At 50.1% G+C, this 60,948-nt stretch overlaps 8 protein-coding genes across 10 annotated transcripts; 3 read left to right on the forward strand and 5 right to left on the reverse strand.

The window, feature by feature from the left end:
• Positions 1-27,384: 27,384 nt before the first annotated feature.
• Positions 27,385-29,300, reverse strand: LOC120713928 (F-box/LRR-repeat protein At1g06630-like). The gene is made up of 3 exons (XM_039999887.1): positions 28,170-29,300; positions 27,929-28,081; positions 27,385-27,849 (listed from the first exon to the last, which is right to left on the reverse strand). The coding sequence occupies exons 1-3, from the start codon at positions 29,166-29,168 to the stop codon at positions 27,565-27,567; spliced, it is 1,437 nt and encodes a 478-aa protein (XP_039855821.1). The 5' UTR covers positions 29,169-29,300; the 3' UTR covers positions 27,385-27,564.
• Positions 29,301-30,398: 1,098 nt separating this feature from the next.
• LOC120639101 (histone acetyltransferase MCC1-like) lies at positions 30,399-33,662 on the reverse strand. Of its 2 annotated transcripts, none has more exons than XM_039915144.1 (5): positions 33,138-33,662; positions 32,844-32,988; positions 32,667-32,766; positions 32,352-32,580; positions 30,399-30,870 (listed from the first exon to the last, which is right to left on the reverse strand). In XM_039915144.1, exons 1-5 carry the CDS (start codon positions 33,242-33,244, stop codon positions 30,687-30,689), a joined length of 765 nt encoding a protein of 254 aa, XP_039771078.1. In that variant the 5' UTR covers positions 33,245-33,662; the 3' UTR covers positions 30,399-30,686. The 2 variants fall into 2 exon arrangements, with proteins under 2 accessions (XP_039771078.1, XP_039771083.1); XM_039915149.1 differs by having other exon boundaries at positions 30,418-30,837.
• A 590-nt stretch (positions 33,663-34,252) lies between these two features.
• On the forward strand, positions 34,253-38,477 carry LOC120639118 (E3 ubiquitin-protein ligase RNF14-like). The gene is made up of 7 exons (XM_039915157.1): positions 34,253-34,608; positions 35,039-35,113; positions 35,190-35,718; positions 36,215-36,597; positions 37,270-37,496; positions 37,579-37,732; positions 38,065-38,477. The coding sequence occupies exons 1-7, from the start codon at positions 34,432-34,434 to the stop codon at positions 38,191-38,193; spliced, it is 1,674 nt and encodes a 557-aa protein (XP_039771091.1). The 5' UTR covers positions 34,253-34,431; the 3' UTR covers positions 38,194-38,477.
• Positions 38,478-38,943: 466 nt separating this feature from the next.
• On the forward strand, positions 38,944-44,981 carry LOC120655971 (E3 ubiquitin-protein ligase RNF14-like). Its single transcript, XM_039933964.1, has 11 exons — positions 38,944-39,090; positions 39,346-39,420; positions 39,533-39,769; positions 39,819-39,990; positions 41,389-41,398; positions 43,062-43,132; positions 43,222-43,610; positions 43,709-43,868; positions 44,404-44,488; positions 44,585-44,750; positions 44,856-44,981. Exons 1-11 carry the CDS (start codon positions 38,944-38,946, stop codon positions 44,979-44,981), a joined length of 1,638 nt encoding a protein of 545 aa, XP_039789898.1.
• Positions 44,982-45,061: 80 nt separating this feature from the next.
• On the reverse strand, positions 45,062-48,453 carry LOC120639130. Of its 2 annotated transcripts, XM_039915162.1 has the most exons (12): positions 48,212-48,450; positions 47,356-47,484; positions 47,180-47,237; positions 46,862-46,942; positions 46,690-46,761; positions 46,357-46,601; positions 46,208-46,279; positions 45,989-46,099; positions 45,836-45,917; positions 45,691-45,737; positions 45,429-45,510; positions 45,062-45,275 (listed from the first exon to the last, which is right to left on the reverse strand). In XM_039915162.1, the coding sequence occupies exons 1-12, from the start codon at positions 48,379-48,381 to the stop codon at positions 45,183-45,185; spliced, it is 1,242 nt and encodes a 413-aa protein (XP_039771096.1). In that variant the 5' UTR covers positions 48,382-48,450; the 3' UTR covers positions 45,062-45,182. The 2 variants fall into 2 exon arrangements, with proteins under 2 accessions (XP_039771096.1, XP_039771100.1); XM_039915166.1 differs by lacking the exon at positions 45,836-45,917 and having other exon boundaries at positions 45,096-45,275; positions 48,212-48,453.
• A 638-nt stretch (positions 48,454-49,091) lies between these two features.
• On the forward strand, positions 49,092-50,141 carry LOC120655979 (mitogen-activated protein kinase kinase 10-like; the record flags this gene model as incomplete). Its single annotated transcript, XM_039933975.1, has 1 exon — positions 49,092-50,141. A coding segment is annotated over one exon (1,050 nt), but the record flags the coding sequence as incomplete, so codon positions are not given.
• Positions 50,142-51,072: 931 nt separating this feature from the next.
• Positions 51,073-52,347, reverse strand: LOC120639146 (peroxidase 5-like). The gene has a single exon (XM_039915176.1). It carries the CDS (start codon positions 52,174-52,176, stop codon positions 51,172-51,174), a length of 1,005 nt encoding a protein of 334 aa, XP_039771110.1. The 5' UTR covers positions 52,177-52,347; the 3' UTR covers positions 51,073-51,171.
• Positions 52,348-58,685: 6,338 nt separating this feature from the next.
• Positions 58,686-60,685, reverse strand: LOC120639155 (myb-related protein Zm1-like). Its single transcript, XM_039915179.1, has 3 exons — positions 60,451-60,685; positions 60,208-60,337; positions 58,686-60,074 (listed from the first exon to the last, which is right to left on the reverse strand). Exons 1-3 carry the CDS (start codon positions 60,587-60,589, stop codon positions 59,267-59,269), a joined length of 1,077 nt encoding a protein of 358 aa, XP_039771113.1. The 5' UTR covers positions 60,590-60,685; the 3' UTR covers positions 58,686-59,266.
• Between the last annotated feature and the right edge of the window lie 263 nt (positions 60,686-60,948).

Consider the following 60,948-nt stretch of genomic DNA (forward strand, 5'->3'; position numbering starts at 1 on the left):
CAAGGGCGGGCAAGCACTTGAATGCGGGCGCGGGGTCAACTGCGGGGACGGGCACAAAAGTTGTTCGAAATTTTCAATTGAAACTTGAAAAATTTTGAACACAAAAGTTGTTCGAAATTCAATTTCCTACAACTTTCCTTTCAAGCAAAACTTCGTTTGAGCAATGATTTGAAAGTTTAAAATTTGAATTCAAGTTTAAATGAAAACCCCCTAACCCACTATTTTTCGGGGTTTTCTCCAAATTTCATGTTGTAACTTGAAAAACTTTGAATACGAAAGTTGTTTATCTTGTCAAACTCTACAACTTTCATTTTGGGCAAAAGTTCATTTGAGCCAAGGTGTGAGAGTTGACTTTTTGGTTCATTTAAACGGATTTCGGCTTTTAAGTAAACACAAAACTAGGGTTTAATGTGTCATTTTATGTTAATTGCATCTTTAAACAGTGCTAAACACCGGAGGTGTTACAATATAGAAGACATTACACCAGCGACGACCACACCGCCTGCAGGGGGTGACAGGATGCCGGCGCGATCTCCGCAGGACCAAGGACGATATCCAGGACGATTGCCACACCCGACGCCATGCCCTACAGTGTACTTCCTACAGTGTTCGATTATTGTACCCCCGCGATTCGGGGGAAAACGACGACTTCCATACTCCCCTGCTCATGTACACCGCCCCTCCTTGTGACTATAAAAGGAGGAGGCGGGCTCCCTTTAAAGGGAGGGCTCGCAGGCTGTCTCTCTCTCTCTCTCTCTCTCTCTAGCACTCGTTCTCGCTCTCAGGATGTTGGAGACGCTTCTGAACCTCGGCAACCGCGGTCACCAGCATTCACGATCATCGCCACACCCGACTCCTCTACTAGCAGAGACTTGGGAGCTTCCCTCCCTCTCTCGCCTCGCTTGTACCCCATACTACAAGCACTCCGGGTGCAAGATAATACAGTGCCCTCGCACAACCCCTTTGCTGGACGTACGGCCCCGCGGCCGAAACCAAGATAAACCGTGCGTTACTGTGTTGCCTCTTGCATCATTATTTGGGACGAGGAAATACGCAGCATTCACTAGTTGGGATCTGAGCCCCCGGGTCAGGGCACCGACAGTTGGCGCGCCAGGTAGGGGCCCGCTGCGTGACATTTTCTCTCTTGTTCTCATTTGATCTCCAGGGATGGCGGGCAGATCCAACCCACACCCCATGGGCGTCTCGGATCCGCTTCCAGCTGGACGCGTGATCTGGTTCGGGAGTCTCGAGTTCAGGGCAACCGGTAACGGTTACCTCCTGCAGCTCCTCCCTCTTAGACACAACCCCGTCACTCCAACTCCACCGGCCCAGCGCAACAGGCGCTCGGGCCAGCGTTCGCGACAAGCACGTGCGGGGCGGCGTCGTGCGGCACGCCGCAGCTCCCTCATGTGGGTTGAGGCTGGCATGCCGCAATTCAGCATCACGGCCAACGGGGCCACTACTTCGTCATCACGTGCCTCGGCGTCATCTGTGCCGGCACCACCATCTGCTGCAGCACCAGTGCCTCCCAGGGGGGCTCGACCTCGCCGTCGCCCTTTCCCTTCGGGATGCGCAATGCAGCCGCTCACACTTTGTCAATAAGCACTAATTTCACCGAGTATGAGGACCTGCCGGGTCATCATCTTCTGTCGATCCGCAGCCTCATCACCTCGACTCCTCACGAGTCCTACCCCGAGACGGCGAGCTCGATCGCCGACGACGTCAACTTCTTCATGAACAACTTCACGGCCGAAGAGGCCGAGGACTACTTCAGGGTCCGCGACCCCGATGCTTTCCGCTTGTTCCAGCTGTCGATGACTTACTGCCTCACCTGCTCTGAAGATTCCAGTGAGGGGGATTACGATCCTGCCCGGGAGTGCTTCATGGTCCAGCTCGCGGACGGGCAAGATGACAACGCTCCGGGTGACGACGGGGACGGCGGGGCAGACGCGCAGGCGAACCAACTGGTGGTGCCGCCCGCGGCCCCTTCTTCTTCGTCAAGCTCGGCGGCGCGACAGGCACAGCTGGCGCAGCTCAAGGAGCTTCAATCCAAGCTCGACGAGCAGCGTCAGCAAACCCAGGAGCTGCGCACCGCGCTCGAGCAGCAGCGTACCGCGCGTGGTGCACATGCCCAGGCAGCGGGACGCGTCGCTCGGGAGCGCATCCTGGCCGACGACAACGTCGACAAACCTCCGGAACTGAAGACGGCCGGCGAGAAACTCGTCGCTGCGGCCTACCTACTCCTACCTACGTTCGGGCCGCAACCTGGGCCGCGAGGCACAGGAGCTCATCGAGCAAGCTGCCGTGTAGCAGGCCGAGAGTTTTGCGTCTTGTATGCGCTCGAAAGCCCCGGAGCCGCCGGGTGGGACTGCGCACCAGGATCGCGAGGTTTCTGTGCATACACCACCAGCAGGGAAGGGTAAGGCAGCCGTAGCGCCCGGTGCGAAGGCACCCTCGGTGCACGAAGGCATCGGGAATGTCCCCGTAAGGGAGCGAATCCGTGACATGCGCGGGCATGCTGGCGACGGTGACGCCCGCTACATCATTGACGGCAGGACGTACACCCCTCGACGGGGTGGACGCTTCGACCCCGAGCACGACAGGGGAGAGTCACCAGAGCCTTCGGGCACCTGGATGTTCAGCCGGGAGATCCGAACTGCTTCTTTTCCCCCGTGCTTTCGACAACCCAACACCCTCGTCAAGTACTCGGGCGAGACTGATCCTGCAGTCTGGCTCAACGACTACCGCCTAGCGTGCCAGCTAGGTGGCGCGATGGAGGACGCGGTCATCATCCGCAATCTTCCTCTTCACCTCGCTGACGCCACACGAACGTGGCTCGAGCATTTGCCTGCGGATCAAATCCACAACTGGGCCGACTTGGTCCAGATCTTCGTGGGCAACTTCCAGGGTACATACGTGCGCCCTGGGAACTCTTGGGACCTCAAAGGGTGTCGACAGAAGCCCAACGAGTCCCTGCACGACTACGTGCGGCGCTTCTCCAAGCAATGCACCGAGCTCCCCAGCGTCACCCACGTCGAGGTCATCAACGCCTTCCTTGAGGGTACGACGTGCAGGAATTTGGTGCACGAGCTTGCGAGAAGCCGACCCTCCAACACCAACGAGCTGTTCGACGTTGCCACCAACTACGCCGTCGGCGAGGAGGCTGTTGGTGCCATCTTCGACGACAAACCAAGCAAACGCAAGGAAGATGCGCCCGCGGAGGGCAGCAACCCCAAGTTCAATGCCCCCGCCAAGAAACAGAAGCGAGGGAGGAAGGGAAAGAAGCCGGTCCCACCAAACCAACGCAGATCGGGGCAGGCAGAGGACTCCGAGGAGGCCTTTGCTGCTGCCCCGGACCGCAAAGGACCTCGAGGCCCCCCTCGAGGCGGTGGTGGCCCGTTCGACGACATGCTTGAGAAGCCATGCCCTTACCACAAGGGCCCGGTCAACCACACCCTCGAGCAATGCGAGATGCTCAAGAAATACTACAACCGCGTCGCGCATCGCGACGAGGACAGGAAAAAGGACGCTGGCGACAAAGGTGAAGATGACGAGTTCCCCCCGGTGGAGAATGCCTTCTTCATCTTTGGAGGAGCAACGACGAACATGACCTCTCGGTAGCGCAAGCGTGAGCACCGGGAAGTATTCTCCGTTACCAAGGCCACGCCCTCCTACCTCGATTGGTCGAAGGATACCATCTCCTTTGACCGCGAGGACAACCCCGACTATGTCCCGCATCCGGGACGGTATCCGCTCGTTGTCGACCCCATCATCGGCAACACCCGCTTCTCCAAGGTACTCATGGACGGAGGCAGCAGCCTCAACATCATGTACGCCCACTCCTTTTAGCTCATGGGGATCGGACTGGACAAGCTTCGCCCCAGCAAGTCGCCATTTCATGGTGTTGCGCCAGGGAAGCGCGTTCAGCCCCTCGGCCAGATCGATCTGCCTGTCTGCTTTGGCACGACAGCTAACTTCCGCAAGGAGGTACTCACTTTTGAGGTGGTGGGGTTTCGAGGATCCTATCATGCCATCCTTGGTCGTCCTTGCTACGCCAAGTTCATGGCCGTCCCCAACTACACCTACCTCAAGCTGAAGATGCCGGGTCCAAAGGGCGTCATCACCATCGGCTCTTCATTCGAGCACGCCTACGAGTGCGACGTTGAGTGCGTTGAGCGCGCGGAGGCTCAAGCGGAGGACAAGGCCCTCGCAGCCACCCTCGACAAAATGGCAAGCGAGGCCTTGGACTCCACGCACCGACACGCCAGGAGCTTCGAACCCGCCGAGGGTATCAAGAAGGTGCCCCTTGACCCGAGCCACCCCAACGACAAGGCGTTGCAGATCAGCGCCACCCTCGACAGCAAGTAGGAAGTGGTGCTCGTGGATTTTCTCCGCGCCAACGCAGACATCTTTGCGTGGAGCCCCTCGGACATGCCTGGCATACCGAGGGAGGTCGCCGAGCACTCCCTTGATATCCGACCCAGCTCCAAGCCGGTGAAGCAGCGCCTGCGACGCTTCGGCGAGCTCAAGCGCCGGACGATCGGCGAGGAGTTGCAGAAACTTCTGGCGGCCGGATTCATCAAGGAGGTATTCCACCCCGAGTGGCTAGCTAATCCAGTATTAGTGAAGAAAAAGAGTGGAAACTGGAGGATGTGTGTCGATTACACTAGTTTAAATAAGACATGTCCGAAGGTTCCATTTCCTTTGCCACGAATTGATCAGATCATAGATTCTACAGCGGGGTGTGAACTTTTATCCTTTGTTGATGCCTACTCCGGTTACCACCAAATCAAAATGAAAGAGTCCGACCAGCTCGCGACTTCTTTCATCACGCCTTTCGGCATGTACTGCTACGTTACGATGCCCTTTGGCCTCAGAAATGCTGGAGCTACCTATCAACGGTGCATGCTCCACGTTTTTGGAGACCATTTCGGGCGCAGCGTAGAGGCATATGTCGATGATATTGTTGTAAAATCTAGGAAGGCGGACGACCTAGTTGCCGATCTCAGGATCGCATTCGATTGCCTACGGGCCAAAGGGGTAAAACTCAACCCCGAGAAGTGCGTGTTCGGTGTGTCTCGAGGCATGCTCTTGGGCTTCATTGTCTCCCAGCGAGGCATCGAGCCCAACCCTGACAAAGTCTCGGCCATCACTCGGATGGGACCGATCCGAGACCTATAGGGGGTACAGAGGGTCATGGGATGCCTAGCGTCTCTCAGCCGGTTCGTCTCGCACCTCGGCGAGAAGAGCTTGCCCCTGTATTGACTCTTGAGGAAGACCGAGCGCTTCACGTGGACCCCCGAAGCTCAAGAAGCCCTCGAAAGGCTGAAGGCATCGCTCACTCACGCTCCCATTTTCACACCACCCACGGACGGCGAGCCCCTCTATCTGTACATAGCTGCGACGACCCAAGTGGTCAGCGCGGTGATCGTGGTCGAAAGACAAGAGGAGGGTCATGCTCTGCCTGTCCAACGGCCGGTGTACTACATCAGCGAAGTGTTGTCTAAAATTAAGACGCGCTATCCGCAGATTCAGAAGTTGCTTTACGCAGTGGTTCTGGCTCGGCGCAAGCTGCGCCACTACTTCGAGGCCCATCCCGTCACAGTGGTCTCGTCTTTTCCTTTGGGAGAGATAGCCCGCAACCGGGAAGCCGAGGGTAGAATTGCCAAATTGTCTGTGGAGCTGATGGGAGAGACCCTCACCTACGCCCCTCGCAAAGCGATCAAGTCCCAAATCTTGGCGGACTTCGTGAATGAGTGGACGGACATTCAGCTACCCCCACCGCAAATCAAGGCCAAATGCTGGACTATATACTTCGACGGGTCGGTGATGCAGACCGGCGCCGGTGCCGGCCTCCTCTTCATCTCACCCCTTGGAGAACACATGCGGTACGTGATACGTTTGCATTTACCTGCGTCTAACAATATGGCGGAGTACGAGGCCCTCCTCAGTGGCCTCCGCGTCGCCAACGAGCTCGGCGTCAAACGCCTCGACGTACGCGGTGATTCTCAACTCGTCGTCGACCAAGTCATGAAGGAGTCTAGCTGCCACGACCCGAAGATGGAGGCATACTGCAAAGCAGTGCGCCGCCTCGAGGATAAATTCAATGGCCTAGAACTCAACCATATCCCAAGCAAGTACAATGAGGATGCCAATGAACTAGCCAAGATCGCGTCGGGGCGGACCACCGTCCCCCCGAACATCTTCGCTCGCGACATCACCAAGCACTCCGTCGAGTTCAAGGATCCGGCGGAGCCAGGCCCCTCGTCCGCCGGGCCCTCCGGCGGGGACCCCCCGGCGGACGGGGTCGAGCCCATGAACATTGACTTCGGGACCACCTCCACGGACGAGGCCGAAGAAATGGAAGTCGACGAGGCTCCCACTTCGCAAGATTGGCGCGTCCAGTACCTTGACTAGATGATTCGAGGGGTCCTACCCTCGAACCGCGCTCAGGCGCGATGCCTTGCAAGGCGGGCCAAGTCCTTCGTTCTAATCGACAACGAACTATACAAGCGCAGTCCCTCGGGCGTCATGCAGCGATGCGTCCCCATCCCCGAGGGCAAGGTGCTGATCCGCGACATCCACGCTGGCGTCTGCGGTCATCACGCCGCGCCGCGCACCCACATGGGTAACGCATTTCGGCAAGGCTTTTACTGGCCCACCGCGGTCGCCGACGCCACCGACGTCGTGCGGACCTGCGAGGGTTGCCAGTTCTACGCTCGAAAGATACACCTCCCGGCCCATGCTCTGCAGACCATCCCCATCACATGGCCTTTCGCTGTGTGGGGATTGGACCTCATCGGTCCGCTGCAGAAGGCGCCCGGGGGCTTCACCCACTTGCTGGTGGCAGTCGACAAATTCACCAAGTGGATCGAGGCTCGACCCATCGTCAAAATTAAATCCGAGCAAGCAGTTCTATTCTTCACCGACATCGTCTTCAGCTTCGGGGTCCCGAACTCGATCATCACCGACAACGGCACCCAGTTCACAGGCAAGAAGTTCTTGGCGTTCTGCGACAGCTTCCACATACGTGTGGACTGGTCGGCTGTGGCACACCCACAGACGAACGGGCAAGTGGAGCGTGCCAATGGCATGATCCTCCAAGGACTGAAGCCAAGGATCTTTAATAAGCTGAACAAATTTGGCCGGAGGTGGCTCACGGAGCTACCCTCGGTCATTTGGAGCCTGAGGACGACCCCAAGCCGAGCCACGGGCTTTACCCCATTCTTCCTCATCTATGGCGCCGAGGCCATACTCCCCACGGACTTGGAGTACGGGTCGCCGAGGCTCAAGGCATACCAAGAACAGCAGAACCAGCGAGCTCGCGAAGACTCGCTGGATCGAGTGGACGAGGCTCGAGACGTGGCGCTCCTACACTCTGCGCGCTACCAGCAGTCTTTACAAAGGTATCAGGCGCAGAGAGTCCGGCGCCGAGACCTCAACGAAGGGGACTTGGTGCTCAGGCTTCGACAGGACAACAGGGGCCGTCACAAGCTCTCACCGCCATGGGAAGGACTGTACATAATCGCCGAGGTGCTCAAACCCGGCATGTACAAGCTGGCGAACGAAAACGGTGAAGTCCTCACCAACGCTTGGAACATACAACAGCTACGTCGCTTCTACCCTTAAAATTCCGAGCTATTTGTACATCGTTTGTACTTGCATTTTCAATTTCCCAAAATAATAAAGACGTATGCTTTACTTGTTTATTTTTGGGAACCTTCTGGGCCCTCGAAGGCTCGGATGCGCACGAACACTGAGGTACGCCTGGCTTTACCCTCGGCAAAGCCAAGCCTCCCTCGGGGGCTACTACGGGGGGAACCCCCGCACGTCCCCAAAAATCGCCAATGTTTTTTCGAAATATTTTCGTCTCGTCCTTAAGCTTCTCGTATCCTTGGAAAAAACAGACGTGAGGCGTAAGCAACTACGGTACGGGGCCGGCCGAGTCGTGGGGCCGCCTACGCCTCCGGGATACGGCACCCCCCTCACCACCTCACGCCTACGTTGCTTATGAACGCGAAATTCCTCGCAGACGTCTACCTAAGTCGCATACGAGAACACGAAAATAAAGTAAAGAAAACAGAGGCTCAAGCACACAAGGCCTCGATGGGCCACGCAGTCGATTCAATGAAAATAAATCTCTTATATTCATAGATGCGATTACAAAGTGTGATTACGATAAACAATAATCTATTACATGGGCTTCGAGGCCCAGTTTTCCTACAGGCTACCATCCCCCCTTGCGGGTCTTCAGTGGCGTCGAACTCGGCGATGGGAGGGATGTCTGCTTCGAGCTTCTCGGCGAGGATGGTGGCGAACTCCTCCGTGGCTGTGTCGGCTTCGTCCATAATGGCCGACGCGGCGTCCGCATCAGCATCATCGGGAACGACGTACCCCGACGACACCCTCTGGAGATCCATGAGGAAGTGTGTCAAGGCCACGGCAAGGGCCCGCAGGACACCGAGACGGAAGGTGCTCTTGGCGTTTTCGGCAATCCGACCGCCCAGCACGCGCAGGCGGCTGATCACCGAACTGCCCGAGACGGCACCCTCCCCCTCGAGCTCTCGACACACGCTCACGGCAGTTTGCTCCAGCTCAGCAAACTCCATCTGCGCCGCTGTGAGCGCGGTGTGGACTGCTTCCTTCGCCGCGGACTCATCCGCCACCTTTTGCCTCAGCTCTGAGCGAAGGAAATCAATGTAAGCTACGAAAAGAAACAAGTACACGAAACTCAAAGGTACTCACCCGTGATGTTCCTCTGCGCCTCCTCTCTTTGGGCTCGGGCGGCCTCGTCGAGCGAGGACAAGGAGGCTTCCTTCTCCTTAAGGGCGCCCCCACATTCTGGAGGGCCACATCCTTCTCCTCGAAGGCCTCTCCCTTTTCCCGAAGGGTCCCGGTGAGCGCGACTATGGCTACCTCCTTGTGGAGGAGCTCGGTCTTTTGCTGCTCGAGCGATGTCCCGAGGCGCTGTAGCTCGGCGCTCTGTGCCTCGGCTTCCCGAGTCTTCTCCTCGAGCGCCGTCCGGAGGCGTTGCAGCTCGGTAGCTTGCGCCCTGGCCTCCCGGGCCTTCTGCTCCGCTGCCACCTTCTGGACGTACCGCTCAATGGTAATCCGCGCTAGGTCCTCTGCCAGCGCCTGCTGACGCGCTCCCAGATCCGCCATCTTAATGTTAGCCTCGATGTTCTTGAGCACTAGCTCGACGTTGTGCTGCGCGAGCTGGCTCATCTGGGAGTACATCTGGGTCATCTCGGCGCTCTTTCCGCGCGAGATTTCCCTCAGCCGCTGCAAGTGGAAGGGTGTGGGCAGAAACATGTTAAAACCGAAATCAAATCTGCGCAATTTTCAGGGGAAAGTATTTACCTGGCTGACCTGGTAATCCGTCCTCTGATGGAGCTGGAAGGCGCGGTCAAGGGCTTCTAGGATCTCTCGGCCGACATTGAGCTGCGTGTTCCAGGCCTCCTCCTCCTCTTGCTCTTTGCGGAGGAACTCCGAGGGGAGCCCGGACGAGACAATTGCCCCGTGATAACGCCCCTCGGATGTCCACGCCTCGAGCACATCCGCGATGGCTGATGTGAACTCGGCAATGCGCGCGGCGGCGCTTGCCGCAGCAGCGGGGTCGATGTCCATCGAGTCCCCGTATTCCTCGCTGCTGTCCGGCAGCTCCACCATCGCCACCGTGCTCCCTTGCGCTGTTGGCGCCGGCACCACCGCGACGATACCCTCGTCCCGGGCCTCGGTGCGCTCCGAGACGGGGGCTCCTTCTACCCCCGGCGCCCTCAGCGCCATCTCCTCCTCTGCGACGCCCTCGCCCTCAGCCCTCAGGGGCTCGAGGACGAGGGTCTCCTCCTCTGCTTGGTCGGCGGGGCGCTCCTACACGTCCCCACCAGTTTCTCCTCCTGTATCCGGTCGAGCGGCGCTGGCCGCGTCGCCCTGACCGGCCTCAACTTCGACGTCCGGCCGGGCGGCACCATCCGCACCGCCCCGGCCGGTCTCCTCGGCGTCGTCAGCCTGAGCGGCTGCTTCGGCGCCGCTTCGGCTGACATCGCCCTCCTCATCCTGCGCTCGGGCTTGCTGGGCCACCGCGGCCCCATGAGCCACGGCCTCCCTCAGCTTCGCCGCCTCCGCCACGAGGTCCACGGCAAGCTGGACCGCATCCTTGGCGACGGCCCCAGGGCTGGAATTCGAGGAACAGAGATTGAGGACAACGGGATCGAGAAATTGATTAAACACGCAACAGAAACGAAACCCAAGTTTACTCACCCGGATCGAGCACTCATGCTCCGCTTCCTTGTGGCGCTCCTTCGGGCCCACGGCGCCGCCCCGCCCCTCGAGGACTGCCCCGAGGTCGCCCCCCTCGTGTCAGCCTGGTGACTCGAGGCTGCCAGCACGGGCATCTCCGCGCCCGCCGCAGACTCGTCGCCTTGAACCAGCACTTGGGGCACGGGTGTCTCCTCACCCGCCACCGGGGGGGACGACTCCCGCTCTGCCCCCTCGAGGGATGGACCCGCCGATGGCTCCACCACGGCCCTTGTCTCTTCCGGCGCAGTCGATGCCCCCTCATCGGCATCCCACTCATAGGTGGGCGGGGAGCTCGCACCCGCTGCCGCCCCGTCGCCCCCCAGAGCGTGGTCCTCAACATCCGAGGCCTTCTCCTCGTCCTCCTCTGAAAACTCGGGTGTGGCGGGCCGCGGCTTCCCCTCCGCGCGAGCAAGCTTGCACGCCTTGTCGTGCTTCGCCTTCCTCTTCCTCTTCCTCTCGGCCTTTGCCTCCGCCGCGTCCTTCCGCCTTTTCAACTTCTCCGCGTGGAGGCGGTTGATTAGGCGTTCTTCCGGGATCGGGGGCTTCGAGGGGTGGCACTTCAACCCCTGCAAAATATGCCCAAGTTGGAGTCAGGAGAGGGGGCTACACAAGACATAGCGGATTCGAAATCAAAACTTACCAGAGAAATGTACCCCGTCTCGGGGCGCATCTTGATTCTCAAAAGATCCTCGGGATTCTGGGGGGACTCCGCCACTGCATACTTCGCCCACCGGGCGGCGGTGGTGTGGGAAAGCAGCTTGAACAACGTCCTCGAGCCCTCAGCCTGGCACCCGGGGGTGAGCTTAAAGATCGGCAGGGCCCTTTCCACGAGAGGGATCACCCTCTGCCGGTGGAAGTTTGCGATGATGGCCGCTGCCGTCAACCCTTTCCTCGCCAGATGCGCCAGCGCGTCGGTGAGGACTTCGAGCTTGTCTTGTTGTGCTGGGGGTGACACCCCCCAGTCCCACTTCGGTGGTCGCTCCTGGAGCACCCTATTGGTGAATGCCGGGAGTGCGCCGCTGTAGTTCCGAAGGTAGAACCACCCTCGACTCCACCCGGCGTTGTTCGTAGATTGAATGCGGTAGATTTTGCTGTCGCTGACGGCTAGGCCCCACGACCACGGAGTCCCACGCGCGCACACAGCAATAATTTCGGCACGGTAACCGGCAGGCACGGCGCGACTGTTGCACTATCCCATCCGTCAGCCGCCACCCACGCCGCTTCGTCTGCCCGAGGCTGCTGCCTAAAAAGGCACGCCCACGCCGCACCGCACGAATCGGGCCACGTCGCCCACACCCAGCGGAAGACCCGCGCGCGCGTGACTCACGACTCCACGCCGTTCTCAAATCATGACAGAATATTCCTTCCGGGGGCTCTCTACCCTCAAAGGAATCGCATTCCGAGGCCTTATTGATCAGGGGTTCGAAGCCTGGCCCATCAGGGGTTCGACAGGCGCCCCAGATCGCCAGAGTCAGGGACTGCATGGATGTGTCGTACAAGCTACCCTCGAACACAGAGTTCGAGACATCCTGCGCAGTGTTCAAGGCCAGTCGATGGTGCCTAGTAAGGGAATCCCATCGAGGGAGAGCATCGAGCCCTCGGACCCAATCGAATGGGTCCGAGTCCCGCCTAGCGATCCCTCGCGAGCGCTTTATGTGACGTGTCTATGGACCACGAGCCGACCCTTATCGAACGGGGCACGGACGTCCGCTTGAACTACCCGCTAACAGCTCACTGAAGCAGCCATAGCTCGCGGCCTGGGCATGGGTAGCGTGGTGCGCTTCACCCCTCCTCCCTGCGAAAGGGCGACGAGGGTCCTAATCTAAGACGAGGGTTCCCCTGAACGCCTTCACATGGGCCTAGGCTCGGGGGCTCCTCGCACACCACGGTTTAGACCGCACCCTCGAATAAGTCGACGACCGTTGATTGTGAAGCTCCACGTGTCTAGCCAAACCCTCCGCTGTTAACGTGCATTCTCCTGATGGTTAAGCTGAACGCCGGGTCGCTGTACCAGCACTGAGAATGCCGAGGCCGGCTGAAAGAGTGCTGATGCCGGCTGAAAAAGACGTTGGACGGCCACCCCAGTAAAGCAACCCGGCGAGGCGACGTTTATAGCCCTTGGACGAGTACAAACACTCCTCCAAGGCCTTGGGGGCTACACCCGCGGGTGCGCTGACGCGCCCCCGCGAAGGAGACTCCACACATATTCGAGGGTTGTAACCCTCTGTACAACCCAGTACCCTCGGTCATCCTCCCCGTCAAGGAGAAATGGACTTTATTGCTCGATGCAAACAAAGATTACAAAGGGTCACCGGCGCAAAGCCGTCGAAAAATACAAACATGTTGCCACCTGCGTGGCAATTTTCCCTGTCTTGGGGAGGAGCGAGCGGCGAAGAAATGCACCGATCCCCTGGCTGACACGACGGCCAGGCTGCTAGGGATGCGAGGAGTAGCCCACAGACCTCATGGGTCCAGCGGGATGCCCTCCTCGCAAGCTTTCTCCTAGCATCTCCTCCACCGAAGACTATGCGGGGGGTCGAGCTGGCGGACAGCTCCCTCCGCACCGTCTCCCCGAGAGCAACCTTGTTGCCGGAGGGGACAATGCAAAGAACAGCCACCAAACCTGGCACTAATGCCATGGTCAGGCGTCTCCATCCCCCTTCAGGCTAGGGGACATCGCAGGAGCAGGACCCCACGGGCCCAATGCTCTTCTGCTGATCCCACTGAAGCCAAGGGATGGTGCGCACGCCCTCTCCGGTCTTCCTCCACCGCTCGCAAGCATTCTTCTAGCACCAAAAGAATAAAAAAGCCAGGCCACCCCATCTGGGGGCCGGTCACGAAAGGCAAAGGAAAACATTACAAGACTTGGGCAAAGCTAGGAGAAAGAGCTGGGAAGTTGGGGAGGAATGGGAACCCTACGACCCCTATTTATAGCTGCGTCGGGCACCAAGCTTCAAGCCTGTCAAAGGGCGGAGGCTTGGACCGCCCGTGACGGCGCATCACTCCACGAGCAAAGGATGCCCTCGGTCACCGCACTGAGACACAACCAAAACGAAATAAAGCGATGCTGAGCCCCTGGACGCTGAAAGGCGCAGCATCGGCACAGGACGACCGCCCTCGAACGGCACCCTGCAAGGCAACCAGGGAAGGCAGGGCCAAGGCCCTGAGCGCGGGACAGTGCAACGAAAGCGCCAGCTGCCGAGCAGCAGGCGCCGTAGTCACCCTGGCCCCCCCTCAGCGCGCGGACACGTCTTGTCCCCGGAACAAACAAACAAAGAGGCACGCGCCTCGAAGACTCTCCCCCCCCCACGGGCGCACTACCCCGACCGATGTGTTGTCACATCCGCCGGGCTGGCGCTCAGGCGCGTTTGGCGGGTGCGCAGCATTGACCGATCACGTCAAGGGGGCAATCGCCGAATCACCCTTTGGCTGAATCCCTTGACTCGACCAAAGCCTCGGGGGCTACTGTCGGGTACTATTGGCCCTCCTTAAGTATCCATTTTATCCCCTGTTTAACTTAGATAATGGCATGAATTTAATATCAGAATCACTAACCATCCTAACCTCGGCCCAATTATTGGTCGTTTTCGTGTTTGCACATATATTTTGGAGGTACTTTGTTTTTGCAGGTTTTTGACCAATTTTGGAGCATGAAATGGCGAGGCCCATGATCACGCGATGACACGAAGAAAGACAAAGGCCAAAGCCTGAACAAAGGCTCGAAGGCCATGATGATTAGAGGCCCGTTCATGCATATCCACCCTCCAATGAAGCCCAAAAGACAAAGCCCACAAGATAAGATCAAGATACTTCGGGGCTAAGCAAAGAAAAGAGATATTTAAGGAAGGATTTTCCATCCTATCCTTCTCCTCGAAGAAATCTCGAAGATAACGACGTCTAATGGGGTACAATCGTGAAAGACATAAACTCTAGAAGATTCCAGGAGACTTGGGGAGAAAGATGAACACGAGCCGGCGAAGGAAAGAGCCAGGCCGGCCGGCCGGCCCAGCCCTTTTTTAGGTCGGTTCAACCTCCCCTTTGACCGAGGGTTCCCTGAGGCTATTTAAAGACCCCTCCCCAAGGTTCACGCAGAGATCAATTCGGGAGACGACGCCAAGGAGCAGAGAAGATAGAGGGACACCTCTCGGAGAGCCGAGGGTCGTGCTAGTTGTCTAGGGTTTGCCCTAGCCGACGTGGGAACCTTGCAAGGAAGACCACGTCAGAGTTCTGGAGCTAGGATCATCAAGATCAAGGTAGGCCCCCGGTTGTGATCTTGTGATGTCCTATCATTCATGGTGAAGTTATTTGTGATTCCGAAAGTTTAGCGACCATGTTCTCTCTTTCGATTTAGTTCTTTTCTTTGGGTTTGCTTCATCCTAGATCTATTATCGAGATAGATCGCTTAGCATGATCTTGTAGTCATGGTGGCTAGAGGTTCATGACGGAACTACCAAAGGGGGTTCGACTTGCTTCAGGGTATTTCGTTCAAAAGGGGGGCGTCGTGACAGGCCGTCTCCATAGAGTAGGCGGAGTATCGAGGGATGGGATTGGAGATTTTGGGTTTAAAGAGGCTTTTCATTGAGATTCACATCTACCTTACTTCACTTTATCTAGCTAGAACTACAACATATGCATGATCTAGGTGATCTAGATTGGTTATCTCTAACTTTCTCTTGCTACATTCGGTGTTTGTCGTTTTAGTAGATTAGATTCGTTTTACACCACATCAACACAAAAGAATCTCTATGCTAGTAGATTGTTTCTTGTCTCTTTGGTTCCGTGGATTGATAAACCTTGGGGGAATACTCTGAGGGAAAAGCTACACGAAACAGTGCGCTTGCGGTATATAAATCGGGGGCGCTAAGGAGCGTCAACAGGTACCACGATCAGGGACACCCTAATCGGGGTACTAAGATCAATCTAAAAAACGCAAACACATGTTAAGCGACTGAGCCCACGAAGGCCCACAGCCTCCTTCCAATCTGGAAGAAAGGAAAGGACTCAAAGAAGCCCAACACGCGGCCTACTCAAGTTTTCAAGCTATTCAAGAAGGTGGCGGACAATGACGCATGGGCATCATCGGGACGCCCACAACCACCCCAAGCCGTGGGCACTGCGAAGAGTGTATTACAAGTGGAACGCGAAGAAGTGCTAGAAGGGAAGATCGACTCGCTCATGAGAAGGTTGGAGAAGATGGAAGTGGAAAAGAGAGAAGCCCAAGCCATCGATTTGAAGGCGGCCGAAGCGAGGTCTACATGGGAAGAATGTGGAGAGTACGGCCATGTGCAAAAGAATTGCCCGGAGGAAGCCAAGATGCTCGACTACATGAAGAAGGGAGAATGGATTCCGCCGACCAACTTCCGCTACGGGCAAGGTAGACCCCAATTTAATGCAAGCTCATCCATTCAAAACTCGGTGCCTCTTCGTATACATTTGAAGGAGTTCATGGAGGAGCAAGGCAAGATCAACAAGGACACCGTCACCAAGTTTAAGGCTATGGACAAGATCTTGGAGAACATTGATGGCAAGGTGACGGAGGTCGGGAGCTCTAACCTTCAAGTACTCAACATGATGAAGATGCTAGAAACACAAGTAGCCCAGCTCGCTGGACGCCTATCTAGCAACGAAGGAAAATTGCCCGGGCAACCTCAAAGTCCGGAGACGGCTAAGGCAATTCAAACTCGCTCGAGAAAGGAGACCGAAGAACCCGAACATGCAGCGGGAGCAAGGAAGCCTAAGCCAAGAGTTGAAGTGGAGACCATCATCAAGGAGAAGGCACCTACTCCTATGCCAGAGATAGTCACTGAAGAGCCGGAGTTTGAGCTAGATGATATAGACACCAAGATTCTACCGCCAAGGCCACGGTACCGCAAAGGTAAACATGAAGATGAGCAATTCAACAAATTTGTTGACATGGTACGCAGGTTGAGCATCAATATGCCGCTCTTGGACGCTCTACAAGTTCCGACGTATTCTCGCTACTTCAAAGACATCATGGGAAACAAGCGCGAGATACCGCCAAGCACTGTCAAGCTAACCGAGGAATGCAGCGCGGCAATCGCTAATGAAGCTCCTGAAAAGAAGAGGGACCCCGGATGTCCTACCATCCCGTGTTCCATTGGATCTCTTATGTTCGAAAGAGCACTTTGTGATCTCGGTGCAAGTGTGAGCGTCATGCCAAAGAATGTGTTCGAGAAGCTACGCTTACCGGAGCCGGAGCCCACCGCCATGTGCCTAGAGTTAGCGAACAATTCCGTTCGTTATCCTTTGGGAATCGCCGAAGACGTGCCCGTGAAGATTGGAGAACACTTAGTCCCCGTTGACTTTGTGATTCTCGATATGGGAGAAGGGAGCAAGGCGCCTCTCATACTTGGGAGGCCTTTCCTCAAGACCGCAAGGGCAAACATCGACGTTGGCAAGGGGGAGATAAAGTTCGACATCCATGGCACCACAAGCGAATTCAAGTTTCGTCCACGCCTCGAGGTATGCAACATGATCAATGTCAAATATGTTCCGCCTCACCGCCGTGTCATAGAGGAGAAGCCAAAGAAAGAAGAGGAGCCGAACAAGAAGGAAGCAAAGAAGGAGATAAAAGTCGTCGCGTCCATCGTGACAAAGAAGATCGTTGCACCCGTCAAAAAGAAAGCTAAAAGCCCGCCTGTGAAGACCAAAAAGACGACTAACCTAGAAGACAAACCCGCACCACGGATTGTGCGGAAGTGGGTACCCAAGACTGCAGCGCCATCACCGAGCGTTGGTCCGAAGTGAAGAAGAAGAAAGTCTAGCTATAGACTATAAACGAAGCGCTTTGCGGGAGGCAACCCGTTCGTCGAATCAGGAATAAAGCTGCCGGGAGTTCAACCCGTTCGCCGAGTCAAGAATAAGCTGCCGGGAGGACAACCCGAGAAAGGTTTAGGTAAGTGAGTCAAGAATTTTGCTACGCAAAGACATGATATACCTTTGAAAAATTGGTCGTTCGGTCAAACAATTCGATTTGGATTTTATTCGCTCGGTCATTCCGATGTTATTTCTTATTCTAAACCAATGACATGAACCATCCTATGATTATTTGCCTCTTCTTGAGAAAGCCACATCCAAAATTCCATACCTATTTTTGGCGACCGTCCTCTCCATGACGGCCGGACCAAGTTGAGATAAAACACACGAGTAGAGCCGCGCTATGTTTATATTACTTAAATTCTTGACGCGTAGGCTCGCACAAACATAGAGAGAATTTTCAGCTTTCATCACCATAGGATTAGAATTTTTCTAACCTTAAAAATTCTCTTTTTCAAAATTCTCTCCCTCATTTTGGCAAAAATTAGAACCTAAACCCAAGACCCGCGGTTGAATTCGAGATTGTTCGCTATCAATTCATGAAAGTGAACGGTTCCGGTGCAATCAAAATTATTGTAGTCGGGAAATATTTTTCGACTTACAAATGTAAAGATGTTTCAATTCCCCTCTGATTATTCATTGCATGCTTTGAGTCAATTCTGAAATTTCAAAGTTAGAGGAGGATTAAACATCTAAGCATGATTTGGAAAGGGTTTATGTGCTTGATTAACATCCATTGATCAAAGTGAGTTTACGGGAAAGAGTTGTGCTCTCTACCTACCACCACATGCAAATAATTCAAAGGAGGGAGCAGCCATGCATGGGAAGGACATGTGATTTTCAGCAAAGATGGCACCATGTGATGCATGATGAAGCATGGGACAAGGTGAATGACACAAAGTGGAGAAATAATGTTGCAAGTGGACATCAAAGGCAAAGAAGGAGTGGTTCACAGGATTTGGACGGTGCAAAGTATGCAAGATGTACTGGACAGAAGCGAATAATTGCACCAGGAAGCCACCAGAGAAAATTGAAATGGAGAGGAGTCAGGAATCCCCTAGGCCGGCCGGCCCCAAGGCCCTAGGCCGTCCGGTCTGGGCCCTATTTAACCCCTCTGGTGCTCCCCTTTGGCAGGTATACTCCTCACTCAGTTCCTTGCTTATGTTTTTCAAGTTCTTCGCCCAGAAACATCAGTTAGAGCCCTGAAAAATTCGTCCACCAAAATCTACTCCAAAAATCTCAGAAAATTCACCACAATTCCTAGTTTGTTCAACTCTTCGATATATTGTTCTCCCACCGGCAAGAAACCCCCGGTGTGTTTGTTTTTGAGTGTGTGCAGCAAGGAGTCACCGTGAGTGGCCTCATGAAGTTCATCGCTGGGAGGAGAAGGACGCGTTCATCAACATCCGACGCATTGGCAAGTTCTTCGCTGAGGCACTCGGTCTCCGAGTCTCCGCGGAGCATGGAGGAAGACAACACCGCACCGAAGAGCGACATGTTGCTCCTTGGTGGGATGAGAGACCCAAGAAGCTCCTCCATGAGATTCACCGAAGGGATGCCACCTCCTCCACGGCGTTCGACAAGGTCATCCGCACCACCACCATACAAGCCCAAGAATTCAGAATATGGGTTTATTATCTTGTCGAAGGACGAAGAAGAAAGGCTCAAGTTCATGAAGGGAAGACTGCGAGCAAATTATGATTTTGATGATGAAGCATTAGAGAAGTTGGGATTTCATCATGACATATATGAGCTCTTGGAGAACATCGGTTGGAAGTTATTTTCCGACGGTGTCGCGGTAGATATGCAAGAAGAAGTGGCTCTTGAGATGTTCATGACATTAGAAAAATCAACGGAAGTGGTGGATGATGAAGAAGTTCCATGTCTGAAATTTAGGCTCAAGAATAAAGAGAAAGTCATCACCTATGGAAAAATAGGGAGTTTGCTCGGATTCAAAAGTAATGCATATGAAATGGTGCAAGTTGAAGATGGAGAGCTTGATGGATTTTGGAGAAAGATAGCAAAAGATGTCAACCGCCAAAGGAAAAATATAAGTAATGTGACCCTCCAAATATTCCACTCTTGGTTGAGCAAGAGAATTCTCGGGAGGATGAGAGAATCGAAGGTCACCGACCAAGAATTAAATTGGATGTATGCTGCATTGATGAAGAAGCAAGTAATTGATCCCACCTACATCATGGTTGAAAGGTGGATTTGTGAAGCATCATCCGGCACGGGAGAAGTTGGTTCGGGATGTTATCTCACAATGATAGCCCGAGCCATGAATCCGAGGTTACGAGTGATCCAAAAATTTTATGTCCCGGGAAGGGATATTGGGATTGAACATTTGAGGCAAGGCCATTATATCGGAGGGGATGAAAAGAAGGGATTCACTATTTCGGAGATGGATATTTCCCTTCCCGATCAAAGGCTGAAATTATTTGCAAGAGGGAGGACTGATTGGCGAGTTGATAATATTGGAAAAAAAGGTGAAGAAATCAAAAAGAGGAAGATTAATTGAAAGAACATCGGAATCGGCACAACAAGAAGACTTGGAAGTAAACCTTCCACCGCCAAGTTCCGCTTATTGGAGGAATGAATTTCAAGGTGCATCAAGTGGACAGGGATACCCGCAATGATGGACGAGTCAATGGGAAGGAAGCCAAGAACAAGCATGGGGGCACGCTGTGGCGGCACCCCCATCATTTAGCAACTACGGCTACCCACCCTCGTCATACCAAGGAGAGATGCCCGACCTATCATTTGGAGTACAATATTTTGACCTCCCTCAACCGGAACAAAGAATGAGAATCATGGGTGCCTATGCAAGAAGAAACATGGAAGATATAGACGCCATCCGGAGGCATACAACCCAACTAGAAGATGGAACTGCGAGAATTGCATATCAAATGGGACTTCTAGGCCTGACGCCACCGGAACAATTTAATGGAGGAGCATTTCAGCAGTATTATGATCAAGGATACAACGCAAGAGCCAATCAAGGAGATTGATCGACGGCATGAACATGAGTAAAATGCTCGCACGTGTGGTTTGGATTTTTTCTATTTCTTTATTTTCAGCATGTGTGCAAGCTTGTGTGTGCGTAGCAATTTTCTGTTTTAATTATTTCACCATGTGTGCAATTTGCTTTCTTTTGTTTTCATCACCATGATAAATGAATACATCACCCACGCTTTAATGCTATGGTTAGTAATGATGATAGAAAGTTTGTGCCATGTTAAAATATGATGATCGTTGCCGCTTTGTCTACTTTCTTGTGCTTGGTTTATGCATGATTAAACTAATGCTCTCTCTAACATGATCTGAAAATCAATTAAATGCTGGCTAATTCAATTGTGGAGGTTATGATAAATTAAGACCCATATCTTTTATTCTTGCTCTCTTATTTAAGCTTGTCAAGGAAAATTTAATTTGGATTTAATTTTGAGCTAACCTTGTCAATGATACCTTTTGCAATTGCTCTACCCTTCTACACGCCTAAATGATATATCATAACAAACCATAGAGTAAGAATTATTTTCAGGTGCATCAATTCAGGATTTATCTTCTTTGGTACGAGACTAAGAAGCTGATCATTCCGTATTTTTGCGTACCTCTCTTTTACTAGCCATTCTATCCATGCATTATGAGTTTCTATACCGGGAACATCGCAAACCTCGCTGGATATCCACCCTTAACCAAAACATCTTTTTGTGAAACACCTCCTTGACCACAACCTATATATTGAGTATATATTTCGACGGCAAAACAGTGGAATCAAGAGCAAAATTCAGTAAAACATAAGCTTGGGAAGCATCAAAGAGTTCGCAGAAGAAAAATCTGAAGAAGTGGAGGCCTACAGGCAGTATGCCGGCCGGCCCAACACCCATATGCCGGCCGGCCTGCCCCTTTTCCTCCTCTGTTGGCTTCAATCTTTCACGAGGAGATGCTCTCTTGAATTCCAAAGTTATGTCCAGAGAATTGATAGAAGTTTTGTGCACTCACTCCATCAAGTTATCATCACTTCATTGCTTGAGGACAAGCAAACGTTCAAGCATGGGGGGAGGTGGAGTAAGTGCATTGTGTTGCCAATGGTTCTGAGGAGCAAAAAGAAAGAAAAAAAAAAGGGAGAAAGAAAAAAAAATGAATGATGATGAAAAGCTCCTCGGTTCCTTTAGCCTCATTAAACTCCAGGTACTTTGAAGATTACTCTATACTCAATTATTCCAACCATGCGCAATCCGATAACAAGGACTTCAGTTGTGCCTTGGGATCAACCATTGCCATTTGCACATGTCCACCATCTAAAGTGTGTGTTCCATTCTCTCCCTCTCCATAAAGAAATTATTTTCCAATGGTCTTTTTGATGAGTCTCGGTAAATCCATAAGAAATGTTTCTTGTTTTGATAATATCTTGATTATAATATCTTTTGTTAGGACTAACCTTTCCAGAGCTCCAGATAAAGCCTCACACATACATATGAGAGAAAGAAAGGAGGTAGTTCTAGCAAGTTTGAGAGACAAGATGAGCTGAGAGTTTCCATGAGCAAATTGCAATGAGGTTTAAATTATTCATCTTGGTTTAGCATGGAACTTACTTTCTTAACTCTGAGACTTGTTTAATTTTGAGAGCATGTGCTTAATAATTGTGGGGAAGCATTTAACTTGTATCTACCTTCCACATTGAAAAAGCTGGTTACATCTTGAACTATTAACTGCAAAATATTTTTTGGGAGCATTGTGTTTTCTCGTGTATGATCAAGTGCAGGGATTGGACACTGAAAGGCAGCGCTGATTTTTATCAAAGACTTACTCGAGGACGAGCAAGGTTTAAGCATGGGGGGAATGTTGGCGCTCCTTAAGTATCCATTTTATCCCCTGTTTAACTTTGATAATGGCATGAATTTAATATCAGAATTACTAACCATCCTAACCTCGGCCCAATTATTGGTCGTTTTCGCGTTTGCACATATATTTTGGAGGTACTTCGTTTTTGCAGGTTTTTGACTAATTTTGGAGCATGAAATGGCGAGGCCCACGATCACGCGATGACACAAAGAAAGACAAAGGCCAAAGCCCGAACAAAGGATCGAAGGCCATGATGATTAGAGGCCCGTTCATGCACATCCACCCTCCAATGAAGCCCAAAAGCCAAAGCCCACAAGATAAGATCAAGATACTTTGGGGCTAAGCAAAAAAGAGATATTTAAGGAAGGATTTTCCATCCTACCCTTCTCCTCGAAGAAATCTCGAAGATAACGACGTCTAATGGGGTGCAATCGTGAAAGATATAAACTCTAGAAGATTCCAGGAGACTTGGGGAGAAAGATGAACATGAGCCGGCGAAGGAAAGAGCCAGGCCGGCCGGCCTAGGCTCATTGGGCCGGCCGGCCCGGCCCTTTTTTAGGTCGGTTCGACCTCCCCTTTGACCGAGGGTTCCCTGAGGCTATTTAAAGACCTCTCCCCAAGGTTCACGCAGAGATCAATTCGGGAGACGACGCTAAGGAGCAGAGAAGATAGAGGGACACCTCTCGGAGAGCCGAGGGTCGTGCTAGTTGTCTAGGGTTTGCCCTAGCCGACGTGGGAACCTTGCAAGGAAGACCACGTCGGAGTTCTGGAGCTAGGATCATCAAGATCAAGGTAGGGCCCCGGTTGTGATCTTGTGATGTACTATCATTCATGGTGAAGTTATTTGTGATTCCGAAAGTTTAGCGACCATGTTCTCTCTTTCGATTTCGTTCTTTTCCTTGGGTTTGCTTCATCCTAGATCTATTATCAAGATAGATCGCTTAGCATGATCTTGTAGTCATGGTGGCTAGAGGTTCATGACGGAACTACCAAAGGGGGTTCGACTTGCTTCAGGGTATTTCGTTCAAAAGGGGGGCGTCGTGACAGGCCGTCTCCACAGAGTAGGCGGAGTATCGAGGGATCGGATTGGAGATTTTGGGTTTAAAGAGGCTTTTCATTGAGATTCACATCTACCTTACTTCACTTTATCTAGCTAGAACTACAACATATGCATGATCTAGGTGATCTAGATTGGTTATCTCTAACTTTCTCTTGCTACCTTCGGTGTTTGTCATTTTAGTAGATTAGATTCGTTTTACACCACATCAACACAAAGGAATCTCTATGCTAGTAGATTGTTTCTTGTCTCTTTAGTTCCGTGGATTGATAAACCTTGGGGGAATACTCTGAGGGAAAAGCTACACGAAACCGTGCGCTTGCGGTATATAAATTGGGGGCGTTAAGGAGCGTCAACAGGTACCACGATCAGGGACACCCTAATCGGGGTACTAAGATCACTCTAAAAAATGCAAACACATGTTAAGCGACTAAGCCCACGAAGGCCCACAGCCTCCTTCCAATCTGGAAGAAAGGAAAGGACTCAAAGAAGCCCAACACGTGGCCCACTGACGCGGTGCGGCCCATCCACGCTCCTCTCGGACCGCGGGGTGGTTTCCGCCTCGCTCGAGGGCTCCCGTCGAGACCCCTCGACTGCGCCCCGCATTTCCGACTCGCTCGAGGGTAGCGCACCTACCCTCGAGCGGGTAAAACATCTCCGCCTCGCTCGAGGGTAGAAACCTACCCTCGAGGGAGTAACTCACCTCCGCCTCGCTCGAGGCCACCTCTCGGCATAAGGGACAAACGGCCCTGCCGCTCACCCGCCCGTCGTACGAAGGCATTAAAGGCCAGCCACTCCTCCACGGCTCCCAGGACAGGCGGCGTCGGGCCACCATTCCCACAGTGGATGTGACCGGGGTCCCATCCACTGACTCCGGTCACCGCTCCGCCATCCCGGATGCTGTAGCAGCACTGTGGGACCCGCGACGCGGGACAAGACAGGCTCGGCACGGCTCCCGTTACTATTCTGCCTACACCGACCGTCCGGACCCACCTCCCGCTTGGGAAAGGGTCCGACGACGTCACGTGTCCCTCCAGAGAGGGGCGCTTAGCACACACGGACGGAGTCCCGGACCTCCCCCCTCGAGGGGTCCGGGACCTCAACGTGTCCCCCGGACCTCCTAGAGTGCACGCCCGCACTCCGACCAGGGGGTCCAGGACCGCCGCGCGCCCCGCTACCGCTACCGCTGGTGCACGCAGGACCCTGGCCCGCAGGGCCCATCGAACACCACCGCGCCGTATATAGAAGACCATACACCAGCGACGACCACGCCGCCTGCAGGGGCTGACAGGACGCCGGCGCGATCTCCGCAGGACCAAGGACGATTGCCACGCCCGACGCCATGCCCTACAGTGTTCGACTACTGTACCCCGCGATTCGGGGGAAAACGACGACTTCCATACTCCCCTGCTCATGTACACCGCCCCTCCTTGTGACTATAAAAGGAGGAGGCGGGCTCCCTTTAAAGGGAGGGCTAGCGGGCTGGCTCTCTCTCTAGCACTCGTTCTCGCTCTCAGGACGTTGGAGACGCTTCTGAACCTCAGCAACCGCGGTCACCAGCATTCACGATTATCGCCACACCCGACTCCTCTTCTAGCAAAGACTTGGGAGCTTCCCTCCCTCTCTCGCCTCGCTTGTACCCCTACTACAAGCACTCCGGGTGCAAGATAATACAGTGCCCTCGCACAACCCCTTTGCTGGACGTACGGCCCCGCGGCCGGAACCAGGATAAACCGTGTGTTACTGTGTTGCCTCTTGCATCATCATTTGGGATGAGGAAACACGCAACATTCACTAGTTGGGATCCGGGGCCCCGGGTCAGGGCACCGACAATCTCTGACTCGCCTTCGTGCAGGATGTATACTTGTATTACGATCCGATATCGAGTGGCTATATTAGGATTTTATCCGAAGGATCATTGGTTATACTAGTTGAATTGTTTGAAGCATTAAAACTGGTGTAGCTCAAAGTGGTTCGGCCACACAGATATTCAGATTGTCTCTGTTCAGAAAGAAAATTCAGATCGTCAGGCAGAGCATTTGCATTTCAGGAGAGGAAAGGCCGGCCGATTTCCTCGGTGTTCTGACTCATAGCAAGATAATGATATTTTGCTTGCCATTGCATTCATAGCGTGCACTGTTTCTTCAACAGGATGAAAAAGGCAGATTTCATAGCTTGAGCACAAGACAACCGGGCGCTTTAACTCGTAACAGGACAACGATTTGACCATCACGTCAACATCATGGCTTTCCCTTTCGTATCAGAGAAGATAAGCTTATCAAGACAGTTCATGCAACATGACTATGAAATACATTTTCCTGGAATATGGGAATGGGATTTTTTTTTGAAGGAATGGGAATAACAGGCTCATTTTATCAGAACTCACACTACAAGACAACTGGCAACTATCCTGTTTGTCAGGACTCATGACTCAGGGTTCACTGGTTCAGTGTTTTCCTTTTGGGAAAGCTATATTCCACCCAGATATTTTCTTCCTCTCCCACACTCATTTCTTCCCCGTCGCCTTCTTCTCCTCTCCGGCGAGATTCGGAGCTCGGGACTTAGGGTTTGGGGTTGGGGGTGGGGTTTGGCGGGATCCTCCATTGCCGGACCTAGAGGAAAGGTCGGGGGAGGCAGGCCAGCCCGGCGGAGGTTGCGGGCGCGGGGGCGACGACGGCCATGGCGGGTGCGGCGGCGCCGAGAGAGGCGGGCGGAGCCTCGCGCGGGGCGCGGGAGGGCCTGGGCGGGGGCGACGGCGCCGGAAGGGGCAGGCGGAGGAGCCGCGGGCGCGGGAGGAGGAAGCAGGAGGAAGAAGGCTGTGGGAAGAAGATGAACAGTAGAAGGCCATCCACCGTTGGATTGGAATCGGATGGCTAAAAAAATCGAGTGTGAGGAGAAGGAAAAATGCTCAAGTGTGCTATAGCTAGCCCCTTTCTTTTTCAGGTAAAAAACATGGACTCAAGGCGTCCGGAGAAGACTGAAGCACATCGAAATGAAGAAATAATGCAATCATAGAGTTTAGCAGAATCTGAGCATGGAAACTACGGGGCCTACTGCGAACTCTGGGCCACTCCCTACATCCTGTACATGTTTTAGTTTGCAAGAGCACTTGAGGTGCTGGCTGCTTGGGACCTTGGGTTATCTGTCATTTAGTCTGCACACCTGGTGGCAATTGCAGCAAAATCCCAGGCCCACGGAGATGCAGAGAAGAGCTAAATGAAGTCAGCAATACAAGTTGTTCCAAGAAGACAGTAACAAACTGTACAAGGTCAGTATCTAGATCATAAGGAATGCTTGAACACTATGTTTGAGCCTACAGTCAGAAATAGAGATACAGCTGCAATTGTTCGAAGATAATTATGAACATCACATATAGTCGACTATGTTATGGGCTTATTACATTAAGGAAGAATGACATAAAAGGGTGGCTGTTTCGAATTAAAGAATGGTCAAATGACTAGCTATCGTCTATCCTTAGTTATAGGTCTTTTTTTCAACTTCCGTTCGTTGTAAGTTTCTCTTTTCGTTTTTTCGGTAAGTGGTTGTGTTTGTTGTAAAACTCTTGCTTGTTCTTAATGAAATACTGTCCAGGCAAGTTCTAAAAAAAATAGTAGAAGGAACCAGCCCTTCTGTTGCTGGTTTCCATGTTCTTGGAGGACAAGATTAAGCCAGAGTTGAAAGTAAGCAAAGATATGGGGGATTCTCACCCGGCCTTGTCATGAGAAATAGCTGTAATTTCTTCTCATCCAAAAAGACTCAAATTGTAACCAGACACTAAAAAAAATTACTGAAACCACCGAATTTCTACTGGAAATGGTTTTAAATTATATTTGAAAACCCTAAGCTATAGAAATGACAAAAAAAGATTAGCTTAATTTGGTGTAAAATGCCCATATCTAATATAAAATGATTCTGGCAAAACCAGCTATATTATCAAAGCGGGTGTCAAGAAGCAAAATTTCTTATGAACCTACATATCATCAGCACTTATGCTTCGATAATCAATTAGACCAAGATAAATTTAAGAAAATCAGAAATGAAGTTTGTTTAGATCCTCTTCAATAAAGAGCACAATGATGGTTGGAGGAGGTTTACAGAGCTTTAGCCTGCAGGTTATGTTTGTACAAATAGCCTATAGCAAGCCCATTTCTTGGCTGAAATGGCCCATAAAGTGTGCATAAAGGATTATCTGTTTAGCTTCCAAGGTAATTTGTCACCCTATTTTCATGATTATCACTAATTAGAGTAGATTGCTGATTGGCATCCAACAAAGATACTTAAAGATAACATCCAACTAGTAAGTTAAAGATACTTACTTCAGCAAATAGTTGGAATCTGATGACTATCAAGCTAAATGAATCTTGGCAATGATTCCATTAATCATCTAAGAAATTTCAGCAGTAGTTAGTAGCTATATACAGATTAAAGTAACCAGACGAAGAGAGGAAGAACCTCATTTACTGTTGGCAAATAATTTCTTATTTCCTGGATTGCAACATTAGGCTTCGCTAATGGACTACACATCATCCAGCTGTGCAAAACTGGATGCTGGCATTCTGAGAGGACTTCCTAAACTTCAACACCCTGCGCCTAAACTTGGCCTGCTCAAGGCCATCCATGGAAGGCACGATGTTCATTGTCTCCAATGCTGGGGCATTCTTGAGCAGGATCTTCACCAGCTCTAATCCACTTTTGCTCTCATCAATGTACTGCATACTAACTCCCTTGAGATGCTTCACTGTCACCCCCTTACCACGCGGCACACAGCACTCTCCATCACTACACCGTCTCCGTTTGCCCTGCGATGGCTGCAGCAACGAATATCATCGGTTTACCCCTACAATTTAACAGAGATAACAGAGCACTGAACAAAAAGGCATATCTCACCACAACAGACACACAGAGCTCTTCAACATTCCGGCAATTTGAGAGCAATGGTGCAATGGATAAAGCACCTTCTTCCCTCCTCTCAATTACGCATGACAACCGCCTCACCCTGCCTAACCGCACCTTCAACCCCTCCTCCGCCCGAGCAAATTGCTTCAAATGATTATACAGTTCAGTAATTAGATTCATTGGACACTAAATTATTCCACTAGATCAAGAGAATTTGAGATACACGGTATACCTCAATGCACCAGGGTGAAAGCAAAAGGCTCCGTACGTTGCCAACCGAAGTGAGAAGCTCTCTGAGAGTAGCCTCCCGGGGCTTCACCTGTGGCTTCTCAATGGCGAGAAGGACTTCGTCCAAAGAAACGTCGCCATCGATAATGTGCCTGGTTGCCATGGCACCTGAGTAACGGAGAGTGCGCAACTCTGGCATCTCTAAGACGGCGAGAGACGACTCCTGCGTCCACGAACAGTCCGTGATCGCGAGCGAGCGCAGCCGCGACGGACCGACAAGGCGGAGCGCAACAATGCGGCATTGTTCCAGGATGAGGTAGCGGAGCTCGGTGCAGTGCGAGAGGAGGTCCCCGAAGAAATCATCGTCCCCGGTGAGCGAAACGGACGCGAGGTGGAGGCGGGACAGGCGGGTGAATGGGGCGAGCGAAGGGAGAGGGAGCGCGTAGTGGTCGAGGCGCAGCGTCAGGGACGTGAGGCCGGTGCAGGCGAGGAGGGAGGGCGGGAGCACGGCGAGGCGGGAGCGCGGGAGGCGGAGCTCCAACCGCTCCAAGCCGCGCGCGGCGGCGGCGGCGAGCCACGAGGCGAGGTGGCCGGCCGCGGCGGCGGCGAACGCCTGGTCGAAGAGGCCCTCGAGCGCGAGCCGGAGGCTGCGGAGCGGGTGCGGGTGCGGGTGCGGGCTCGGGCTCGGCGGCGCCAGCGCGGCGGTGGCGGCGGCCGCGAACGCCGCCCTGCGGCGCGGCGCGGCGGGGAACGCCGCGGCGAAGTCGATGTCCAGCGCGGGCGCGGCGGCGGCCGCGCCGCGCCACCGGCGCGAGATGGCGGAGGCGGCGACCGCGGACCGGAAGGGCAGCTTGGACGCGATCAGCCCGAGCACCGCGTCCGGGAAGCCCTCGAACGGGTCGCCGCCGCCGTCGCCACCGCCGAAGTCCTCGCGGGCGGCGTGGTCGCGCGCCGCGTAGGTGAGCCCCGCGGCGTGGTTCGGGATGAGGTGCTTGGTGCGCATGACCGCAGAGGACCTCGATCCCTCTCCTCTCGGTCCCCGCCGCGCGCCGCCGGCTCTCGACGCCCCGATCGGAGAACCTACTCCTCCGGAACTGCAAGTAAAGTGCGGCGCAAGCAGCGGAAACCGAAGCGGGGCGGCGGGCCCGCGGCCTCGCCTCTTTATGGCGACGCGTTCCCACTGGGACTCGAGCCTTTCCGCGGTGCAATTCCTCCGCGTGGGGCTGCGGGTTTAGCCGGTGCTGTGGGCGGGGCCTGCCTGCGGAGGGACGGACGGACGGGAAGGAGGGAGGGGAGCGCGTGCGTGCGACGCAGGCACGCACCCGCGGCCGAACGTGCAGGCGTGCGAAGCGGAGACGGTTTCGTCTGGACGCGGTTTTCATTTAGCGCGTAGCAGCCACACGGATCGCGGCCGAAGTTTAAACGCTACCTTGCGTGGAGTTGGACTCGGAATTGTTTAGGATCTCCTTGTACTAGACTTTGCCGTGTAACTTTGCTTATTCTGAAGGGGTGAATTCTTATCATTCAATCCAAAGCTAACAACGTACCACCAGTCTTACCCGCAAAAAAAAAAACGCACCACCAGTATTTATGCGAAGCTTGTGGCAAGTCGCGCGGAAGATTCGGCAGGTTGTGCAGTCAACTTGGTGCCGGAGGGTAAAACGTAAAAAGGTGCGGTTGCTTTTAGCCGAAGTAATTTCTGGCGTGCATTAACGCACCCTGTTCGTATCTCTCGATCGTGTTTGTTCAGGGGGTGAAAAAGTTTTTATGAAAACTTTTTGTTTCTTTGACCACTAATTAGAGATATTAAATGAAGTCTAATTATAAAACAACCTTCACAATTATTGTACCGTAGCATGTGCTGTAGTTAATGAGGGCTTTAACAGCATGATTAGAGAATGATTAGGTACGGTTACTGTAGCATCACTGTAGACAATTATGGTGAAACTTGACTCATTATATTCGTCTCGAAAAATTACACCCATCCGTGAAAAGATTTCGCAAATAAACTTCGTTTAATCCTCCATGCATGCATTCATCTTTTTGTGAAATTTTTTTCACATTATCAACCAAACATGGCCCACGTCAGTTCTTTTCAGTCTTTCATCCAGGCTTCTACTCTGGGCTTCCATATCTCCAGACCAATGTGGATCTTGCTCTGTTCATGCCAATCGATCGATATATAACTAGTGGTAACATGTATAGTAGTAAAAAGAGCACGTAATTATTTTTGAACAGTGAAAGATCTGATATGCCATACACACAAAAAGGTTTGTTTCCGTTCAATCAACACAACTTTTCAACATTGCACGTCACTGCCAACGTTATCAGAAGCAGGTGAAAGTTCAAGTTCTCACAGTTCTCTCTTTACAATGAATGTGACTATTAACTACTGAGAAATTATGTACCCGTATCAGAAGTGTACAACAGCATCACATGCGACTGTCTCTCCAAACTTCGGCTCCCCAAAAAAGTAGCAAAGAAAAAAAAACAAAAGAAAGCATCACAAGAGCACCTGAAATTAGACATGACATCTGGTATTATCACCGCTGATGATCCGTTTATTGCTTTGTGGGGCCAAGAGGGTGTTTGATTCCTGACATCTGGTCCATCTTGGGTTACAATGGTCCTCTTTGGTCCAGAACTTGGCAACCAGCATCTTCACGAAAGCCCTGAAGTCAACAACAAATGAAGTTACAATCTCCCTGCACAAGATTGCCATGTGTTATTAATATCATTATCATTTAACACCACCATAATGTTCCTACGAACATGGGATGATTTCATCACAATACAAAGAACCTAACAATCAACTTCTAGATGTACTACATGTCTATTATGGTAGGTTTTTATCCGTTTGGTGCTACCAAACCAAGATGGGAACAAAAAAAGAAGATTGTAATGCAATAGAATCAATAATCTTCTTTCATGCAGTGAATTCTAAGTAGGAATTCATGACTAGATGACAAGCATTGCCTTATCCTTACATAAACCCTATATATATTAGAAAAACTAAAAAAAAACGTTTCAAAGACATTAAAGGAAATAGCTACAGTTTAAGTTGCTAACTCATAGCAATAAAGAGTACTTCCCACCAAATTAAAAGTCCTACTTGGTCTTTCTTATATCAATTTTTAATAAACACCTGCCATTTGATGATTTTGATTTATGTCAAACAGTTAGGCATCCCCAGTCGAGTGTTGAGAACTTTAAAGCACCATATGTTCACACAATGACATCAAGGTTGATGCCTCTTTGAGCAACCGAGTGCCAAACAATGTTGGCAGTTCACATCACTAACTAAGCAGAATTAGTCTTTTGAAAGGAAGCTAAGCACAATTATGGCATTAATAAGGCATAACCTGCTACAATTTGGGAAGCATCCTGACATTTGTATTACCAACATAGTAAAATAGTTTAAATGTAATTCTGCATGTCATCTAATATTTTACTGAAACTTAGTTCATGCTTCCTGTCATTTGTTTAAGATGCTTCATGGAAGTAATCTAACGGAAAGCTACCAAGAGCCCTTTAAATAACTACTAAGGACACACCCAAAAATGCATTCATGAAAATATAGCCTGAACAAAGGGTGCATAAGGAGGTAACAGTCAACAATGCAAGCAAAGAAGGTGGTTTCCTTAGCTGATTGTTTGGAGCTTGGTTGATACTTTAGGATGCAAGATCTATATATTTGCTATTCAGATTAGATTTAGCTTTGTCAGGGTAAATAGTTCGATGAATCTCATTTGTCTAAACAATCAGGAGATGCATCTTCTAACTTCAGCATTGCAGCGATCCCTTTCAAAAAGAAAAAAAAAGAAAGAGAAGGGGTGTAGAGTAAAGTGTGACGAGGAACATAACATGGCAGTACAAAGCCATTAGCCAATTCCTTAGAGGATGCGCAACATCTACCGGCTCTCCCATGTGGGCAGGCAGGATTGTAGATGATTGCCAGGATCAGGTCAGACATTAACAGTCCTAAAGCTAACTAGAAAATCAAGCACACTCCAAGGATCAAACAATTGACCACAGAAAATATATGGATGATTTGACATATTACTCTGAGTCTCTGACAAGGAATTGAGCTTCGCAGACAGAAAATAAACATAGTTAAACATAGCATTGGACAATTACTGAATATGTAACTGTATGGTCCTTGGACAAAGCAAAAGAAAATACTTACAGTGGTGAGCAAGGTGAACGACCACCGTTCACGTAGTACACAAACAAGTAGGAGTCATAATGTTGTCCTCTTATGTAGTAAAACATTGGAAGCCTTCTAACTAGCTTAAACAACATCTTCTTATAAAAGCTGATAGCAGGTTGGTTGTATGAAATGACGTGTAAATAAACACCTCTGCAATTTGATATACTTGCTGCATATTTAACCACTTCTCGAACCAGTGACGATGCTGAAAGAGAGAACTCTTATAGGATCAACAATATCAAATTCACAAGATAAACTATAAAACTAAGATGAAGAGACAAGGTAACTAACCTATGCCAAGGTTTCTGTAGCTATCCACCACACCCAGCGTCAATATATACACAAGTGTTAGATCTTTGCGCGAACTGTTATACCTAAACAAGTCCTCAATCTGCATATCAAAGTCATCAGCTCCACCAAGCTAACTAGTTAGATAATACCATTTCCAGGACATTCTGTATGCGATACCTCACTATCTTTTGCGGCGATCATCCTCGTGGTTACAAAACCTATTATCTCATCCCTGCGGTCATCTGATCTGCTGGTGTCCACAGCGCCCCAGGAAACAATACCATGGCCGTTGACAACGTTCAAGAAGAACTCCCTCTCGTACCTGAACAAAATGAAAAGAATTACATGATCAAATACAGCAGCTACGGTAAATTTGTCAACAGGTAACAGAATTCGGTAAGAGTAAGTAAGCGATGTATATATAGTAAAAACAAGGAACAAGCTAACAAAAGCAGCAAAAGTAGTAGCTACCTTATGGGAAAGAGAGCTAGATGAATCTTCTCTAAAGCTTCGAGGTCGGAGGGCTGGATAGGGCGATACTCTATGGTGGGGTAGATTTCGGATCTCGGGTCCAACATGAGCAGTCCGCCTGCGGCGACGACCGACCAGGTTCTTCGCCGGGAGGCCCGAGAAGCGTCCCGTGCGGGAGAGTGGACTCCCCGCTTCGAGGCGTGCAACCGCTTCCGTGCGCGTCAGGCGCGCCACGGCGAATCGCAGCTTGCTCGGTGGTGGCGCCGCCGCCGCCGCCGCGACGAAAGAGGGGGGAGGGGAGAAGAAAGCGCCGGCGCCGGCGGCGACGCCAGAGGCTGATCGGCGAGCGCGATATACAGGAGGGGGGAGAAGAAGCAGCGAAGGCCGGATCGCGAGGGTGGGAGGACGGAGGGGATCGAGGGAGGTCAGAGGTGGTGATGGGCGAGCGGCGACGACCTGGACGTGGACAGAGAAGAACCAGGAAGGGAGGAGGTCAGGAAGCTAATCGGCTGATTTGGGTGTCATTAGCCGATGCTGAACTGTCAAGAGGGTTCGTAATAATCCAAATAGGTGGTGTCTCCTTTTCTTCGAGTTGCGACGTATTCCATCATCCATGACATTGTTCCTCGAACTTTTTGAAAACTTTTGAACATTGGAGTTATGAGTCGCTCCGTATTCCAATTTCCATCATCCATGGCATTGCTCCTAAGAAAGTATAGTTATGAGTTTTCAAAAAAATTGAAGATGAACATCCACTGTACATCCATATATAATTATGCAAAAGTTAATATGCAAATAAAAAATTTATAAAAAATAACAAATTTGACGTGCCTGTGCCCTAGAAGATAAATTCCTAAGAATTTTGTCTTCTAATGCACAAGGCCTAGAATTTATCATCTTGTAAGATTTTTTAAAATTAATTTTGCATCGCAACTTTAAGGATATGGATGCACTATGGAAGGCATCGTTTGAAAATGTTTTAAGAACTTTTTAACTATATTTTAAACCTTTTCATATATATATTTTCACGAAAAGGTGACTGCATGTTTAACTATATTTTTCCAGACAGCGGCTGAACCCGTGAACCGCTTTTCTGACACGGCGAACCGGAGAGCACGAACCGACCGTTCCGTTCCCATAGTCGAAGTCGACGTTCGTTTTCGTTTCGGTGCTAGCCTACTTGGAGCCTAGGAGGGACATGGACATTGAACTCAACGACTCCAGCTTGTCTGCGAACTCTTTTTCTCTCTTCGAGTAGGGGGCGAGCGGGCAATCAATTCGCCGGGATTCTCCAATGTCGAGCGGGGCCTCGTCATCGTCCTCGCCGCCGCCGGCGGGGGCCGGGGACGGATATTGGGCGGCGCGGGAAGAGGCGGCGGCGCGGCTGGAGGCGATGGCCGCGAGGCCTCGTGGGGAGGACGAACTCTCGGCGGAACAGTTGGAGACCAACAACCAGCTCCAGGAGGACGAGGTAATTGCTTCTCGCGCCCCCAATTGCTTGTGGCTTGCGAGTTTGTCTGCTTCACTAGCGCGCGCCGGAAATCGGTGGATTATATCTGGAGCTGCAGGGACTAACTTGTGACGACATGTACAATATGCGCTGTAATCGTTGTACCTAGCGGTCTGAACTGGAATTCAGATATGCCAGAGGATGTAACGGAATCACCCTTCTATAGCATTGAGATTATTTCGTTTTTCCCTTGTTAAAATGTATGCTCATTTAGGACATAGGACTGGAGATTTAGTTAGGATGGTGAATTTGTTCATCTACCGCCTAAAACCGAGTTTACTTAGGACTGGACAATTAGGATAGTCAATTCTAAGTAATAGCTGTGTTCACAGGATAGCCATTCGAACTACTGTTGTCGCTAATATGCAGTAGCATACCATAATATGTTCAGGTGTTGGCACTGCAAGCTATTTATGTGGATGATATGGTCATCTTGGAGGATAAGGCGGGTCTTCGCTCTTTTCAGGTCTGTTTCAGTGCTTTGTCCTCCTAATTAACTCTCTCATTCTTCAAGAGTGTAATGTTCATGTCTTCTTCCCCAGATTTTTGTGCGGTATCCAGTTCCTAATGGCAGTAAGGTCTTATTGAGTCTTTGTCCAAACAGAACTACAATTGGAACTGATAATGAGGGGAGCCAAGATGTTGGTGAACTCTTTTATGCTTGCAGCTTAAAGCATTTGCCACCTGTGGTGTTAACTTGTTTGCTGCCGCGTTCATATCCCAGTACATGGGCTCCTTATTTTACTATATCAGCCAAGTGGTTGGATGAACCAAAAGTTTCATACCTCTGTGCCATGCTTGATGAGATTTGGACTGAGCTTCAAGGGCAAGAAGTAGTGTATAGATGGGTGGACTGGCTGAGTAGCTCTTCATGGTCGTGCATTTCTTTGAACGACAGCATAATATTAGTTCCAGGTGCAACTTCAGATGTTGTGGATGAACGTGCTATTGCAAGAAAAGTTCTTGTTGGTTCTACTATTCCTCTGATGCAAGATTATGATGAGAATAGATCTCATGAAATATTTCTGAAAAGCCTACGTGAGTGTGGAATTTGTCTTAGTGAAAATACTGGTAAGTCTACCTTATGTAGTTAGGATGCTTGTGTTTGGATTTGCTGACTTATGTACCTTCAAGTTCCCATCACTGCTTTCTCGTTTATTTTGTTCACCATCGTTCTATTTTTGAAATAAAGTTAGGATCTCAAATTAGGAAACAAAACAATACTCCTTTCATTCCAAGTTACTTGTCACTTTAGCTTTGTTCTAAGTCAAACATCTCTAACTTTGATCAAGCTTATAAGAAAATGTGTAAATTTCCACACTATCAATATATATTTCATGGTGGATTTAATGAAATTAGTTTGATGTTGTACTTTTTTCTAAAAACTAGCAGTGGCAGGATCTATAAAACTATGGATTATACGGTGACTTAGCTGCCTGCCCTTTATTATCCCCAAAGCAGAAAACATGCAAAATATGGTGTCTTAGTATTTTCATCGCTTGAAGCTTGAACCTTGTTTAGTAGTTTTTGACTCTGTTTTCCCCTCTTCATTTCTTCACTCTACCAGGCGTAAATTTTATCAAGCTCCCATGCCACCATTTGTTTTGCATGAAGTGCATGAAGTCTCACTGTACAGTTCATGTGAAAGAAGGGAATTTAACAATGCTGACATGCCCTGATACAACTTGCCGCAGCCCCCTTCCACCGTCAATATTGAAAAGCCTTTTGGGAGATGATTGCTATACGCGATGGGAATCATTTGCGCTACAGAAACTCTTAGATACAATGCCTGATTTGGTATATTGTCCCAGGTGTGATGCTGCTTGCTTGGAGGTTGACAATGATGCCCAATGCCAAGAGTGTTTTTTCACCTTCTGCTCTTTGTGCAAAGAACGACGTCATGTGGGGAAGGAGTGTGTTGGTCCAGCAGAGAGAATTAACATTTTGAAGGTAAATATTGCATAAACTGTTAATGATTTAACTTTCTTTTAGTGAAATTAATCATCTATACAGTCAGCATCTTTTGTTACTTTCTTGAAATAAACATCATTTGATTTTGTTTTGGTACTTAACTTGAATGAGTGTATTGTTGCTTATCTTAATCATAGTATCTGTTATTGTTCCAAGATTCTGATGTGACCTGGTTTGGTGAAGTTAGGTATTCAGCTTTCTTTGACTATAGTTTATCCACATACTGTATGTAGTGCATGATTTTAATAGTCTCTTTAGTGAACTTAATCGTCCTTTTTGGTTGGTGTATTAATACAAAGAAATCGTCATCACAAAATTTGTGTTTTGAGGACTGTGGTTTGTTCACAATGTCACTCGTTTGTGACTAGAGGAATTACTTTGTAGATGCATATCTAATTCTTAAGTGACGATGCGCTTTATGTAATAATAATTTGAAGAACGAGAATGATATTATTTGAGCATGCTACTGTATTTGGCAGTTGCGTTTTATGTTTGTATGATACATTTGAGATTTTTTTCTTTATATGTTGTTTATGAATATCCCAACTTGCTTGGGAAAAAAGGCTATGTTGTTGTTTGTTGTTGTTGTATATGTTGTTTATGAATACCCATCACAGTGCCATGACACTTGACATATTCTACTTTTAACAGGAACGGCACCAGAAATATTCTATGACAGAAAAACAATTGTTGAGAGAACAGAGGGAAATAGATGAACTGTTAAATGTCATTGAAGTGCTTCGCAATTCTAAGCAATGTCCCTCTTGTAAAATGGCTATCTCAAAAACTGAAGGCTGCAACAAGATGACCTGTAGGAACTGCGGGAAATTCTTCTGCTATCGTTGCAACCAGGCAATTAGTGGATATAACCATTTCTGGTAATCTTGATTCATGCTCAAATATTTTGTGTTCAATCTTGGTTATACTCATCCAGAAGCTAAAATGTTGTTGCCACTCAAGGGATGGAAATTGTGTGCTGTTTGAAGTCACCAATCAACGGAGACGTTTTGGACTCTATGAAGAATTAGACGATGATGATGAAGATCAAGTGGAGCTAGAGCCTGAATTGCCATGGCTTTATCCTTGTCCCATTTGTGGCCGCCGTAATGAAAAGGTTAGCAACAGTTCCTATCTTGCATCTAGAGCAGGGCAACATCCATTAATGTACATCTTTGCCCTATGCTACAAAAGAAATATTTATGTAAATCGTGTGTAGTTTAGCACAAGTTCTATCACGCTCATTGACCTTTCTTTGTTTCTGTATCAATTTTTCAATTTACTCTTTTTTATCTTCGTATGATCACCATACATGTGCAGATGGTTGCTGGAAGTAGCAGTTTTCTTCTAGAAAGTCGAATGAATTCTGCTGCTTATAATTGCTTTGGTTATTATACTTACAAAACATGTCGACTAACATCTCAATGCAATACCATGGTTTATTGACAGCTGGGCACAAACAATCATATATTGTGCATGGGTTGCCGAGGCCACTACTGTGCGTTATGCCGGAGGAGGGTTTTGAAGAGCTCCAAACACTATGGACCGAGAGGTTGCCAGCAACACACAGATCCTTGAGACTCCAAATCTTGCTGTATACAGTACATAACACCTTTGTACAGAACATCTTCGCCACTTCCAGTGTTTGCATCCACTTGTTGTCCAAGACGAGAGGATTCCTGTTGGCAGGGACAATGTAAATTTGCAATTGGGAGGTTCCATGGTAGCATTTTAGCTAGGACCTTTGATGTCAAGAACAAATGGTTCGCCATGTAATGAACAGCGGAACAGGGCATTCTATTAACTGTAGATTGAAGATTCAATTCTTGGCGAACGATTGAAGATTCAGTTCGTTTTATGCATGTATCCACTAATTTGATCTGCTTACAATTTGACGCCAATTACTTCCACCGTTAATTTGATCCTTACATGAAGCGGTAAAGCCTGGAGGTCGCCCAAGAAAAGTTATGTGATATATTTTCAGCGCCAATAACCTGCAGGAAGTGTAGAATTTTTTTTTTCAGTTGCTCGTAGGGCAGAGAAGTTGGAAGTTCTTGCAATAACGTGCGATGGTGAGTCGTGTACTCGTGTGCGATGCCATCAGCAGTCCAGACCGGTTTGTATACGAGTTCCTGACTTCCTGCTTGTTAATACAACCCCGCGAGCGCACGATTACTTTTATTTTTTATTGGATGATGATGATGAGATGAAGGGCAAATCGATACGAGCTGTGCGTACGTGCGACGTGCCGGCGTGACGTGAGCATCTGCGCGAGACTATCACCAAGCAGTCGAGCGGCGGCGAGGCTCTCGCCGGAATACAGCTACGATGTCGCTGGAACCATCGTCCTCGGCCCCGGCCGGCGAGGTCGGTGCCGGGTACTGGGCGGCACGGGAGGAGGCCGCCGCGGCTCGTGTTGATGACGAGCTCTCCGAGGAGCAGTTTCAGGGCAACAGACAGATACAGGAAGATGAGGTAACGGATGACGCTATCGCTTTGATCAGTTTCTCTCTTCCTATTTTCTCTTGGTTACTCATCATAGTTAAAACCTTCGATTTCTCATGGGGTCGCAAGTCCTGTAGTACATTGCAAGTTCAGTAACGTTCAGACAAAAAGCTGATGCATTGATGTGTCTGATTGCTGGCATACTGTCAGATCATATGTGTGATTTTGCGAACTGTTGTTGCTACTAACAATAGCATCTGATGACATGTTGTGGTTGATCTCCAGCTGCTGGCACTGCAAGCCATCTATGGGGATGACATGGTCAACTTTGACAGCCTGGACGGCCTTCGTTGTTTTCAGGTAACTAAACATCTGAACCCCATCCCGATTCCCAAGTATTCATCTGCCATCGTTCAGACTGGTGCAGTTTCTGCAAACACCGTAACGCACACGTCCTTAAATCCTCCTCCAGATATCTCTGCACTATCATCTTCAAGGTGAGATTCAGGTGTACATGAACGTCGGCACCAACGAAACCACCGAAACCGGAGACGAAGGCGACGATGAGGACGCCGACGACGGGCTCCTGTACGCTTGCAGCCTGCGGCATCTGCCGCCCATAACGCTAACCTGGCTGCTACCGCGGTCGTACCCGAGCACCCGCGCCCCCTACTTCGCGGTCGCGGCGAAGTGGCTGGACGAGCCGGAGGTCTCGACTCTCGAGGTTCTGCTCTGTTCTTGACGAGATCTGGGCAGAGCTGCCGGGGCAAGAAGTGGTGTTCAGGTGGGCGGACTGGCTGAGCGGCTCGTCCTGGTCTTGCATCGCCTCGGATGACCAGATGGTGCTGGGTCCGGACGCGAGCTCGGCTGGTGAAGATGAGCGCGCCATTGGCAGGAGCCTCATCCTTGATTCCACCATCCCTCTGATGCGCCGATATGTGACAGACCCGTCCGAGTTAAAACGTTTAATTAAGTTTAACCGCTATTATTTAAACACATCAGGTGCATTAGTTTAATTAAATATAACTTGACAGGCTGTTTCTAACCCACAGGCCGAGCGAAACACACCAGAAGACGAGCGCAGAAGGTACCAGCATGATAAAATCTTACAAAAATAGTAAATAATTTTAAGACTTTTACAAAACAGCTTTAAATTTTAAAAATTTACAAAAAAGAAGAGATAGCATCGGAAGAGAATCTAACTTACAGAGCATTTTTACTAGAGAATAAATAAAATAAACTAATAAGTCGAGAGCTACAAGGCGCCACATCGAGCCCACCGATGTGAAACCTAGTTAGCTCCTATACTTGAAATATGATAAACAACAAACCCTGAGCAACTAATACTCAGCAAGACTTACCCGACCAGTGGGTATAACTTAGCCCACATACCTAGACATGCAAAGCGTTTGGCTGGTGGTTTGTTTGCAGAAAAGAAACTAAAGTCGGTCTTTATTTTTAATATTTTAGCCCTAGATTCAATATAAATTAACCAAAATCTAACATTTGCATAAACAATCTATAACAATCATTGTGGAGCAATAAATAATAATTAAATGTACTCACAATTATAATTACCATTATCAATCCAATATAAACTACGATGTGACTCGAAGATCAAGGTGCCCATATCCGAGAGCGACTGACGGCGAATCGATCCGATTTAACTTTGCAAGGTGGACCTAATCGACACGGCACGCAAAAGGCCCGTCGGACCCCACACACCGACCTTTCCCCTCCCCGCCTCGAACTACAGGAACCAACCCAACGACATATGGTCAGCCGAGCTCAACGTGAGACCACCAAAAGTAAGCATATGCATCCCCATTTCTCTGCGACTACTCGACTACTCCAGGAGTTGGGTGCGGGTTCCTGTACTTTCGAAGCAAAGCAGTACTCGGCTTACCGGTTTCGACTACCTCCTACTCCCGGCATGCGGTTAGTACAATTCAAACATGATCAGCAGGGCCAACAACGGTACGGTCCTTAACCGACACAAACGGGACTAAGACACCCAGAAAACTTGTCCTGCTGCCATACCTATATATCATCATCACTTCCCGTCCGGTCTCAAACTTCCATTTATATCAAATTCAACAACTCGGAACTGGATTATAAAATATTATACGTCTCACGATTAACCGAAAATTACTCGACTTCTAAACATCTTATTTCTCGCGAGTGACCAAAGATCACTCGTCTTCTACCGGGAACTAATAAGTATAGCACTTCTATCGTCCTATACATACTAGTATAACTCAAGGGAACCTAGGGATCATGCAACTAGAGTTCTAAACAATTCCTAAACCTAATGCACAAGTAATAGAGACATATATAGGTGTCATAATTTAAAATAATAGGATGTGCACCGGGGTTTGCCTGAGGGTAATACTAAGTCAGTGCTAATATTATTTCCGGCCTTGGGCCCTTCCGACCATTGGGCCGGGTCTTCACGAATTCCCTCTCAATCATGCTTCACCGATCCTGAGCTTCACGATCCATCTGTAGTCGAAGTTCTCACCACGTGTTCTATACGAATGCATATGAAATGCTAATTAATGCACATAAAATAAATAACTATCGACCGAGTATAAACACTACGATTTACATACAATTACGCTTGCCAGCCCTAATGCTACCGGTTAGACCGGTATCCAACCGGTCAGACCGGTCCTATATTAATACTGGCTACACTACCGATCAGACCGGTTCCTCCAACCGGTCAGACCGGTCCTAACCGAGGCATGCCCTAAGTTTACACATTGCAAGCTACAACTACACATGCAGAGGTTAACTAAATCTTACACAAGTCTAAACTAAGTTATCCAAACTGGTTTTATATTTTTAGCAATTTCCCAACTCCATTTATGCAATTAATGAGTTATAGAAGCATTTATGTAGCATAATTAAAACTGTATATAAAATATTGCCAAATAATACATTTCATGGTTCTATCATATAGAGCATGAAATTACGAAGATAAGGAAATTGGTTTTGCATTTTTTCTGGTTTTCCTGCAATTTTCTATATATTTTGCAAGTCCTGCTGCACAGTGTTTATAGGAAGTTCTGACCCAGTCAAAGGAAGTTCCGACAACTGCCGGAAGTTTCAAGTAAGTTTCGATAAAGGGTGCTCGGTTTACCCAAATTAATTCATAGGAAGTTCCGACAAAAGTGTAGGAAGTTCCGATGAGTACATTTTCAGCCAAAACAAGAATCGCCCAAAAACAAAAATCCTTCTTGGGGAAAAACTAACTCACCAAAATCAAAACCCTTTTAGATCCTAGTTGAGGGATGCATATAGAGATGATAGACCAAATCAAATCACTTAGAACCTCCTAGAAAGATAGATCGGGCCGGCACAAGTTGGAGTACCTTGAATGAGCTTTTCCCCGCGCGAAGAACTTGAAATCCAAAGCTCCCCGGGGAGGAATACGCGGGGAAGATAGTCCTCCACGTGGATTTGAAGCTTCGTTGGCTATGAGATTGATTTGGAGATGGGGATTTGGAGTTGGGGATTAAGGGGAGAGGGAGGGCACGTTGAGAGAAGAGAGTGAGAGAGTTAACGTGAGAGAGGGAGAGTGAGTGAGTGAGACGGAGAGAATGAGTGATTTTTATTTGTTTTGGGGTCAAGACAAATGGATAAGGCCGTGGGCAACCGGTCAGACTGGTCAGTCACACCGGTTAGACCGGTTCTGACCGAGCCAAACTAAATTTTTGGTAATGTTGGTTTCAGTTTTTGCGAATTCAAATTCTTATCATTTCAAAATTGAAACATAATTTCTAACCATACTTGAACTCATCATTTCATGTGTTTAGATGCTTAAACTAGAATTCAATTTGATTTCATTTTGAAAACTTGTTAAAGGATCTCAGGTGAAAATTTTTGGTAAAAATTTATCCAATATTTTTAGGTGTGCAAACTCAGTGCTCATAATGAGGTTAATCGTGTGCTTAGCTTTAATGCAAGGTGATTAACACCTGGGGTGTTACAAGATACAGCGAAGAGAGGTCGCAGGAGACGTTTGATCAGAGCGTCCACGAGTGCGGAGTCTGTCTCAGTGAAAATACTGGTGCCGATCGCCGAGAATTCATCCAGTAAGTTTTGCTGGTGAGTTTTTTGTTTCAGAATTTGATCCTTTCTTGTTTCAAATTTTTGCAGGCAGAAACTTCATCCGGCTCCCTTGTGATCACTCCTTCTGCGTCAAGTGCATGGAGTCCTACTACGGCATCCACGTGAAGGAAGGCAGCGTGACCCGGCTGGCGTGCCCGGGCCCGTCGTGCCGCGCCCCGCTGCCACCGCCCGTGCTGCGGCGCCTCCTCGCCGACGAGGGCTACACGCGGTGGGAGTCGCTGGCGCTGCGGAGGACGCTGGACACGATGCCCGACGTGGCCTACTGCCCCCGGTGCAACGCCGCCTGCGTCGCGGCCGGCGACGACGCGCAGTGCCCCGCGTGCTTCTTCACCTTCTGCGCGCGGTGCGGGGAGCGGCGCCACGTCGGGGACGCCTGCGTCCCCGCCGAGGACAAGCTCGACGACCTGCTGGTACGCGTGCGCGCGCGCTGGCAATTCCACACGCGACACGACACTCGCTGTTCATCTTTCTTTGCTGATGAATTGCATGCGCAAATCGGCCGGCGGCCGGGCAGGAGCGGCAGAAGCTGAAAGCTTCGGCGAGGGAGGAGCAGCGGTCGGAGGCGCAGCGGCTGCGGGAGCAGCGGAAGGTGGAGGAGCTGCTGAGCCTGCGGGAGGTGCTCCGCAGCACGAGGCAGTGCCCGGCGTGCCGGATGGCCATCGCCAAGACGGAGGGCTGCAAGGGTTGCCAACGGGTACAAACCCACCCGTCGGGTATTACTAACCCAAATCCGCACCCGCCAGAATAAAATCGTACCCGTTAAAAAACCCATACCCATCGCGGGTATGATTTCATGCCCGTACCCGTACCCGTGCGGGTTTTTTTACTCGCGGGTTTCCCGTACCCGATAGAAGAAGCAACAAAATTTAATAGAAAATATAAACAAATACACAATGCATTATAGCCAAATGAGTCTATGAATAGGTAATCATCGATGGGAATGGAAGTACGTGAGCCTAAGTCTCTCTTAACATGTGATTGGACCTTATTTTGATACAAGACCTTGTGACATTAGTATTTTAGGTTATATGTTGTCGGGTTTATTGTACCCACGGATTTGCGGGTTTGGATACTTGAAGAACAAACCCGCACCCGCAAACCCGACGGGTACGAAGTTTATCCCATTAAAAAACCCGTGGGTATAGAATTTAGTCTATGCCCGCACTCTAACGAAGAAAAACCCATCGGGTTTCGGGTACCCGTTGGCAGCCTGCAACAAGACGGTGTGCGACAACTGCGGCACCTTCTTCTGCTACCGCTGCAGCCGCGCCATCAGCGGCTACAAGCACTTCGTGTGAGCAAGCAAACCCCAACGCCTCCAATCCGCTCGCCATCACCCATCAGGCGTGCAGCTTACAGTTTTCGGCTGCCATTTTTGGCGTCCTCGCAGCAACGGGGAGTGCGGGCTGTTCGAGCGCGTCGGCAGGGGGAGGCTCCCGGGGCAGCAGGCGCGGGTGGGCAACCAGGACCTGGACGAGGACGTCGAGATCGAGGAGCCTGGGTGGATGCGGGCGCTCAGGTACACGTGCCCCACCTGCGGCGCCAAGCGCACCAAGGTGAGCAGCGACGCTTCCGCCATTGCTAGCTAGCAGAAATCATCAGATTTGGGGCATGTTGATGAAATCTGTCAGAGCTGCTTTGATTGATTCTTGGATGGACAGGCGGGCGCCAACAACCTCCTGGTGTGCCGGGCGTGCCACACGCGGTACTGCGCGCTGTGCTGGAAGAGGGTCTGGGAGGTCTCCCAGCACTACGGGCCCTGGGGTGATTGCCAGCAGTGCAGCTGACCCAACTTCAGCCGAGAGCTGCAAATGGATGCTCTTTCTTCAAATCTCATCAGCTATTTGTCCACCCAAGCAGAGACATGTTGAAAGGGAGAAACAAAGAGCAAGCATTGTTCATGCAAGAATGTAGTATCGGCTTCCGCTTAATTTATTGTATATTTACAGGCTTCCGTGGTAGTTTGAACTTTGAACAGAAGTTGCAGATTAGTAGTTCCGTAAGACAGCCCCAGTTATAAACCTATGGTTCAGTACAGCCTCGGCAATAGGTCGCTTGCGGTAATCCGGATTAAGCATTGCCTGTCGAAACAGAAACTAGAGTTAGCATCTTCGCTGAAGATGTGCATCCTGGACCAAAGCTGACCACTGAAACAGAAAATTCCCTAGCTGGCCACTGCAATGCTGTGAATGATGTGCAGCAGTATAACTGCAATTAGCATGATAGAGGCAAACCTGGAGCAATTCCCATCCAGCACCATCCCCCAAATCTAGAAAATTTACTGCTTCCGACAACCGGTCATCTGCCAGACAATACCTACAGGAATTGCGAATGTTGAATAAGCATGTGTGCTGAATCTCAATATCATGACTGGTCATCAGGTTGGGAAATTAGAAAAAAGAGCTTATTCACTGAGAAAGATTTTTTCTATAAAAAACTTTCTAGGACTAAGCAAAAAAGGAAGCTTATTTTGTGTTAGCAAGTAGCAACTCGTACTCTCTTGCAGCATAAATGTCAAGCCGGAAGGTGCGCTCCAAAAGTCTCTGCACGATCAATTGACATTCTGTTAAGTGTTTGACTGGAAAACAGAGAGCAATATGCCTCTTGCAAGAACATGTAGTTAATATGTATCCTCAATCACCTGCAAGGAAATGCCATCCACAGTTCCTGCTTCGCAAAATGGAATAAATGCCATGTATGCAACAAGCAGCCCGGCTCCATAACTGTTTTGTCAAGTACATGTAAATTTGAGTGATGTTTTTGTTGATGTAAAAAAGGAAAAAAGAATACTTGCATGTCATCAGCTATTCCAAAGGCTCGCTTCTCTAAAGGAGTTGATGCTCCAGCAGCAGATGCCCGACGCCACAGCCCATCTGACAATGCTCCAGCACCAACAGATGAATATCTGTCATTTTTCAAAATATTTCTCAGATATTGTCGTATCGATATCTACATAATATGCCAAATCTCACTGATATCACTTGCAAAGGTAGGAAGGGGATGAAAATTATACCCAATATCTACAGAAAATGCCAAATCTCGTAGCCTTGGAACTAAATAGGGCCCCTCTTTGTCCATTACAGTGCTATAGGATAGAAAGGTGCACTAATCAGTAGTTAGTATTACAATGTGGAACAAAAGTTAAGACAAGTATGAGCATACTTGAGAATAATCGAAGAAGGCCCAAGGCTTTGATGCAGTCTATCATGATTGTGCATGTGAAGAAGGCCACTCATAGCTCCATTAAGCAGCTTAAGAACAAAGTATCTCCTGAGCTCCAATTTGTATGCTCGATTGAAAGGGTTCCAAAATGGCATGTCTCCAGATTGCTCCTTCAGTTGCCTTTCACTGGTTATTTTTGCGTAGTCTGCAGCACTATATTTCCCATCATCGCGGAAGGCTAGCCACTTTAGTAAAGCTATGTCAGTCTCTCATGCAACAAAGTTTGCCATATGTTGGGGAATCCGAGCACAAAAAAGTTCTATAATACTAAACCTGTTCTCCAGTTGCTGTCTCAAAGGCCCCTAAAAGAAACTGAATGTTGTCACATATGTCACTAGCATCACTCTGCAAATAGAGGACAAGGGGATTTTTTTGGTGTAAATAGCATGTCTAAAATAATCATTCATGCTTGTGGTTTCTGTTAGCAATTTATGATTTACCTAACCTGAAGAAAAGCATGAGTCCTTAGCTCATTCAATGCCATCAAATCAGCTTCAGAAGCACCAGCACGGGCTCCAGGGTATACCTTTGTTTCAAATCCTATGTCTTAGCACGTATAAGATGGTCAATATATTCATATATCTATGGCAGAGAAAGGTACCATCATAAATTGCAACCAAAATTAAAAGAGAAAAAGTATATGTCCTGCTACAAATAATATTTTGATCGGTCTGTTGAACGAATTTTCAAGGCACATCATTCTGCTGATGTACTATTTTCAGCTGATCAACTGAACTTAGCAAAGTGAGAATTCTATGCATACCTTAAATACAGCCTGTGTGCCCCTTAATGGGCCTTGAACAACCCTTCCCTCGTAAAGTCTGGGAAACAGGCCATGATAAAAGAATAATGAGTATGACCTTACTGTGGTAAATTTTCAGCATATTAAGTTCCTTTCCTAGAAAAAAAAACAGCAAACATCAGTTAGAAGGGAATAACCTAATCGTCACTTCTCCTTCTCCAATGTCTTGGACCCTCAAACTCTCAAGCTCTTCTGCTGAATATCCAAGACCAAGATCTTGAATACCAGCAACATTTGAAGGCTCTCCAAATTGAGAAGATGAGTAACTGAATCACATGTCAGAAAGTTAGACAATCTTCATTTTACACAAATCTTGTACTAATTTTTTAAGCAAACCAGGTCCTTCATTTATGCTATAGCAAAATCGCAATAAGCACTAAATGCAGAAGGCAGCATCTGATGGTTCTTTCAACAGGTCTCTGAATAACATATATGCAGCACCAATACATCATGTTATACAAAAATATGTGGAAAGTATTTTCTACAGTGTTTATTTAAGAGAATCCAACTTATGTGGAACTTAGTAACCAACCACCAAGGAATCATCCAGGAGTACATAGAAACTATTGATCCATAATAATCTCCAAACATTTCTCTGAATTGGTCATCCCTTCGTAGTTTCCTAACATAACCAGAAGCAAAAATCCCAAGGATACCGGCTCATTTCAATCAAAAAAAAGGGGAAGGGCTAGGGGCTTAATAATGGTGAATAATACCATTAATCATCACTCCAAGATCTCATCTTTAATCCCACACAGCCCATCTCGAAGGGATTTCAAGCAGAATTAACCTAATCAGCCTAAGCAACTGCTACAACGCTGCGAATGTTGCAACCAATCCGACATTCAGTGACACAATGATACAAGACACTCCAGAACTAGCTCCAACTTCCAAACAAAATCAGAATATAAGTATATAACCGCACCGTCCGCTCGTATTTCTTGAATGAAACCAAAATGGAAGTGGAATCAAGCAAGATTCAGAAAAGCTTACCTTGTAATGTTCATGAAGCCATAGCCACCCAGGAACCTGCCTACCTCGAAGTAAGCGGGGTTGGTCATGAGCGCCGCCGAAACTGGCTGCAGTGACCCTCGGCGAGGCCGCCGGCGCCACCCGCCGTGCTCCGGCGAGGGGAGGAACCGCGCAGGCAGGGCTTTCAGCATATCAACCGACGGACTGACAGTCTGACACGCGTGTGTTTTGGGATAGGCATCAGAAGCCACTCTCAGCCACAGATGCACTGCAATTTCAGTTCTTTTCTGTTTTCTTCAATCACTTTTTATACTACTTTAAAATAGAAGTTGCGTTTTTTTTTAAAAAAAACTAGAATTTGTATAGGTACCATGTCCACTTGTTTTTTATTAGAGATACAACAATAATGAGATCTGTTATGAATGGGCAATTTGCTAGCATAACTTTGAACAAGAAAAATCCATTGAGGCTCAGCATTTTTAGATCTAAAAAAACTGGTGACTGGTTGCTTACGAATTTGAAATCTGATTGGAAAATACAAGTAAAGTAGCAAAAAATGTGTAATTGTGTCTCATTTTATTTCACCACTCATTGAGTTAAAGTTTTTTTTTGCTTCAGTAAAGCTATATGGAAGTCTATTCTGAGCTGCCGTGGAGCTGAAAGCATGACGCCCCCTCCCTCCCCGTAATCCCAGCTGTTTCCGTTACGCCTCGGAGCCTCAGAGGAGAGATGCTTCCCTGCATTACGGCCGTGTGGTCGGTAGTCCGTTACACCGCTCGCCTAATTTATCACTCTCCTCTGTCCTCTCAGGACTTCCGGTAAACGCAAACCAGCAGCTACTCTTCTCCCTGTCTCTCTTCTCTCCTCCAATCCATTGCACAAGAACTGACCTTTCCTTTGGTTGGCAATGGCCAAGGGTGCGACCAAGCTGCGAGAGCGCCGACAGCTCAGGCTGTCCGTGCTGCCGCCGGCGTCACCGCCGCCGTTCACGTACCAGGAACACCCGTTCGGCGGCCTGCCGTCCACGCCGACCGGTTCGGTCGGCCCGGTCGTCGAACGCCTCGCGGAGCTCGAGAAGGGGGGCGTCCTCGGCCACGGCGCGGACGGCACGGTCTACATGGCGCGGCACCGCCGCACGGGCGCGGAGCTCGCGATCAAGGCGCTGCGCTTGCGCGACGGCGGCGGCGCCGCGCTCCGCGAGGCCTACGTGCACCTCGGTGTGGCCGCCGCGGCGCCCGACCACGCGCATGTCGTCCGCCTCCACGGCGTCTTCCCTAGGCCCTCCTGCGGTGATCAGTTCCTGTGCCTCGTCCTCGAGTACATCCCCAACGGCTCCCTCGGCGACGTGCTCCGGCGGCGCGGCCGCCTCCCGGAGCACGCCATCGCCGGCGTCGCGCAGTGCGTGCTCCGCGGCCTGCGCCACCTGCACCGACTCGGCATCGTGCACGGCGACGTGAAGCCGTCCAACCTCCTCGTCGGCCGCCACGGCGAGGTCAAGATCGCCGACTTCGGCGCCAGCCGCCACGTCTCCATGCGCGCGGCCGGCGCCGTGGGGACGCGCGCGTACATGAGCCCGGAGAGGATGGACCCCGAAGGTTTCGGCGCGGCCTCGCCGTCGGCCGCCGTCGACTTCTCCAGCGACGTGTGGGCCCTTGGAGTGGTCCTCCTGGAATGCCACGCGGGCAGATTCCCGCTTGTGGCGTCCGGGGAGAGGCCGGACTGGGCGGCGCTGGCGGTGGCGGTGTGCATCGGCGACGAGCCGGATGTGCCCGTGGCTGCGACGCCGGAGTTCACGAGCTTCGTGCGGCGGTGCCTCGAGAAGGAATGGCGGAAGAGGGCCACCGTGGAGGAGCTTCTTGGTCATCCCTTCGTCTCGGGGAGTCCGCCTTGCGGCGCCACCAACGAGTGGCTCGCCAACTTCCATGGCGAACTGCCAATCGTGCGGAAATGATTCAACACAACCTAATATGAGATCGACAGTTGGGTTGAAGATGAAAATAAAGTCGCAATGATTAAGGAAGATGCAAATCCAACTGGAACAAGAATGAGGGGCGGCTTATTCACGAGGGGCAAGAGAACGTGATCAGCAATTCAGGATTCGGAAACAAGAGGTGCCAATTTCGATCGATCAGCTGCAACTTGAGGCGAACATGCACTGTGATTTTGTCACAGTGAACTTGAGGCGAACTTGCCTGGTGCATAGCAGGCGACGTAGTGATTTTGTCAGTATCTTTTGGTGATTTGTCAGTTGCTGGGAGAATAATACGGCAGTTTCTGCCTCGGTCGTTTCTTAGTTGAGAACATATATTAGATATTAGGTGCAAATCAATCTCTCCGTGTAAACTATGAAAATTTCAATTTGGACCATCGGATCAACATACATCAAGTGGAGGGGCACAGAAGAGTGGGAGGAGGGATTTGCAAAAGTGTGATTACCCAATCCAAGGGCGGGTCCAGATTGAAAAATTACCCAATCCCCCGTGCCCCTTGGATGTTGATCTAATTTCTATAGTTTGTACAAGATGTTAGTTTGCATCAAATACATTCCCTTCTTATTTACCAATAGTGGATCAAGGAGGCATGGTAAGATTTGATGAACAGATGATAGAACGAACATGTACTGTGCATTTTGCATCCATGCATGCTAAGTAGAAAGAAACTTCCTCAGAAGAGAAAATTTAAAGACAAACCTTTTTTAACGAATACACAAAAATCACAAGAAATTGGCCGCATTTGAATGGGCCTTTAACAACATTTGGTGCAACACCAGTTTAAGATGGGCTTCGCCTTGAGGACGGACCTTCCACCAAATAAATTGCTCACCCACACCCTGTGAGTCTTGTTTTTGTTTTTGTTTTTGTTTTTTGTTTTTTTGCTTTCCCTGTGAGTCTTGTTGGCCCAGGCTCAAATATGAAATTGTGCCAACAGCCACCGACTGAATCCTTGTCGTAAAACTGCATTTTGACCCAGAGCAGAGTCAGCTAGTAGTGGTTGACCACGGAGCACTTCTCCCTGATCTCGCCCTGGTCGCCGGTGAGCACCTCGATGGCGCCCATCTTGACCATCGCCGCGGCGAACTTGGCCTCCCACGCCTGCCCGACGGCGGCATGGAACGCGACGAGCCCCGCGGTCCAGGGGCTGTCGAGCAGCGTCTGGTCGGAGGTGAAGGGCACCTTGTGCGCGAGCACGTCCTTGAAGTACTGGTTGTCGAGGCCGTTCGGCGTCACCGGGTCCAGGGCCACCGTTGTGGCGTCGTCCATGTCGCCCGACGGCGGCGGTGGGCACCGCCGCTTCAGCTCCGCCGCGTAGGCCGGGTCGAGCGCCGGGTCCGCCCGCCCCGGCTCGCCCTCGAAGTTGTAGAGCCGGTCCGTGACCGACGAGCAGTGGGAGCGGCCGATGCTGTGCGCGCCGGAGAGCGTGACCATGTCGTCGGCGGAGAGCCCCTTGCGCCGGAAGCTCTCGACGAGCTCCCCGACGGTGGAGGTCGGAAACGGCAAGTTGCCGTCGAGCACCTCGTCCTCGACGGACACGCGGCCGTCGCGGCGGCCGGAGGGGACGCGGTAGTCGACGCCGCCGGCGAGCGCGGCCCCGTCGCGCGCCGCGAAGGCGAGGATGTCGGCGCAGGACACGGTGCGCGGGCAGTGCGCCTCCACGATGGCCTTGGCCTCCTCGATGACCTCGAACCCGCGCAGGCTCGGGTTGTTGGCCGGCGAGTCCCGCTCAGCGGCGTGCCCGGGCGTCGACGCGAGCAGGATGGAGGCGTCGCAGCCCCGGACGAAGCAGTCGTGGAAGTGCATCCGGATGAGGCCCGCGGCGAGGCCGGGGTCCCTGGCGACGGCGCGGCGGACGGCGTTGCGCACGACGTCCTCGGCCTGCGGGCACGAGCGCTCGTAGAACCCGACCTGCAGGGGCGGGGACGCGCGCGCCGCCGACCAGGAGGCCGCCGCCAGCGCGGCCAATGCGAGCACGAGCCACGGCTTCATCATGCTTGCACTTGCTACCAAACCGACGATCGCTGGATCGATCTCGATGGCAACAGGCTCGATCGACGCTAGCAGCTTCCAACACTGCCACTGCAGCTCTCAACCTTTTTAGCTTTCAGTTGCAGAACTTGAGCTTGTTGTCAGCTCTCTGAGCTGACCTGAAGCAGCAGGAGATCTATTCTATGGGAGGAGTGGTGGTGATGGGGATGACCAGCGGGCTTCCATTTATACATGTGCATCTCTAAACGTGACGTCGAGTAATCCGTGTTACGAGCAGCATCAGCAGTTGGGAAAATGCGATTATTTTACTACTACGACTACGATCATGCCATGCCGAGTCTAAGAAGAGACCCGATCCATGCAGTGGCTCGTTGGCCTCCATCAACCCGGCCGGGTACGGGGTACCACCAGGCCAATGTTTAATCATCCAGTAAGCAAGCGCGTGCTCATACTACGCACGCATAGACCTCGTCGGCTTTGCATCGGTCCACATCAGAATTTCCTCTTCTGCGGATCTCGAGGAGCAACGAACGGTGCTTGATTGCCATTGGATCCTGATCGACCGTGGATTTATCTTACTCGGTTCGGTGCATGCCCGGATACGTTTTACAATGTACTAGAAAAATGAATGTCAGCGGCAGTAGTGGAAAGGGATGGATCGACGAACTGGTAAGAGAGGGGGCCGACGGCAGCGTACGCTAGCTGTAAGCCTGTAACTGATGATCACGTACGTGTCACCATCCACCTGACGTTTTGGTCGAACTTTGGCGTAACGGGAGCTCTTTTTTTACACAAAACAAACTTGTGTGGAAGACGAAGACCGAAGGCTACTTGCGAGAGTTGTTAAACAAGGCGTGGGTTCACGAGCTTTTTAATTAGATTGACACGGTCGATGGGGAGCTCTGGTACTGGGGTGTGCGTTTAGACCTTGCTGGAGCACGCATTTCGTCGGACTTTTTGATGTTTCCTCTCCGTTTTCGTTTTGCCTGTGCTCAATCAAAAAGGGCATGATTTGATTTGTCACTAGTAGATCGACGGCGCGTATCCATGTAGTACTCTCCAACGGAGGAATATGAATTGTATGCAGGTTAATTCATCGCTCTTTTGTTCGTTTAGTTCACACATCTTTTTATTCAACTGTGGCTATATATGACTACTGAAGATACTACCATGGACAATTGTTCAAATCTGAATCACCAGTGAACATTTAATTTCAGTTGGTAGGGATCGCACGTACGCGTTCGTTATCGATCTGACGTCGATTCTCCTACTTAAGAAGATGGTAATAAGCTAATGCTCCTCCAAAATGCAATATAATGAAGGCTACAGGGCTTAGGCCACATGAATTCTTGATCGCAGTGGTGGAAGAGCAGCATGGCAAGGTATGGCAGTGGTATCTTGTTTTTTCCACCACAGGCCAATGCTTTTAGGGGATGTTTGGTTCACCGCCACATGCAGCCACATCACAGTTACGGTTTCGTCACAGATATTCAAGCAGCTGTTTGGTATAGGCAACTCAACTTAGGCAGCCACACGAATCTAAGAAACGCAGGAATCTCGCCTTAGAATGTGGCGGCCATTTTGAGCGCTACGCCTGTCGCGGAGTCATAGCTGAATGTGGCAAGTACGGGCCGGCAACCAAACATACTCTTAGAGTAACTCAGTAGCGAGAGAAATAGGCATCCATATAAATATTTAGTCGGTGGACATTAAAAATCAATCTTCAGCAGGAGAAGCAAATGGACTGTCATTTTAGTAGGCCTTCCAAATTTCTCCCCCATCTTCTCAATTTGGGCTGCCAACTGTTGGAAGTCTAATTTACTCAGCTTGCTGGAGTGGAGGCCCATATTTGAGTGACTAAAATTTAGAAGTAGGTTTTTAAATGGACATTTGCTCACTCAAATTTAGAAACTTTAGTGGAGTTGCTCTTAGTCCCCAAGCTATTTAATTGTTGCTGCAATGGATAAGCTTGTGAGCTCTGAACCATAGAGGAAGGGGACCCGTAATTTTGTTGCGGGAGGGGGCAAGTGATTGCTTGAAGATCTTCCGCACACCTCGATTTTTATCCATCCTTCGAGCCACACTGCTTGACCTGTACGGGTAAGTAAGGTTGAGGACTGTCGACACCTTCTAATCCGCGCTCGCTCGCTAGGACGGCTGCTAACAAGCGATCTCCGACGACACGTAAGTTTCCTTTTCTGGAACGTTTTCTCCCCCACAGCTGTATAGTTTTAGAAATTTATAATGTATGTACATAATTTTTGCGTATGATTTTTTTCAAATAAATTCTAAAGAAATATTTTTTAGCACAACTTTTGTATTAAATAAAGTTTTTGTGCATAACTTCTTCCAACCAACTACTCTGAGAATATTTTTAGTATAACTTCTCATGATATGTACAACATATATGTATAACTTTTTTGAGAAAAATTATCTAGGAAGACTTCTCGCATAACTTTTACACATAAGTCCACTGCACAACTTCTTGAGAATTTTTTTATTACAACTTCAATGAAACAATTATCAAATAAAAACTTCTTAGGAGACAACATAATAGAAAGTAAAAAATCAAAAAGGGGAAAAAAGAAAATACTTGTTTGTTTTAGTATAACTTAAAGGAACACTAGGGGCGGAGCCAGCATGGGGGAAAGGGGGGCTCAAGTCCCCTATCTCTAGGAATTCCATTGGAGGCAAAGGGGAAGAAAGATGGGAGAGAGGGGAAAGGAAGAAGAAGAAAAGGGAGGAAGAGGAAGGAGCCCTCTTGATGTTGGGACTGGCTCTGCCACTAAGGAACACACTAGAAAGAGAAAAATGAATGTATCTAATATATATGCCAGTCATCACATTATACATATTAGCTGATCATTACGTATGTTGAAATTCTCCCATGCACGAAATCAAGCTAGCCTCTATCTCATTTACATGTATGACAGGCACGCGGAGCGGCAGACAGCTCGCGTCGCTATCTCGTCGCGCGCCACGAAGCATGGTAACAGTGATTGTGGAATTGGATTTGTGAGCACTGCCCCTACATCCTATTTTATGCTCCCCATTCTTCCTCTCTTATTCATTACGAGATATTGTATTCTCAGTCGTTAGTCGCGTACTCACATTTAGTGGTAGATCTAAGAATTGGACTCAGGGGGGGTGGGGGGGTATTTCCCCTTCCTCCTACTCTCATTTTTTTCTTCCTCCTCCTTTTCTTCTCCCTCTTCATCATCCATAGCTGAAAAATGTTGGGGGCTTGATAGCATACATGGGGTTACCCCGGCGCAGTTGTATATCACTTGAGGTGATACATCATGATACCATTGCCTGAAGAAGCGTCTCTACACATGGTGGGCCACGTTCCAGTCCAATAAATCTTGCACACAGAGAGAGAAAACGTATGTATAGATATGCAGATAAAACAAAACAATAACATCATCGACATGCAAACTTGTTTGAAACAAAAAAATCCATAAATCCTGGAGGGAATATACAAATTAAATTCCGATTGCAACATCATATTTCTTGCGTCAAGACCTTCAATACAAGACCACACTTGACTATATTTGGAAAATTTTATTTTTTAATCATTTTTTTTTGATAAAGCTTGAATGTATGGACTACTACAAACAAAATATTAAATCCGACAAACAAATAATAGTACACCGCTGAACATCACAAATAAAAAGTTTGGCACCTGCATGTTGTCAGCTACTAGATAGGAGAGAGGTTCTGCGCATGCATATAAAAGAATACAACAAAGATGGCATCATCTATGTGCATGCAAATTTCGAACTAAAAAAGTTATAACTATTAAACTGTGCATCTAAATTAAATTTGAATGGAACCATTATATTTCTTGTCATAAATTTAAATTGTACCATTATCTTTCTTTGATAAGATCTTCAGCACTAAATAATTACTTTCAGATGCTGTGAACAAATAATTATTTTTACAAATAAAAATATTAAATATAAGAAACACCATAATAATGTACAACGAACAAAATATTATATATCGCGAACATTTGATTATATATGAGAGATATGAAAAGTGAATATCACGAACAAATGAGTCAACATCACGGAACAATTTAATCTACAAAGCGAACAAATGAGTCAATATCATGGAACAATTTAATCTACAAAACGAATAATTTATTCTTATTAGAGAAGGAAGTCAACGTAAAATTCAAGGAAGAAAATTGAAAAGAAAAAGGTGAAAAAGAAGAAAGAAGAAAAAATATGTTAAAAAGGAGAAAAAATAACGGAAGAAAAAATGAGTGAAAAATATACGGAAGGAAAAAGAAAACATGAATAATGAAAAAAATAAAAATCAAGTAAGGCACGCTTCTTTTCTAGAAAGTCAATTATGAATTTGTGTAGATATAGGAAACGGAAAAATAATGATATGTGTTATAAAATAGAGGAAACATTTACCTAGGAATAGAAGAAGAATAAATAAGATGAGAAAAATAAAATAAAATTAAAAAATAAGACTAAAAAGATTTGTAAGAATGGATGAAAGAGAAAGTGCAATGAAAGGGGAAAGTAGAGGGAGAAAATCAAACTAGTAACAGAAGAAGAACAAAGTAGAAAAAATCAAAATGAGAAAGTAGCAAGATCTTGCTGCTGCAATCGAGTAGCAGCAGCCTTAAATTTATAGCGGAGCAGACTTCCACGAGTAGTGGCACCTTTTCATCCTTAGATTGATAGTCTAATCTTATTTTGGGTGTTTATTTTGGGCCGCGCAGAGCAGCACGAAATAAAAATAATGGGCTAGTTGTACACCACCAGCTCACACCAGAATCTTTTACCGTGTGTTTGGTTGGGGGTTGGAGCGAGCTGGGTTGGGTTGGACCCATCCCCATGGCTGTTTGGATGCAATTGAGGTGGGTTGGATTGGCTCCGCAAAGGAATATTCCTCCAATATGCGGGTTCGGCCGATTCCTCGAAAAATGACGGACGGAGCGAACCTCCTGCAGCGAACCCACTTCTCGCGACGTCCGATGACGGAGACCGACGGAGACAGCGATGGAGGATGCGGGGCAGCGGAGGGGGGCTCCGGCGCAGCGAGCCCCGACGCCGGCACAGGCGCAGCGGAGGCCGGGCTCCGGCGCAGCGAGCCCCGACGCCGGCACGGGCCCTGGCGGCAGCGGCCGCTTGCTCCGGCGGCGGTGCGAGCCGGCGGGGGCGGCGGTGGCCGCGAGCCCTGGCGGTGGCGACCGCGAGCTTCGGTGGCGGCCTCACCTACCATCGCGCCGCCCCACGCCGCCCGCCACGGTGTCCCGCGCCGCCCGCCTCGCCTCCCGCAGCCGGCGCGCTCGGAGTTCCAGAGGCGGCGGCGGCCTCGGCGCGCGCGAATCCGCCGCTGCCGGCGGCGGAGCGCGCGGATCCGCCAGCTGGGGCGGCGGCGCGCGCGGATCCGGCCAGCGGGTCAGTAGTGGCGACGGCGGGCGGTGTAGGGCGCGGCGGCAGGGGCTGGCGAGCGGCGTCAGCGCGCGGGCCGGAGGAGGAGGTGGCATGGGGCGCGGCGGCGGGGCCGGCCGGCGGGCTTCCCTGTGACGACGACGGTGAAGAAGAAAGGAGCATGACGATGACATGTGGGGCCCACGAAACGGTGTAGCAACGCTATGAAGTCTGTCTCCATCCCTCCATCCAATCCCTCCATCCAAACGTAAAAATGAGTTGGAGTCGATCCAATCCAACTTTTCCAACCAAACATGAGAAGAGTTGGAGCCAACCCCAAAATAAAAATCGGAGCCAACCCAACCCACCCAACCCTCAACCAAACAGACGGTTAGGCAATGGCTTCATCCTTTATAGTATCCTTTCCGGGTTACCCCTGCCCCACGTTGGATCCGTCCCTTCGCGTTATACAGTCTAGAGGCCTTGGAGGAAATAATCCCACGATGATTTTGAGAAGTTTGTTCGGCCCAGCACGTTTTGAAAAAGGCCCTATGAGGCCTTGTAAATTTCTCTCTACTAAGAACTGTTGGCCCAAAAGCCTGTCCAATCAAGCCCAGGAATAACCGTCGTGGAACTGAAGAAAGCCTGTGAGCGACTCATCATCGTTTGTATACGGCCCAGTAGTCCCCAAAAATAAAATTTCAGACAGCAGTTGCACTGTGTCTGTCTGTCTGTGTCAGCCATGGCTGTGGTTCTTTTGTCTCAGGTACTCATCTTTTGATGGCTGATGCAGAGTATATTTCATGATGATGTACGTCTTGTGCTGGCATGTAACATCCGAGTGAACAACTCATCGGCTGACCGGCGTGGAGCTTAACACACCTCCTAATTGTTGGAATTATCTGGAATTCCAGCCTCCAGGCATAAGATATGAAACCCATATGCGTTCTCTGGTTAGGTAACCTACTTCGGCACCTCACTGTCATCGAGTAACATGTGATTTCCTTTTTCACAGTCCTACTGGCTAGACGTAACATTGCAAAAGAAGAAATAAAAACAGATGTGCAATGTCACATAAAGAAAAAAAAACAAAGAAGGAAAAGGAAATAAAAGAAAACAACAGCGGCGAATTAAAAGAGAGACACAGAGCAGAAAAGTTTACATCGCATTAGCAAAAGCAAAAGGGTTCCAAATCATGATCAGAGCCCGGTGATGATTCACAAAAGGCATCATCATCATACATGGTCGGTAGTGGTAGGACTCCCGGCCTCCCGGCCTGGTGATCAGGCGCTGACGTCACGACGACGTCATGCTATGTGCACACTCACTGCACAAACCGAGCAACACAGACGGGCGTAGCCGCACTTCCCGTTGCCTCTTCAGCACTGGAGCGCCGCCGTGTTACCAATAATCAAGCCTAGTTTGCTACACCTGCGTTAAACTGTTGAAATAGAACCGGTTTCTTCACTACTACCGGACCCTTTTTTTCGCACGGATTTGCCCTTTTTTATGTGCATTCTAATTGACCTAGGGATGTTTCAGATGGCTGGCTCTCTGTTTTGGCTTTGCATCGAACATCTCCAAAGCTGTTCGCTGCTCTTGGCCGAGCCGTCGGTGATGGTAGTAGACTAGTAAGTAGTATGCCGATAGACCCTGGCCGTCCGATCAGATCGTTCCGTGCTCTGGATTTCCGATGCTCATAGCACAAGGGCAGCAGATGATGATGGTTCGAGTTCGAGTTCGAGTTCTAGTTGGAGTTCCACATCTTGGAGTTCAGCTGCAGCATTGTGGGGCCCAGTCTGGAAGTAGGTGGAGACTGGGTCCCCCTCCGAGTTGCAGTCGCTGAGTGGACCGAAGCCCGTGTGGTCCACCAGTAGGTCAGTCTGGGCCAGAGGATCCTCCGTCGGGCCCCACAGGCCTAGCTCCTTCTCCAAATCCTCCAACCACCAATCGCCCACCGCCTCCCCTGCCTCGCTGGTGCTGACGGCGGCGGCGCCCGTACACGGCGCTGTCGCATCGGCATCGCCGTGCCGCGCGCCAGAGCCGTCGGCGCCCTCGCCGTCGATGATGCTCCAGATATCCGGCTCGATGTCCATCACCGGCAGCTCGATCAGGTCCTCCGCGCCGCCGGCGCACGTCGTCAGGGAGGACGAGGAGCACGGCGACGACAGCATTGGCTGCGCCGCCGCGGGCGCGTCCACCAGCATATCCCAGACGTCGATGTCTCGGAGGGGAGATGCGTCGGCGGCGGCGTCGGGCTCCTTGCTCGTGCCGCACTGGTCGCCGGAGTCGCTGCCCCCGGAGCTGTTGTTGGTCGTAGTCGTCGAGGAGGACGCCGACGACGAATCGGTGACGGGAGTTCCGGCGCCGGCGCCGTTCTTGGTGGCCGCGCCAGCCTTCTGCTGCTGCTCCCGCAGCGCCACCTTCTTCTTCAGGTGCGTGTTCCACACGTTCTTGATCTCGTTGTCCGTCCTCCCCGGCAGGCACGCCGCGATCTTAGACCACCTGATAAACAGATCAAATTTGTTCAAAACACCATTCCCTGTACTACCACACCCAAGAACCCCAGATACTCAAGAGGGATGGTGCCGAAATCCCCCCTGCACATGCAACGAGCGGCAGCCAGCTTGGCGCTTACTTGTTCCCGAGCATGCCGTGCAGCCGCATGATGGTCTCCTCCTCCTCGACGGTGAAGTTGCCGCGCTTCAGGTCCGGCCGCAGGTAGTTGATCCACCGCAGCCGGCAGCTCTTCCCGCACCGCAGCAAACCTATCCAGGAGCAACACAGGTCAAGGGGAATCGATCAGCGCATTCTCTCCTCTGCCTCCTGCAACTCGCCATGCGCATTCATTCTGCAGTGCCCAGCTAGTAGCGGCAGCTACCTGCTTGCTTGGGCAGCGCGCGCCAGTTGGAGTGGCCGTGCTTCTGGATGTACGCCACGAGGCGCATGTCCTCCTGCGGCGTCCAAGAGCCCCTGTTGAGCCCCACCTTGGCGCAGCACGGTGCTCGCCCTCGCCCCATGCCTGCCTGCCTCTTCCTAGCTCCCCTGTCACCGCTCCCAGGTTCTGCCCGGACGATGCGGAGCGCTGAGCAGTGAGCAGAGCACACGGCTCGGGGAGGGGCAGGGTGGTGGTATATATGCGCACGCGCCGAGGTGGGCGGCCGCTGTCCGGCGGCAGTGACGCGGCGGTGACAGGTGACGGACAGACCGAGCAGTTGCCCCCTTGCCCGGGCCTACCTGTGAAGAATGCGCCTACCAAACCCCTGTCCCAGGAAAGCAACGCGCCCGTGCGCCGGCAGCTCTGGGGAGGCGAAGCCGTTCGTGGCTCAGATTTCTCAGGCGAGGGCCTACGGACGGTTGTTAATCGGGACATGCCCAC

Source organism: Panicum virgatum, chromosome 1K (genome assembly GCF_016808335.1).
Source record: "Panicum virgatum strain AP13 chromosome 1K, P.virgatum_v5, whole genome shotgun sequence".
NCBI classification, from domain to species: Eukaryota; Viridiplantae; Streptophyta; class Magnoliopsida; order Poales; family Poaceae; genus Panicum; species Panicum virgatum.

Excerpts from the sequence above, each read along its gene's own strand:
- LOC120713928 (XM_039999887.1), bottom strand. The coding sequence starts at position 29,168 with ATGCGCACCAAGCACCTCATCCCGAACCACGCCGCGGGGCTCACCTAC. Across the intron at positions 28,082-28,169 it reads TTTCACCCTGGTGCATTGAG|CAATTTGCTCGGGCGGAGGA; the intron begins GTATACCGTGTA and ends AATCATTTGAAG. Across the intron at positions 27,850-27,928 it reads AGCTCTGTGTGTCTGTTGTG|CCATCGCAGGGCAAACGGAG; the intron begins GTGAGATATGCC and ends TCGTTGCTGCAG.
- LOC120639101 (XM_039915144.1), bottom strand. The coding sequence starts at position 33,244 with ATGTTGGACCCGAGATCCGAAATCTACCCCACCATAGAGTATCGCCCT. Across the intron at positions 32,767-32,843 it reads TCGCCGCAAAAGATAGTGAG|ATTGAGGACTTGTTTAGGTA; the intron begins GTATCGCATACA and ends TTTGATATGCAG. Across the intron at positions 30,871-32,351 it reads CGTTCACCTTGCTCACCACT|GGAGATTGTAACTTCATTTG; the intron begins GTAAGTATTTTC and ends AATCTTGTGCAG.
- LOC120639118 (XM_039915157.1), top strand. The coding sequence starts at position 34,432 with ATGTCGAGCGGGGCCTCGTCATCGTCCTCGCCGCCGCCGGCGGGGGCC. Across the intron at positions 35,719-36,214 it reads TTGTCTTAGTGAAAATACTG|GCGTAAATTTTATCAAGCTC; the intron begins GTAAGTCTACCT and ends TCACTCTACCAG. Across the intron at positions 37,733-38,064 it reads GTGGCCGCCGTAATGAAAAG|CTGGGCACAAACAATCATAT; the intron begins GTTAGCAACAGT and ends GTTTATTGACAG.
- LOC120655971 (XM_039933964.1), top strand. The coding sequence starts at position 38,944 with ATGTCGCTGGAACCATCGTCCTCGGCCCCGGCCGGCGAGGTCGGTGCC. Across the intron at positions 43,133-43,221 it reads CTGTCTCAGTGAAAATACTG|GCAGAAACTTCATCCGGCTC; the intron begins GTGCCGATCGCC and ends AAATTTTTGCAG. Across the intron at positions 44,489-44,584 it reads AGCGGCTACAAGCACTTCGT|CAACGGGGAGTGCGGGCTGT; the intron begins GTGAGCAAGCAA and ends GCGTCCTCGCAG.
- LOC120639130 (XM_039915162.1), bottom strand. The coding sequence starts at position 48,381 with ATGCTGAAAGCCCTGCCTGCGCGGTTCCTCCCCTCGCCGGAGCACGGC. Across the intron at positions 47,485-48,211 it reads GGCTTCATGAACATTACAAG|TTACTCATCTTCTCAATTTG; the intron begins GTAAGCTTTTCT and ends CATGTGATTCAG. Across the intron at positions 45,276-45,428 it reads CTGGATGGGAATTGCTCCAG|GCAATGCTTAATCCGGATTA; the intron begins GTTTGCCTCTAT and ends CTGTTTCGACAG.
- LOC120639146 (XM_039915176.1), bottom strand. The coding sequence starts at position 52,176 with ATGATGAAGCCGTGGCTCGTGCTCGCATTGGCCGCGCTGGCGGCGGCC.
- LOC120639155 (XM_039915179.1), bottom strand. The coding sequence starts at position 60,589 with ATGGGGCGAGGGCGAGCACCGTGCTGCGCCAAGGTGGGGCTCAACAGG. Across the intron at positions 60,338-60,450 it reads CGCGCTGCCCAAGCAAGCAG|GTTTGCTGCGGTGCGGGAAG; the intron begins GTAGCTGCCGCT and ends GCTCCTGGATAG. Across the intron at positions 60,075-60,207 it reads CACGGCATGCTCGGGAACAA|GTGGTCTAAGATCGCGGCGT; the intron begins GTAAGCGCCAAG and ends TCTGTTTATCAG.